Genomic DNA, 69,775 nt, shown 5'->3' with positions numbered 1-69,775 from the left:
TTTATTGCCGCTAGTCCAGAATGGACTAGCAACCGACCCTGAAAAGCTTTCTGCTGAAGCCAACGTGTCAGATTGAAGCATCGTGAGCAGGGGATGTAATACAGATTGGTGTGCGTGTTGAGGCAGGGTTGCAAAATACTGCACATTGACCATGTAACGCTAAATTCAATAAATGGGTTGAATTAAATTGAATTATGGTCTCCGAGTGATGTGATTTGCTTGGAAACAGCGTAATTTAGGAATATAAATCGGCAAAATAGAATTAAGATGTCTCCAACATAACGGGAATACGTGATGGACATGCAGTGCTACTCATCATTCCATATACTAGTGAATGTTGAGATTCACCCGTCCTACGGAGCCTTTCCTGTCTTCCTGTCGTTTGATCTGCTGGTAACTTTTCATATTTTCTTTCTTTCTTGTTCCCGTGTGTCTCTTTCAGCAAACCTATCAGGCATAAACGGGTGGACAGGTTGCTGCTTCACACTATGACAGTCCATGTCTAAAACGTGCCTCGTGTATTTGTTGGAAAAGGCAAACAACAAAAAAACTGTCAGTATTGGAAAATGATGCCTCCAAACATCTGGATAAAACATCTTTAATATGGAGATTTGGTGCATTATGTGGCAGGGGGGAAGAAAGCTGTGGAGGAAGCACTTTGGGAGTTGTTCCTTGCTCTTTGTTCACCTCGGGCGCAGTAGAGGCGGTGAGGAGCCAGACAAGGAGTGGCGCTTTTCATCCGCTGATTCACAGTATTCCCCTCAGTGTGCCCCACCCACAGACTGCCTGTCTTCAGCACTGCCTCTGCAGTGAGGTGGTTACACTGCAGCCCCACAGCTTCACATTTATAAAGTGGGGGAACTAGTGCAATTGTAGACAAATCGAATCTTGCTAATGCTGGTTAAAAATGGCAAACGTCTTTATGGAACACTGTGTTTTGGACAGAAAATGCAGAGAAGAAATATCATATTGTCCAATCAACACAATGGTGTTACAGTTGTGGCAGAATAATTGCTGCAGTTTGCTAAACAAGAATGATTAGTGGTTTGCATTTCCAAAGCAATCCTCTCCGAGCCAACCATTTCCATTCTAATCTATATGTATTAATCACGTCTCCTCATTTATCTCACTTCTGCGCCTCCTGATCTTCCGCTGATCTATTTTAAAATGACATGAAAGCAAACAAAAATAATCTGATGCCAGTCTATTTCAAACACAGGTCTGTTGTTAAAAAAAAATCTTTGGGTGTCACGCAGCAAAAGATTAGAGGCCCTTAGAAGCTACTTGAACATAAAAGGACAGGATGGCATCCAGTCATCAAAACTTCACATTTTTGAAAAAAATGTTTGTTTGTCACTATGAGAAACCGGTTTGGTTCTTTGTGTTGAGTTAAGGTAATATTAATAGTATTTAAATCAGTTATTCAGTAGTTATACGGCATGCTGTCATTGTACCTTGTCTCTGATCCCTTGCCTCATGCTTTCCCTCTCAGCCTCCATCTTGGAATATTTGGCCTTCCTCTCCTCCTCCTGCTGCCTGAGCGCCTCCTGTCGCTCCTCCTCTTTCTTGGCTGCGTCGGGGTCCTCCTCCTTCTCCTCCCCGCCCAGCATCTTGCCCACATCAGGAGGACCTCCTGAGAAAGAGACAGAAGAACATGCATGCGTGAGACACAAGGACAGGAAGGAGTGTCTGTGAGAATCAGCAAAAAGGTCAGACGGTCAAAAACATGGACTTTAGGGACTTAGATCAATTTTCAAACCTCAGGTAAACCTGTTATTCAATACAAATGTTGTTTACAATATCGGTATCTGGACGCGATGGTTACGGAATCTCGTCTTTTACGGCCATTGATGTTATCAGCGAGTGCCTGAATCTTCCATGACATTTAGAATCTTTTACCTGGAACACTTCTTATTCGGGCCACTCACGATGAGTACAGGACCACGACTGCCCCAACAGACAGATGGTCTGATCGTGTTCGATGTTCGATGGAGCGCAGACTGCCTGAGCTCCCCAATGCCACGCAAATAAATACAGGCTGGAATCAAAAACAAGCGAGCTCAACACTGACGGGCCATTGTTTAGACTGGACTTGTTGTGGAAGGATATCTCCTATAATGTATCTATTTACATTCACAAAACCCTTACAGTATATAGAGAGTTTTCAGCATGGAAATGAGCCAACCAATTACGGGACGAACGGCCACCGTAAAGCTTATGAATTAAAGGATGAAAAAATCCTCAAATGGGAAGAAGGCAAAGGCTGTGTATAGAATTATTTTGAGGGTTGAAGGAACTAATCCTCCCTCAAACCTTTGTGACTGGTGGCTACTCAATTTGAAATCCCAAAGCAGACCAAGGGGTTGCATGAACAAGCTGATACGTTTGCTATACCCATTTGTGTGTGTGTGTGGTAAACATTTCCATGGTAACAGTAAGCAGGATGAACGATATGGAAAAAATATCAAACGTTTTCATTCATTACCTACATACATACAAAAGGTTTTGTACCCAGAAGAGATTATTTTCGTAAGCCTGCAGAATGGGATATTTATACCAGGACATGCCTGCAGATTTGGTTCGATCTTCATTATTTAATTTGAAACGGCATTTGGTCTCACATTTTGCTGTTAACGATTCAATTGTGCAGCCCAAACGGCGAACTCGGCCAATCACAGATGCCTCTGTTCGACTTTGGGATTGTGGGTAGTTTACTTCACTTCTCGTCAAATGCTTTTCTCAAAACACTGACTTGTGACTTCTACATGAGCATAAACTCTCGTTTCACGAGGCCGCAGCTCGTTGTCGATCCATCTTGGATGGTTGTGACATTCTGTATTGTAGTTTAATACCGCGATCAAAGCACTGGTCACAGGGTTTCATTATGATTATCAGCAGTGCTTCATCTTCAGTTACTCCTTTTGATCAGGAAAGGTGAGAGAACTTTTTGCTGTGGTTGTATGAAGTCAAGTTTATTTAATCTCCGCTCTGGAAGCAGTAAATGTATGTTGTGGACGTAGAGGCAGTATGTCTTTGTGGCGAGCTCATTGAGTTACTTTGTGTTGGAGTCCTTGGCTGAGCTACTAGAAGTTAAACAGTGGATTCAAACCTATTCAAAGCATGTTTAACACGGTCTGCTCTGTGTTTTGTGTTTTCATCACTTTTATTCATTTGTTTGTGGATGCATTGGTAGAACTCATCATTATTTCCAATTTTATCTATTTCACGAAGCTCTTTGAATCCAGTTCAAAATTCTTAAGTACGGTCGGAATATATCTGAAATTTCCATTTAATTTATGACCATGTGAAACACTTTTGTGCTTGAAGAATCTTAATTATTTGCATCATCAACAACACCAAGACTTGGTGTCCGATGTGGTAGCTTTACAACCTGCATTATGGATTTGACTTTTACACTTAAAGGCACAAGTAAATGTGTATGTGTCTTACGCAGGCCTCCTTACTGTCGCTGTGGGAGCTCCACATCCCGGGAAATAATGCCCAGTGATACCACAAAAATGCCGTGCTCGGCAAACCCGAATAGGCTGTCAACAAAAAAAGAGGATGAGGGGGAAAAGCCAAAAGTGTTATGGATTTTTTTGCAAAAACGAGAGCAGATAAGTAGTGACGGGGAGGAGGAATGAAAAGCGAGGAAGAAATTAGCCAACGGGAGATAGGGAGTCAGTGCGCAGCTGAAATTTTGTGACAAAACAAGACATATTTAGAAAGAGACAAGCAGAGCATGAGGAGAGGGGGAGAATCTGTCAGAAGCTATTGGGTCCTGTATGAGCTGAGCTGTTCCAGTTAGTGGGATTACCCAGCAGTTTCCGTGCAACCAGAGAAGGAGAGAGTGTGACAGATGAATAGATGGAAGGGGGGAAGGAAGAGAGCGATAGAGACTGAATGGGAGAGTTAAGTCACGAGGAAGAGGAGGGAAAGGTACACAGGCAGACAAGGGGCATCTGAGGAGAGAAAGCACACGACCCGGAAAAGAAAGCGAGACGGCGTACTCTTTCATTCTGCAGCTGCCTCCGGTGTCGTTCCCATTTTACACTCATCAGCATAACAAAAAAAAAACTGCAGCAGAATGCGGAGGGATAAAGACAGGAGCTGATGAAGAAGGGAGGGATGAGTGGATGAGCGACGAAGGAGAAAAATAAGGGTAGTAAAAGAAGTAAAGAGGGATCAGTAAAACTGCAGGCTGTAAAAAAGTCTGAACTTTCACATTCGGAGGTCGTTTATTGAATTAATGCACCATCAAGAGATATTTCAGTCGAAATTAAAGGAGAAGAGTTCATTTTTTAATATTGCACATCCATAGTTTTTCATATACGGCCAAAAAAAAAAGATGGCCACCATTAGAGACTCAGCAAAAAAGATGGAACTGGAGTAGAAAACGCACAAAACGATCGACCCTGGTCACATTTGATGGGTCTCTTTCACTGATTGGAGTGAAAGAGACGGATGAGACTGACATTCAGAGGGAAATGCAAAGTAAAAGAACGTGTTGCTGTATCAGCATTTAATGCGCAGCACAAAAATGCTGACACAGCAATACCTGGCCGACCGTGATCCACTATCTTTGTTCTCTTACAAGTTTGTGTATGCGTGAGAGAAAGAAGGTTAAGAAAGAGAGCTGAAGAGCACAGTGAGTGTCCCTATATGCGGGTGTGGATATAAATAATTGCTTCCTTCCCTTTTAGGCTCTCATGCATGAGTGGTTGAGCAATTACTCCTCGTGTGTGTTTGAATGTGCAGATTACAGTATGTGTGTGTACGGGCATCACCATGTACAGTGGTGGCACGTACCCCTGTGCAAGTGTTGCCCTGAACTTTAATCACCACTCGCACGGTATACAATGTTTTATTATTTTAATTACTTTGGTAGGAAACAGCTCGCTTCCACGTTTATTTCCTGTCAGCTGCTGATGTAAGCGAACACCGCAACAGGGATTAAAAAGAGACCAATTAAGGATCCGTGTTTGCAGCTGACACGTGATGAATTGATGAATTTGTATTCTTATTAAATGTGCATATTTGAATTTTGTTTTACAAAGACAGAAGTTCAAGTCTGACAGAGCACAGTCAGGCACACAGCTTATTATTGAAATGATCGGCGCATCCTCATTTCTTATACCTGAATATCTACCAACACCTGCTATCGAATCCTGTAAATGGAGCAATGACTCACTACCAGCTAAGCCTCATTGTCAAAATGTTCCCATCCCATGTACGGCCCGGAATAAAAGCCCTCCAGTACCTCATCTAACTGCCAAACCCAAACAAATTTGGTCTGGTTTCACAAAATCTTATTAGCCCATCCAGATTGTCTTTGTTCAAATTTGAAAAAAAAAAAAGAGATCCCGGGAGACAAAGCCTTGAGTTATATTGAGCTGGGATCCCAGCTCATGCTTTGTGAGCCATTATAGTGATACAGCAATGTCCTTTCAAACCAGAATGAATCTATTAAGGCATCACGTAAGCTGCGTGGAGCCATACACTTTATTTCCCTGCATGCTCCATAGGGTTGTAGTAGTTCTCAGAATGACAATATGTGAGCTAATAAAAGGCTGCGATGGAAGCTTGACAGGTTGGCCTTTAGCCTCCTTTTTATTATAGCCCACATTATGTTAGATGAGTCAACATCAGCAGAGACAAAGAGGCACTTTGTAGAGACGTTTTCTATCGTGCCAATCAAAAGCCCAGTAGACTGAATAAAATACGATGTTGAGTGGTTGACTTCAACTTCAACACCGCTCATCTCATGCAGCATGATGATGGCTGTTAAACATTCAGGTCATCTCAGACAAATAGAACTTTTTGAGACATTTTTACTTTTACTTGCAACTTAACCAGCAGAGTTGAAGTTGTCCCAAGATTCTCCTCTGGATTCTCGGACATTGCTTCGCTTTAAAAAGGTGTCATCGCTGTAATCCTTTCCTTCTGAATGCGCTTAGCTAAATCTTTGCTAAATCCAAAGTCTCGGAGGGAAAGGAGGAAATAAGGCTAACCTTGGCTAACTCTCCCAGTGCCTGAACTTTTTGGTCTGATAAACGGTGCTTATCTACTCCGTTACCACTCCGGGTTCTTTAGGCAAATCCCCTCTCTTAATCCAAAGTGTGGTGGGAAAGCAGATGAGTGTAAAGATCTGAGTTTGGCCTTCAGGACAGATTTGTCTCAATGCAGCTCATTAAACAGGAGGGAAAGAAAAAGGTGCAGAGTGCAAAACCGCTGGAAAAGGCAGAAGAGAGATTGCTGATTGTTGTTGTGCTGTCTAATTGGTCGCAGTTACGTTTGAGTCTCTTTGAATTTCCCTCAGGTGGAGCAGCTTTGCGCTGCGTATCACACCGGACAAAGTGATGCAACACAATTACACTAAAGTCCAGTTCACAAAGACGGGCTCACCCTCTGGACCCGCTGGTTACATACCAGGGCTCATTATTTCACACGATACTCACCACTATGAATTTGTTTTTTTGTGTCGGATTAAATTTGCAACATTTTATTATATTTGTGTTTTTATATAATTAGCAAAGTGACTTTATTTGATGAGGGATCTAAAAAGTTTTTAATTGAACCTTACAGCTCTTGCTCTCTCTCTTGCAACGGGCATCATCTTCTGCATTCTAACGTGTGTTGTGGATGTGGTGGACAGTTGGATGCTGGATGTGCGTCGTTTGGGACTGAAATGCTCTGCAATCTGTACAAAATTTGAGCTCCAGGTAGTGAGGTGTACAAATAATACAGTATAATAAAATTGTCCAGCAGGGTAGCAGTTTCCACCTTAAAGGTTTGAGATTATATATATATGTATACGTTTCTCTCACACAATTCAAGACTTGGGTTGTTGAATACATCATTTATCTGTACATACTGTGAAACACATGTGTAGATAGACACACACACACACACACACACACACACACACACACACACACACACACACACACACTTTATACTCTAGTAGGATCCCAAGGTCAATTTGATAAACTAAATCTGATTTGCTTGAGTAGCACACGGGAAGAAGATGGGGGAGTGTGTCTGTGTCAGCGGTGAAGACCTGATCCTCTCAGCCAATAATATTAGAGTGCTGCTAAATATGATTACGGGGTGAGGAAAGAACATCTCAAGGTGTCTTCCATTTTCATTTCACCTCAAATCACACCACTGAAAGTATCACCTTTTAGTGTGAAACGAGGTACCTGCTGACACTTTGTTAAGCCTACATGTCAACGCATGATAAATTGTATGTAAATTTAAGTTAGATAATTAATTGATATTGATAGAATGTGACATGGGAGTCAGCTGCCTTTCAATATCATGACAAAGTGGCATTAGCTCATTTGCTCATGATCTAATTCCAAACATTGAGGATGGTGGGTTTACTTGAGTTCATTTGTCTTTGTCTGCAAGTTGCAGCAGCGACAAGCTTTTCAAAAACCCTTTCCAGAGGCACATCATTTTTGCACAGTCTTGCAAAAGGAAAAGGAGGAAAAGCACTGGCAGTTGCCTAAAAGCTTCAATCAGGATAATGATACTCACTGCCATGAGCTATTTTAAGTATCCACACTACTAACAAGCCAAGTGTCGTATGCAGAGAGCACACACATTGTACCACTGAGTGAGTCAATGCTCCCATTCGACTCTGCATTCATTTAGCTGTGCAAAATAAGAACGTCCCTCTTTATTCCAGTCAAGTCAGATTTACTCATGCCGCCAAAAACACAAATTGGCCTGGAGAGGCTTTAACACTCAATCAAAGGATCTACTTTAATATCTTTTAACCAGCATTGAATTATTCAATGCCATGACAGAAACCACTAGCAGCATTGATGCCACTACAATGAAACCGTTATTGCTAAAATACTTATTTTAATAATTCTTTTGAACTGCATTGCCCCCCACATTGCAATAGCAACAGCGCCCTCTTTGATGCTGTAAATTAATCAAACATACAGTATTATTCATACTGGATGCATTCCAACAGGAATAAAAAAGGACAGTCTCCTTGACATATTATCCTAATATCAAACTTAATAGTATGTGTGGAGAATAATCTACTAATAAACAGCATCCCAAAGAAAATAAATGTTAAAATGCACATTTAGGTACAGTTGCTGTTTGTCAGATACTCTTTGATTCTGTTGCAGATTCTCAAACCACATATTTATCTTAATATCTTTAATGCGAAAGTGCAAAATGTCTCTTAATTCTGAAATCAAGCCCTATCATTCACTAATGAGCTAGCACTGACTCTCCGCTGATGCACTCAAGATTTCACTGCTGCCCGAGGCCTTCATGGTCTGCTGGAGCTCCGTACCTCAGGACTAGTGTCAGCACGATTGAACAGCCCCGTATTCTGTCAAACCAACTTCGGTTTTTAGGAGATGAGATATGCAGAAGTCACCTCTGAAGCTCTGAGCAGCGGAATAAATCAATGGACAAAGAAACTACAATAAGAATTCAAGGTTGGGTGCAAAAGCTGCGTGAGAGTGTTTTATAGCTCCCAAATAATAAGACTGCAGGAATCATTTCGAATAATCCCATTTGTAAAGTAAAGCAGAATACGGTATATTGTAATTTCAAAACTCACTCAAAAAGTTAAGTCAATATTACTTTGTAGTTACTTATGAGAGGTGTTGGATGCATCGGCAGTAACACATCTGGGGAATTGTATCTAATCTATGTATGTTTGGTTGTATAGAAAGGACGAGGACAAAAGAAAACTCTCCTAAAAATTATTTTGCCATCATACCACAAATTACCATGAACTTAATTCCCAGTTGGCAGGTACTTTAAGTCATTTTAAAAGAATACATTTCAAGTTCAGTAGACTTTAATGCACCCAGGTAATGAAGGAATCCTTTATTTATAATTCAACATAATCATAAAGGATGCTGAGAGGTTTGATATTAAGAAGTGAATACAATGCAACCAGATGGATTTTTCACTGAAAACTTCTCAGGTTTCCACACGTGTGACTCTTTTTCTGGCTTAGCAGGGCAACAGATTGCACACAATATGTAAAACCTTTAAGGCTACAGTGAGATGGAACAACATGGCAACAACAATCTGTTTATTTCCTACACTACAGCCTTCAGCTCAGACAGTCACTAAAGTACAAGACAACAATAAACAACGTGCTGTTTATTGTTGTCTGTATTACGACTGACCAAATTCCCACAAAATTAATTAATGGAAGTTGCATCAATCAAGAAGTCATATTTTTATATATTCCAACAAAGATTTGTTGATGCACACATATATAATAATATAATATAGCTGTTGCCTCCATATATCAGATAGAGAATGAGGGAAGTCTTGTTAACAAGAGCAACCAGGTATCTAAACTTAAGATAATTAACAAATAAAGCTCAAACGTTTTGATTCTAACTGTTTAAATAGTAAACAGTGTGTAGTGCCAAATCCGTCTTATTTACCTGTAAGGTACTTCCATTTGATGTCATGACAAAACACATGTTTCTGATAACGCTAATATAACTTTGAAATAAAGCTCAATGCAGCAGGACGGAGGAGCAAACATGGCTGCTGCAGAGAAGAACATCCAAAGACCATCTTAAGACCAATGAGGTAGAGGGACCAACCGGCATTGCCAACCCTGCACGTGGTTGCTCTTTGAAAGGCTGAGGCAGATGAACCATGTATTCATCTTTTTTTATTGATTTGCCTTCCTATGATAGATGATAATGAAGCAAGACAGGAAATGTGTGAAGGAAAAGTCATTAACTGTCCCAAAGAGACATCCATCCCAATGAGATGGTTTCACGGTTTTGATGCTTCCACCACTGAGCCTCAGGTACGCTCAACAATGCAGCCTTTATTGATTAAAACACATTTGACAAATACTGATGTATTGACCCACCAGCAGATTGAAAGCTGAGAAGATCGATTACCTGCTTATTGGTGTGTTTCGTTATCTGATTTGATGCCAGTGCAATGTCAGCATTGTTGCAGACATAGTGGAAAGAGGTCACTCTGTTCCCGGTCGGTAACCGTTGACCACAACCATAACCAGATCCCGCCTGATAGCCATACATGTTCTTTATTAAACACACATGTTTAAAAAACATTTTTTTCTCGCATCCTTTCTCACTCTCTCATCTCACTCTCTCACACACAACCATCTATGGACTAAAGCATGCGGTACACACACTCTTCCTATACAACATCTATAAGACATCTGTACAACAGGCAGTGCACACACACACACACACACACACACACACACACACACACACACACACACACAGGCTAACACCCACACCGTCAGATCTATTCCCAGAGTCTGCAGACAAAGTGCAGCCCGACTTCTGCGGCGTAAAAGAAAAAGAAAAGCATCTAATGCATTGCAGTTGATTTAAGAATTTATAGTGTGGACACAAAGCAGCTACGCAGAGCGAGGCGGGGTCGTCCCTCCCTGCATCCCGACGAGGAGCGGCTTCAACACCACATCCCAACTGCAGCTGTCCAACACCTCTAACCGGGACAGCAACAGCCCAGCATTGTGCGACCGCACCGCGACACTTTCTCGCCTTTCCCCTTGAAGCCACAGCCGACAAGGCAGATGAGTTACGGGGCCATAACAACGACTAATTAAGGGGAAAATAATAGCTCAGATAATATTCTGGATAATTATAACGGATAATACCTGAAGGATTTAAAGGGCTTCAGAGGAAGTCTTGTTAACAAATTTTTACTCATATTTCTTTGCAAATAGCCTGTATCTATTTCCCTTGCCTAAAAAAGACACAGCACAAGCTGCCTGTTTTTTTAAAGTCATTATAGCTCTCATTTTGGGAGGCTTTGGGGATGAGGAGAACTCTGCGTTCTTTGTGCAAATTCCACCGTGTAAACTGAAAAAATGGCCAAGCGAAGAAATAAGGCTGCTGCATTCCTGAGAAGGTGCATTTTTTGGCAAATCTTCAGTCGCGTATAAGAGCATGAAAAGACCTGCTGCTGCTGCAACTGTCCGATTTCATCTGCAGCCTTACAGATCCGTGTCACGCTTTTAGGGAATCCCTGGTCTCAAAGAATTTTATTCAACAAAGGTAGAAATGCCGGGCAACAAAGCATGAACAGGCTTCTAAAATCTTGAAGACATCGGGTCAGGACCCGTCTGGGATTTGACCAACAGGATGTCATGCCCTCCCTGCTCTGAGAGGTTTTTAAAAGAGAGAGAGAGAAAGAGACAGTGCGCAATTGTTGTTTGAAGTCGGGAGTTTGGTGCAGGGTGGATTATATCAACCAAGTGTCCCCCACAACTACCAGGATGCGGTAGTGCAGATATTGTTGTTGAACGAACCCTTTACACTGCAGTGCTGTTAAATCAACCTCCAGCCTTGCAGACAACTCACCTCCCATCGCAGCTTTCATTACAAAATTCATGATGAAGCAGTTCTGTGTTCTCTTCCTTCAGTGGTGAGGTTATCGGGGACAGTCCTGCAGCCAGGGGACAGAATACACAAGCTGTGACTGCATGAAAACCGCTGTTGGGACATGCACATTCATTCCAGTGATTTCTTCTGATACGCGAGTGCTTGGTGGGATGGGGGAGGATGATGCTTATGATGCTCAATGCGGACAAGAAACGACCTCCACGCGGCGATCTGTGTGTTGGCAAAGGACAAAGACGCTCTTCCACTTTTACGATAATCGCCATATCTTAATTAGATCTCTTCAACTCCTGAGGAGTATGAATTTACATTTAGGCTCTTAAGAGCAGAAAAGGGTGACTAAAGTGAGTAAAGACGGCTTTAGCCTCCAGCACCACACCATGTCCCGAGTTTCGCCGAAGGCACCTGCGCCCTTGATTTACAACCAATACTACATCATGTCTGAATTTATGCTGACGCTGCTGGCCATGGTTCCCTCGTGGCAATAACTCCTCAAAAGAAAAGCAGATGTAGAGGTCAAAGATGAGCAAGTGGAGGCCTGCTTTGAGTCAGTACATGGAGAGCATCACTGCAAGGGCACGAAAAAAAAGAAGGCTTTTTGAAAAAAGATGCTATGCTTTCCTTCAAGGTCGTACACTTCTCGTTTGTGAGTTCATATTGAACATTTCATAATTACCTCACAGTAAAAACTGTACTCTTTATTTCATATGATATTGCTGGTGAAACTTTATGTAAGTTGACTTGTGCTTGATGGTGAGTTATAAAACAGATTGGTTATCATCTTAATAAATACATATATTTATATAAATAATATCTTTATGTTTAAAATGTGTATCCTTATATCCATATAAAGATCTACATATATATCTAAGGAAGTTGCAGAGTGCAATACCGTTTCACTTATTTCTGTAATAGAATTTTTCTTTTGCGTGCAACCTCACGGGGTAGTTTTGCTGCATTTTACAGCATCCCTCTGCCATTGCGGCACAATAGATTAAAGGGGTGAAAACACCCTCCTGAAAAACTTGCTGCACAATACATCATTCTCAATTGCCCCAAAGTCAATTCTGCACCAGCGCAACGTCCTTAACATTATTTCCTGGTTACCTTCCTCCTCCTCATCGTCCTCCTCCTCATCATCATCTGCAGCAGAAGCCTCAGTTTCCCCCCCACATGAACCCTCACAGTATTCACTCAGGCTCCTGGTGCGGTGCATCGTTTTGGCACAATTACAGCATCGTACAGGGCGATCTCCCTTTAAATGACTGCACCCAAAAGCTCACGCACGCACGTAGAAGCCGATGTGTCGAGGAGGAGGATGGAGGCATCCGCATCCTCTACCAAGCGTGCCGCGAGAGCTGGTCCCGTACAGTGAAAAGACACGCACACAAGCACCCGTGGCATTTGGCGGTTCGTCATTCGTTTACCTTTTTTGTTTTGGATCCTCCTTTTTAAGTCTCTGTCCCTCCAAATGGGGGGAGGAAAAAAAAAACAAGCAAAAGCCTCGTCGCAGCGAGATAACGACCCTGTGCCTTCTGCTGAAAAAGCGACGAGAGAGGAGCGCAAGCAGTGCGTCTTGGAGGAGGGATTGCGGCTCTCAGTTCGCAGACATGCCGCTTGTGTCGGAGTCAGGCTGCAGCGGCGGAGGAACAGGGTCTATTCCTGCAGGACGAGATGAGAGCATGCAGAGGGAGAGAGGGAGAGAGGGGGGAGGGAGGGAGCACATGCAAGAGCAAGTGAGGGTTCCATTTTATTTCGTTTCATTTCTGTCACCATTTCAATTGAAAGGAAACATTTAAAAGTACTTTTGTGGTAGCCTGTTATTAGACCCGGGGGGGGACAAAAGCTTTGGGTCATAGCAGGAAACCATGTGAACCATCGACAGGCAATCAGCCTTTTGGTAAGATTTCCCTTCATGTCCTCATAGTTCTTATCTGATTAGTTCACGGGTTCACGATTTCGAGAGTTTTAGTAAATCGAGAACATATATCACAAAAAGGCATAATAAGTAAAAAACACAACTTACGCACACACTGTCCTAAACATATTTCAGTGAAGGCTGGTGAACAATTTTCAAGGGCTTTCCAATCATCAATGATAATTTGTAGTCAAATAGTCAACATTTATTGCAACACAAGAAATAGTTCTTATTTGTGTCACGCAGTATTATTCAGTATAATAACCAGTAATATCTGTCAGATATGATATCAGCACAAAATATATGCTTTTCGTGCACATCCCTGCATGTCCACGTCCTTTATTCATGCGTGTCTTCGCTGCCTTAAGGGCAATCTCCAGATTGCCCGCAGAAGGGCGGGTCGAAAAAGCACTTAGCCAACTACTGATTAAATAAAACAATGTGGCACATACAATTCAGCCATCAGCATCCTTAAATAGACTCAGACGGGGGCAACATTGGTTTTGCTCCAAACTCAGTAGCACAGAAGCAGCAAAAGACACGCATGACAGGACGTGCATATGACAGGAAGAGCATATATTTTGCGCTGATGTCATATTTTACAACTGGTTACAATCAATATTTCACACAAATATTTACATGTTTTATAATACAACATTAGCCCTGCGATTGGCTGGCGACCAATCCAGGATGTACCCTGTCTATCGCCCGAAGTTGGCTGGGATGGACTCCAGCCCCCCCGCGACCCTGTGTGCAGGATAAGCGGTTTGACAATGGATGGATGGATAATACAATATTATCTTTTCATTCCTTTTTTCTTTTATGGCTGGGGCTCAAGGAGGGGCGCTCCCGGTGGGGCGACGCCCCATGCCCTCAATTGGCCAGCCGCCACTGAATGTGTCACTTAAACACAAATGTAGTGCTAAATACACGGAGCTTTCAATCAGCACTATTAACACTCGCGTTTTTAGCTCGGTTTGGTCTCCACAAGCTCCTAAAGGAAACATCTGGCTCTTTAGCTGCTAAAATGCTCCACTGTGTTTGCTGTTCAGTATATGTAGCACACAGCACACATAACGGAGCTTTTCTTACTGTTCTGCCCTTTGGTGCTGGAAAGTTGAGAGTGATTAGTAACCAAAACAGTGAAACAGCGAGCTCCTACACCGTGGCATAGTGCTAAAAGATGTTTAAAACGCTTCTCTGTTCTCTTGCATTTTATTATTTACCTTTTTATTTATTTTTATCTTTTTCGATTTCCTGTTTTGCATTGTTAAAGTAATATGAAGTGGGTAATCAGTCAGGGAGTGGCATAGAGTCAAATTCACTGAACACCACTTCTATTCTCCAATCCTCTGCATTCAAAAGTGACAACAACAAGGCTTTTAAATATTTATATTATTTATATTTTTGGCAGGTAAAATCCCGTCCTTGAGAGATTTGAGACCTTTTGTATTTCATTTTCTGCGGGAAGACAAGGAATCTATCGCTGTAATCTCAACCAATTTCAGTCCCTTGAAAAAAAGTCTTGGCAAGCTGGAGAAGAGTCTGGAGCAGCACAAAATGTGATCCTCCAGCCGGAGTGTTTCTGTTGAGATGCTTGTGTCTCTTTGTAGTGATCGTGTGTCTTTGTGGTTGATTTGCGGTCATCTTATCTCTATTTATAGTTTTTATTTATTTATTTGAGGTAATTGTTTTTTGTAGTAGTTTTTGGTCTCTTGGTAGATATATCTTGTTTCTCCGTAGATGATTTGCGTCTCTTTGTAGTTCTTTCATATCTCCCATTGAGTAACCCACCCACACTGCAGCACCACACAGAAGTCAACATGGGGTTATCCTCATTTCCCTTAAATGGGTGCATCACCTGGTCTCCACCATTTTTTAGCTTTCAACTTTAAGAGTTTTATTTTCCCAATGTGTCATGTAGTGAATTGTTGGGAAACATAGTTAAACTGTAGGTGGTCATCTGATGAGCGTTTGTTCCTCACTGATTGATGCCACTACGAGTGTCTGCAATTGGCTTGATGAGGAACGAGAAACAACAAAGGACGTTTTTCACAATAAACTAGTGATTCTTTGGTTTTTGACCTCATGGACGCAAAAATATTTCAAAACCACCTCGCACTAAGACAATTTTGATATGCTGGGGAGGTAGCAGGATGCGTTAAAGCTAATGACGAATTGTTATGACATCAAAGGACAAATATAAGGGAACAGGGTTTGTTATATTTATCACTTTAAGATGACCTGGTTTCAGAAGCCAAAAGAAGCTATTAGGTCTGAAATAAGCCTTTTCTTGCCACTGGAAATGTTTCCTTCCTTTTTATTTCTCATAGTATTGTTGCCATACTTTCCACGCGTGGTGAGGGAGATGTGCAGAGAGCACAGAGGGGACCAAAGGGAGCTTAAACTGCTGTATCTCCAATCAATTAATCAAGACGCAGGAGGCTGTGTCCACTCTACACACCCTGGCACCAGCATCCATCACCTTGTTTACAGCCTTGAACCGCTTGCACCATGAAACACACACACACACACACACACACACACGCACATACACACACACCCTGCTGTTTTTGTCCTCTGTCTGTCTACAATTCACAGTGTAGTGTTTTTTATTTACGGGCCTATGATTTATAGTCTCTTGATCTTATGCTCCGAGGTCGGCCATTTTTTCCTCTTGACCCATATCCACCGTACTACTGTTTCAAATGATAATATCCTCTAGCTGTGCATCTCCACAGCGATCCCTCCAGTTATCCAATACAAACAGCACCAAACAGCATTTCAAATGCTTCTTTTGGCCTTTCAATAACACATTATTCAAACAGCCACGTGGAAACACAGCTTTTCTATCTCTCTTCAAAACACTAAAACATTTCAATGTTTTCAATGCACACATGGCCAACAGCTAGTGGAGTAGGGAGCTACTTCTACTATTACTACTACTAACAACTATACTCTTTACTCTGCTTTTAAATTAGGGCAATTCCATTCATGTGCATAACAACTCATTCTCCATGTGCATGTGACGTTTGTGGAAATACTTAACCTGCTTTTGATCTGCTGAAGTTGTTGCCCCGGGACAAGAAGGGGCTCACATTGAAACACATTGCAGCATCGGTTGCTGAACATCTGCCTCAAGGCACCGCTGCAGTCCAATGAAAGGTGGATTATGTCTCAGGCCAGCAACTCGGCGCGGCTGTGCCATATCTCGGGGCAGGATGTAGCAAAAAAGGCATCAATTTAGGCGTCTGCATCAGTAGGTCCTCACTGAAAGGCCTTTTGAAATCCTTTCAAGATCCCATTGAATGTATTCACTCATATCTAACCATTCCTTATTCGCACAACATCAGAACTATTTGCTGGATTGGTGCATCTGTCTGCATGTGTTGTCAGTGTTGATCCAGCTAATATCGTTTAAAAAAAAATCTTACACTACAAAGGATTAAGAAAAAAAAACTTAAATGCGTTTTTCATGCATGAGCTTCATTATTACGGTGCCTCATGTAGCAGTCACCCCCGTACATAAAGGACGGTTTGGCTGACAATGAGCCAGGTGCCTCACCTTGTGGCCTCTCTGATTCATTAAATCCACTACTGAGGCATGCAGTTGGATACATAGAGAATACATCAAACCAAGTTCATTGTGATATAATAAGCTAGCAGAATGTTAGTTGAATGCCATGCGGACAAAATCTCTTAAATCTCTTGACTGATCGACCCTTAGGACAATTACAATACAGAGGGTGAAACATGCAGCGGCAGCCGAAAACCTCCTTTGCAAAATGTCTTGATTACGTGACAGTGACTGCAGAGCTTCGTATAACAAGTGCATCGTCTGAATAAAAAAACCTTTTCATTACCTCCATTAAAAGAATATTTCTATTTTAAAGGTGCAGTGTGAAGGATTTAGTTAAATCTAGTGATGAGGTTACAGATTTCAACCAACTAAAACTTCTTCTGTGTGAACGTGAAAACGCTTATGATGCTCTCTATTTGCTTATTTGCTGTTTGAGGATTAGCATTATGGCAGCCGGCTCGGTGAAGAGGAACCAATGTAGGTGTAAACAGATTACTTACACAAACAACAGCTATTATTTTCAGGAGACATGAGCTAAACTCTTAATATTATGTTACATAATATTATGTCCCTTTAAAAGTATAGTTCTGAAAATGTCATGAAAGATTTTGTGCTGTTTGATTGTGGTGCTCGATTTACCCCACGTAATTATCCTTCAATCTGTGTTGTTGAAACTGCTGATTTTGCTGCCAAATAAAGAAACAGACTCACATGCAATCTCAGGTGAAACTCAGACCCACAACCCCCAGAGCTGGAGACCGCTGCCTCATCTACTTGGCCACTTGTTCAAGTCACTGCTAACGATCTCCACGATCATTAAATGATGAGGAACTTTTCAAGGTGAAATTGTAAATCATCAAGACACGTTTTTAAATGTATGTGGCGTTACATTAGAGGGGTGCCTCATTAATTCCTCCCTGTTTGATGGTTTTGTCCTGTATTTAATCAAACTGAGTTGTGAATCAGTGCTTTGTGAGGTGAACAGACTGTGATTCCTCAGTGATGCCATTGGTGACTGCTTCTCTGTTAAAATTTCAAATCTTTCTGAGCAACAGTATTCATGTTTCAAAGTACAGATTACAATATTAATGAATTTACAGCATGTGCTTATCCTTCTCGGTGCTCATGCTCCGGGGCTGTAGCGTCTCCGACGTTTCCTCAGTACTGTAGCGGGTCACTTTGCTCCATCTGAAGGGCACGATGGCCTCTGCAAGGCTCCTCCGTGAAGTCAGAGGGAGGAGCCGTTAGCTTTGGATATTAGTCTGCTGTCCATCATCCCTGCTGCACTCTGAGGTCCCCCGAGACACTGAGAGAGGGGAAGGAGGAGGCGGTGGGAGGGGATGAACGAGGCAAAGGGGGCGGGGGGATTGCACGTAATTGTGTGCGTGTGCGTGTCCATCAACCCGCGGAGGACCTCTGAAGTCCCAGACAGAGGGAGGTGTGAACTGCTGCAATGCGTAAAGGCATTGCAGTTTCATTTTCTTTGTGCAGCTTGCAGGCTGATTGAAAAGCCGAATGACTGGCTGCTTGAGTGACTTCCTCGGGAATAAACAACATGCCATTAAATGACCTCATGAACCAAATGTCAGAATAACTGATTACCTTGCTGACTTTGTGTGTCACACATCTTGGAACGACCAAAGGTGACGCTGTGGCGCAGGTGTAAAGCTTAAGAGTGAGAACCAATTGGGGTTTCTTTGTGGAAAGGTTTGGAACTTACAGCCCCCACATGGACACACACAGCTGAGCTCGATGAGCGAGCTACTGCTGTGCTTGCTCTGCCAATGACCAGGCTTGTAGTAAAGGACGCTTGTCAGAGGCGTCTGAAGTGAGATGTTTATCAGTTTGACATTACCATGTGTTCGTTTAGACACTGTATGATTTATGTCACCGTTTAACTGCATTGTGTGTCTTGAGAATTTAAATAAGGATTTGAGTTGATCCTTTATATGGTGAGTGGATGTAACTTATCTCTTGTCTTTGAGTGATGTTGAGGGCTCTGGAAACACTCAACAAACGGTGGAAGCAAATATCTGATATCAGTCATAGATTCTGGGAGGTTCTTGGTCAGAAAATGATTTGGCAAAAGCTCAATGAAAACCTTTTTGTTACAGCATCTCCGTTCAAATCTGTGATGCATGTCAAGATTTACAGTGATTCTCACATAATTAGTCTCTGTCACTGTACTCTAAACTGACCTGGATATCAGGGTTAGTGTAAGGAATAGGTGAAAGTCTGAGATGTTGTTCATACCCTTAATAAATGAAATTAACCTTTTTCTCTGATAAAAGGTTTGAATAGATTTGGAGGCCTGAGGACCATTGGTGGGATCACATTGACTCAGAGATTCCTTTGGCCGTCTGTCTGAGGAAAAGGGTTCTACAGCTTAGCAAATGTAAGCTATTTTATTGAGTTTCTACGTTGAGGTAAGTTATGTGCCCAGACAGAATTTTCCAATGGATTTATTGTGAAATGGAAGAACATAAGGATTGGCTCTGGGATGCGACAATAAACACATCCACAGCTGAACTGAAAACATTGATTGTGATAAACTTAACCGATAAAAATAGCCGAGTGAGCAGAGTCTTTGCAGAATGCTGGTGGGGAAAATAAAAGCAAGGAAATCAAATCTCATCTCAACAGCCAATGGCTTTGCACGAGATGATATGACATGTTGATGAGTAGTAACATCAACATATATCGTACAACTCTTTTACACATCTATTGTTAGTGTACCATTTGCTAAAGGTGGCCTGACGTTGTCCCTGCAATGGACAACAGGTGAGCGTCGTCAATGCACAAAACCCCCTTAGACCTCTTTGACACATCTACTGTGCCCAAAAGGTGACTTTGTAATCATTAATTGAAGCATTTTGGGAGAAATGTATCACTGCAACCAATTACTATCGTCATCAGACCGACAATCCACAAGCTTGTTGGATTTGAACACATTGGGCTTTTTTTCAGTTGAAAAACCAACCATTTCTACTCAAACACCATTGTCTTGTTAAATCGACACTCACATAATATCTGTTATTTTTAACCCACACAGCAGCGTACAGACTTATCGCTCGATTCAACATTTGAATCGCCGCAGTTGGAGTTTCAAGGTTTTTCAAGCGGGATGTCCAAGTTTGCCATATTGTGGTGTCAAGAGATCGCTCTCCCCCTGACGTCCAACAGCGGGCCGAAGGCCTGGTGGGGGAAGCAGCTCAGTGTGACACCTGGAAACACATTAACGTTGCTGTTTATGCATAACTGCTTTTCCTCACTTGGCTTCGATAAGTGGCACAAAAGGAGAGGAAGCTTAGAGATCGAGTCGGGTATCGTTGAGCCGTGGGTGGGAAAACATTGATCCTGAATTGACCTTTCCAGGTTTCCGTCCCGTCTGTTCCCCGGTGGCCCGGTCAAACTGTCTGTTTGCCCGTACCGTCCGCACACTCTGACTGCAGGGTGTGGGCGGCGCAAATCCCCTTCGCTGCCTTTGCTCTCCTCTGTATCTTCCCCGGCACCTGTCTGAAATAGAAATGAAATACTGCAGGAGGCCGGGCCCCACACTCTCCTCGACAAAAACTGTTGGAAAGCCTCCAGAGCAGAGCGCATCGTGTCCTAGAAAGCCAGTGCAGTAGAACTGTCACGGAGCAGTGCAGGCGAGAGAGGAACGTGACAGCATGGTGGGAGCTGGATTCACACCCACCACACCGATAAACACGAGCATGACGGCAGCGCAGCGTACAGCAGGTACAGAGATTCAAGAAGTAGTTTTTTGTTGTTGTCAACTAACCCTAATGGGGTCCAACAACTGCCAGTGACCAAGACAAATGAATCCTAAACCTCTGTACCCATCTGAAAAAATATTGTAATTGTATGAAGAAGCCAGGAGATACACGTATTTCCCTGATTATGACAAATTACTCTTTTCTCTGTAGACAACGATTAAGGATAATGTGGTGAAAGTGTGAGCAGAGAGACTGCTGCGAATGCTCACACGTTAGCTCATCGTCATGAATCGCCACCGGCTCGTCGTCCGCCCACCAGAGAGGGAAACAAAGGAAGCACAGAGAGTTGGATCGGGACCAGAGTGTCGTGTTTGCCCGAGGAGACAAACCGCACTGGAGGCAGGTTTCTCCAGAACAACACTGACAGGTCGCCCGTGTCTAAACAGATGCTCCTTTGAGGGAGACGAGAGGCGGTGGCTGTCAATGCAATCATTTACACAGACCGCTGCCGAACAAATACAGGTTGACTCAAACAACTGAGAAAAAAGATAAGTCAACGGTGTGGAATTAAGACTGATTTTTTAGTATTGTAGCTGGTTTTTGTTTTTTACAGTAGAACTGTCCTATAAGTAGGTAGGTGTTTGTTCTTTTTGTACAACTGTCCCTTTGGCGTAAATAGCAAATATGATATTGAACAGTTCAGGTTGGATCCGATTTATTTAGTGGAGACAAATCTGACAGTCATTTGAACTTGTGTTAAAGGCTTATTATGTGAAGTGATGGTAACGACCTGGACTGATTGCGGAGCTGAGAAGACTTCTGATTCAGGTGAGAAAGAAAAACAGGAAAACGAGGATGAGCCAGCATGGAGAGTGATGCATGAGATATGTGACACACCACCCGCAGCTTTCAGAGAGCATTCTTGGTTGCATGTGTGTCTGTATGTTTGTGCATCTAAGCGTATATGAACGTGTGTGTGTGTGTGTGTGTGTGTGTGTGTGTGTCCTCTTGTGAGCATGGGAGCATCGAAGAGAGACCCAACAAGTGAGGAAGAGCACAGAGGAGAGACAGAGGACTGTGTGCGTTGGCTGTTGTGTGAAGTCATCCTAATTAATAGCCGAGAGTGTCTGGCTGAAAGCGATGTTCCTTAAATTAGAAAACCTTCTGTTGTCCAATTTGGCATTATAAACTAGCCACATTAGGACCCATGTTCCAGGGAGTCATAACAATGACATGATAAATATCTCTGCAGAGTGATTTCATGAACAAAAGGCTTCAAAGTGATCTGCTGTGTTTTCCCTACAAAAATCAGGCCATCGTTTGCAGAACACGACATCGACCCCTTCATCTATCTCTGATCCGTCCATCCCGTAGTAACGGGTTAAGCTGCAGCCTTTTTATGTAATGGTGAACATCAACCACAGTGAAGGAGACTGCAACGGGGCGGTGCAGGGAATGGGTGCTGGTAATGATGTGCGTGTGTGCATGCATGTGTGTGTGTGTGTGTGTGTGTGCGTGTGTGTGTGCATGCTGTACTGTTCCTAATTAAAGTGGACCTCGGCGCAGTGATCAATACTCAATGGTCCATAGTAGCTATATGGGCTGAAGTCACCCAACCGCCTTTTATTTCATGTGTCAGTCACCCCAATCCTTCTCTCCCCGTGTCACACACACACACACACATCCATCCTTTGTGTAAAACGGATTGCGCTGACCGAGCAGTCTTCCAGTGACCACCCGTAGCTCGTGTCCAATGAGAAGCAGTGAGTGTGCGTGTGTTTCCCCCTTATGTCCATTAGCACAGGATGACGGAGGGGGAGTAGGCGGAGCAAGCACGGAGAGCACGTTAGCTCTCTCAAAGAAATCCCTGTTTAAGTTGTTTTTTTCTACACTGCACACAAAAATATAATAATAATAATACAGTTTTTGAGATGGGTGCTTATTAAAGTAAAAGCTAAATGGAAATTTGGGAAAATAAGCTCTGAAAAAAAGGATTTCGATCTGATTCCATGATCATTTTTTGACGAGAGTAAAAGGAAAAATGCTTTTTACTTCCTAATGGAATTATATTTTTTAATGTGGAATAACTATTATATTGCTGACCGATACAGAACCTGCCAACGAAGACTCTCTCTCTCTCTCTCTCCCTCTCCTTCTTCCACAAGACTGGGAATCAGTGTTTATTGATCACGTTTTGTGTCATGTCCTGAAGACCAACACACATACACACATAATGTGCAGTACAGACACACACAAACTGCTGATAGCGAGCTTTCTAGTGCAGCGGAAACCCGTGAATACATTACATGTACACTCAGAGGGGCCATGCATATTTGATGGCTTTGGAAAGGTAAGGCTTTGGGGGTTGGACGTGTTGGCTCTCACTCTCATTCTGGAAATGCAACACACTTTGCTTCTTTAGAAAACAATGTATCATTATTGACAATACAAACTGCACAGTGAGAGTATTGCCTAGTAGAACATTACCTTTATGAAAAAACAAGGACTGTAATATAAGGCACACTTTAGCTATACTCAACATTGTGCTCTTCATTTTATTTGTTTTAATCTGAAACATTTACAACCACAGAAGGGTGTGAACTATTTATTTGGTGTTGGATGAATCCAACAAACCTCCAGGCTCAACGCATTTTATTTTCCTCGGTACTGCTCTCGTTGCTTCAGCTGAAAACGCCCATAGAGCCTCTCCCTGCCTTGCATGTGACTTTGCAGATATGATGTGTGCCCTTGAAAGAGACCTTGGCTTGCATTGCAGTCACGATGATGGCAGGGAGATCAGCACTCTGGTGACTCTGCTGCCCCACTGTGGACAAAAGGGAGAAGTGCATTTGAGAACAGGCGATATTTGCGTTTGGTGAGTTTGGTTTGGTCTGACAAATGTTATAACCAGTTATTTGATTTTAGTGTGGGCCTGTTGGATCTGTTTAACATCTCAACTGCAATCAAAATTAGCTCTGAATTAGGAACAAAACAAAAAATAACACCGGTGCCACCTGTGTGACAAAACCGATGAAGAAGTGAGTCAATGAAGTGAAACTATGGGCTTGTTTTAGGCCTGTTCCGTTAATGTTTAACCACAAACAAACAAACCAGAAAGCACTGCAGTGTGAGGCGAAACATTTATACAGAGTCTGTGCAGGTTTCAGTCTCACCCACCATTAATGAATCAAATGACACACTACTATTATATTATATGCACCATATTTGATGCTGTATGGGAGTTTAAATGTGCATTGGCACGTTGTTCTGAACAGCGGAACTCCCCGCTTAAGGCAGGTTTCCAAGCTTTTTATTGCGTAATCTTCTTTCCCCTACAAGTACCGGCTCCTGCTGTCACCCAATTACCAAACTGCTTCAAAAGCAAACGGTCCAAAAGGAAAGACAATGTCGTGACACTGAAACGGGTTTCCCCAGCGGGAATATTTAAGTTTCTAAATCTAGCCTATTTGATCTGATAAAAGAAATTGCTCATTATATTGCCTGGGTCTCAACGAGGAACTCTTGTTCATCTCTAAAAATATTGGGGAGTTGGCAGTTACTTCTGAGTTCCCTCATTTGGCAATCAGGAGGGGAGCAGAAGTGTCTTGTAGTTTTTAAATGACAAAATCCAGCCCCACATTTGTCCGACGTCATCCATCGCCGAGGCAAATTCTCCTTTCACAGGGCAGAAAGGGACATTGTTTGAACTTCGATGTCCCCTTGTATCTATAATGCAGCAGGAACAGTGTTAAAAAGGCGTGAACAGAGAAAGAGGATGTTACATTGAAGAACGGCAGATAAGCAATCCTAGGAAGTAACACTTGATAATGTGTTTCTGTGTGGGATTGTATTTGTCTGCTGTTTGTTTGCTGTTGTCACTGTTGCTCAGGAAATCATGCGCTCTCTCCTGGCTGTTATCTCTCACACAACGGCTGTGATAAGCTGATCTTAGAGTCCCGACCTGACTGGTCACAAAAAAAGAGTGTGGAAGAAAGAGAGATGTCTTGTGGGTATTCTGCAATAGTTGCATGCTCTTTTATTTTTTACATGTTCCATGTTACATCAATTAGGCATGATGAAATTAGGTATTTTATGTAGTTTATTCTTTAAAGGTTAAACTCAATATTTTATTTTGAATCATTATTTCCTTATTGTCTCATCATTAATAAAAGTGAAGATGTTTACAAATTAAATTTAGAACCCTACAACAAATTTAAAAATATGTTCACACAACATTCCCTGTAAGCTGATGGTTTTCTGCTTCATATTTCATTACACCATAAACATATAAATCAGTCATATCTTAGTATTTGCTCATGCTTGTCAGGAAAACCGGGAAGTCATTAAAACGTGAGACATGAACTATAAAAATATCCCGACGACCTGAATGGCAGCTCTGCTTCTGTACAAGGACCAAACCACATGATCTATTCAAAAGATGTGTACTCGTGTGTATTGATTGACATTTGTCTTTCAATTATCTTTTTGCCATCATTCTTAAAAATGTAAAATATTCAAATGTTATGTAAAATATTGCAAAATAATGAAACATGTTAAGCCTTGTATTTGTCTATTTTTGTTTTTTTTGCATTGCAATTAGTAATCATAGTTTAGCAGAAGTTGCTATTGCACTTTTCCATTTGACTGGCAGCTAAACAGTATCCGTGAACCAGACAGTGAATGAACGCAGTGGAGTGCAGCCGAGCCCTCAGGGTACATTTCCTGTGTAACTGCATTAAAATGGCTCGGCTCCTTCGCTGTCCCTCCACAGCTGCTGCAAAGCTGATTTTATAGATGTGAGAGGAGGGCCATGCTTCATTCATGACAACATTGTGCAATTTCACAAGGCAGGCTTTTCAATTGAACCCATAGAACGATAGAATGACAAGGACATGCATTGAGGTGGTGGGAATAAGCAAATCAAGGAGAGTGCAACATGATACTGTAACAACAAAGGGGTCATGATAAATTGGGCAAGTAATGCATTTGTCCTCACATAACGTATGGGTGCTATTACTGCCATACAATCTTGCTATCTTAGATAATTAGGGAGTGTCGCATCATTAAAGATATAAGAAAAACAACGCTTGGAATTTGAGGTTATCATCAGTAGTACAAACACAACCAATGTGTGTGGAGCAGGTTGTTTCTATTATGTGCTGCCCTGATGACACAGTGTCCTATGCACATACATATAGTAAGTATTAAATAAACAATTACTAAATTAGAAAGACGTGGCCAGACACCGTGGGGAAGTAAGACACACAGTGAGTTTATAGTTTCCACAGAGTTCATAGACAGCAAAACGGGTTTCTTATCATCGCCCACATGTCATGTTTGCTCATTTGGCTGAATAGTAGAAGATACGGCGTAGCGACTGTGAGGGTGTGTAGTACATGTTCCAATCTTCAAGTGCAGTTTGTTCTGCAGTGCAACATTGACATTAAAAGAGGCCCAGCGTATTCCTCTGAATCTAGACACATATACACACACGCACAAACCTACACGATAACAAGCTGAAGTGTATGGCAATGTGTATTGCAGGGTTGAGGGGAAGGAGGGGGAGAACAGAGGAGGAGATAAAGTAAGTGCATTTGAGTCTCTGTACACGTCCTACTGCGTCACACACACACAACAGTGAATTTGTGAATTCTGCTATCCGTTGTTCTTCTCTCTTTCTTTTCTCTGATCACATATTGTGCCGGCTCTCTGCACCTCCTCCTCCCTCAAGCCTTCTCAGAACTTGCAGAAGTTCTTTCTCAACTTTTCCCATTTCTCTTGAAGCAAATCCCACCCAAGCCGCCTCCACCCACCTCCCTCAAATAGCTCATAAAAGCGACCACGATGCTGTCCTTTTCTCATGCAGCCGCCGCTCTGTGGTGAACCGTTGGTGCAATGCAGCACGGTTATGAAATAGCAGCAGAGGACGGAGGCTGCGGCTGGGACTGAATGCTGCCGCCGTCACCGCCGCGTGGCTGCTGATCGCCACTGGTGCTGCTGTAAATCACTCGTTTCTCAGTCGTTTGTTTTGCGGGTGTTTCTCTGGCCAGGCCGGATTCGTGCCCCCCAAAGAAGACATGATGTTCATTGACATGAGTTTTCTTTTTTTTCCCCCTCATCGACGATTTAGTTTGCTTTTATTCTGACAGTCCAAAGAACGCACATCCGGTCTAAACATCGCGACCCTTTACTTCGCGCGTGGGCTTGGATGCTCTGTGTGTCGCCTCGGAGAGCGTCACCGCTGCCGTCCCGCCGCAGAGGGGAAAGAAGACAAAGTAACGCAGCGTTGAAGCACTAGATGAGGACCTGGAGAGTCGAAGGTAACTTTGAACTCGACCGCGTGGGAGTCGGCGCTCTGTGGTCGCTGCTAACGATAACTTCAGCCAAGCGTCAGCGACAACGTCTCTGACGTCCGAGCGGCGTGCGTCGACGTCACCGCGTTGGCTTGGCGGCGTCAGCAGCTTTGTTTAACGCTAGTTTGTTTTGTTGCGATCCGCCTCGCCGCGTATTTCCGACGCTAATTACCGGTGAGACGCCGGCAGGGCAGCGACGTGAGGCGAAGTTCGCCCACGGTTCGCGGTCTGCGGGCACACCGGCGAATCGCTTCGCAAAGCATCGTGGGATTGTGTAAACAAAGATACAAGAAAAGCGGGATGAGGGGATTTGTGTTACGTCAAAACGAGTTTTTACTCGACGCCCATGAAGGAGATTTTTGTCGTTGTTAGTTCAAATGAGTGAAAATACTGATAACAAAATAAAACCGCATGCTTATGAGTAAATAGGTGTAGATAAGATGTCCGGGTGGTTCTTCTTGCATCTACACCCGCGAGACCGCAATCGCAGGAGCGGCCCCAGGTTGTGCTGCCTTTGTAGTACATTAGATGGCAGCATGTCATTAAAAAGAGGTGTCGCATATCTTCATTTGTCACGTGTATACAGCCTTAACTGAAACACTATCAGAAGATTACGTTTTATGCTGTTAAGAAAAGCCTGCGTACGGTAAGTAAAGTAGATATCAGTCCACCTACTTAAGATTAAAGTAGATTGCAAGATCATATTTAGCTAGTTGAAAGGGAATTTGGAACATTGAACAGCTTTTTCTTATCAGACACTTGTTATGGTGCCATAATATAGTGTATTTTAATGATCCGGGAAGAAACTAAGAGCAAACAAAACGGGGTTAAATCAAACAAGCTGTGAGAGATGACTGTTTGGTCTGTTTTATGTGGAGTTTGCCATGTCCTATGTGGCAGGATGTCACAACTGTGTCAACACTGATTTGTTGACACAGATTAAGTTCATCTACAGCAGGCTTCTTGGGGTGGGGCCGACATGGACTACTTCTACACGTACTCGTTTCCATAAGCCTCCGCTGAAGTGCAGTTTGTCAAACACCCACTAGATCACTGCACACCCGGACACCGCATTAGACTAATGACTAGTTCCAGATTTTATATATCTGTGTACTTTTATTATCTCCATAAAGTGATTATTATATACAATGCCTGAAAGTTACAAATGACTGTTTTGGTACATTGAGGCAACCTTTGTAGGTATCTGCCCTTGTTAAATCAACAGAACACTCGCAATAGTCAGTGAACTCTCCTGTGAATCAGACACGTGGCAGACTTCACAGGGCTGCTGTTTTTTGGGGGGGAGGGGGCGTTGTGGGCCCTGTCATAGTTTTACCTCTGGCCACAGCTGTACGTGCTGAATGTAGGGGCATTCCAAGGGACCCAGATGGTGCACGCTGTTGGTACTTATGGTGATTCCGTGTGCGGCGTTTAGACAGAGACTGATAGTAACTGTGATGATTAACTAAAGAGGGCCATGCATCTGTAAAAGGAAGGTCACGAGTCTTATCAATCTTGGCACGGGCAAAACACGTTTCACCTAGCTTATACGTTACTTAAACTTACTAAGATGATTAATATTCTAAAGTGTAAAAAGACAATGGAAAAAGAGAAACGAGTCTTCCGGCTCTTGCATTCCTCTGAAGGGAGCCAGCCTGTCGGTGCTCCAGTCGTTGATGAAAACTGGTTAGTCTGGTTGAACCGGTGACATCGTTGCTACAATACTCTATAATGTGAATACTGTGTCCCTGTTGAAAAAATATTGTATTATATTGTATGGTGGGGCCTCTGGTGATTCCCACCCCCAGTGGTATTCAGTGGTGGTATAGAGTCTGAAGTCTTTCTGACATCAATTATACCAAAGTCTGTTATATTGTGTCAAGCCCGAGACGACACCACTCGGTTGTTATATAATCTAAACCACAAAGCCTTGATAGAACGTCTTCGAAGCTTCCTGGTTAGATAAGTCAGGACCAACTTTAACTGACGGTGGTATAAAAAAAAAAAGCTGTGGATCTCTGGAGGTTTTGAGTCCACAAACAAAGTTGAAAAGAATATCAGCGGGTTATGAACTGCAGGGACGCCTGCACAGAATCCCCCTCCGGGCTGGTGTTAGAAACGGTACCAAAACAAGACAATGTAGGTTCCATGTTCTGTCACTTCTTATTCTATTCATTTTTTAGCTGTGGCATCATTTCAATATTGGCATTGAGACGATGGTGGCGGTCACCAAGGCGGTGATTCCCAAACGTTTCTGTCCTCCACTTTGCCCCACTTTAATGATACAGGAACAATGACGCCCCCCTGCAACCTCCCCAAATCGGCCGTATATTCTTTGTTTTTAATGAATTGCATTATAATACGTGTGTGTGTGTGTGTGTGTGTGTGTGTGTGTGTGTGTGTGTGTGTGTGTGTGTGTGTGTGTGTGTGTGTGTGTGTGTGTGTGTGTGTGTGTGTATTTACACACAATTCATATTTTAGAGTTTGTACACAACAAACTTGATAGAATATTAGGTTTTATTTCTAAAATAAGTACCAATTGCCCCACTTTTCCACTTCAGTTCAAAGCCATATACATTTTAATCTTAATTGCTGTACAGAACAACAAGTGTACATAACAGGGTCCAATACGCCTCATTATATCTTTGTACTTTTACCCTTTTTTTTGTGTTGTTGCGGTGGGCCCATTTAAAAATGGTATGTCAGACCATTGTAATGGAAGATGAATTAGTCAATGACTTTGTGATTTTCTTAGAATAGACCATCTGCTGTGCTTGATGTCCAGCAGGATTTCACATGTTCCTTTATTCTTCCACTCCGACCAATAACGAGCTTCTATTCAAATAAACCTAACCCTCTCCTGGCCCCTCCCCCATCCGTATCAGCGGTCACGTATCTACCCCTCTCTCTCCTCCTTTCTCCCTTCTGCTGCCGCTTGCTGGCTCGCACATGCCTTCCCTTCATTGCCTAATGCGGCTTGGCAAAAATAAGAGGAAAGCAGGCTTCGCAAAAGAAGGTTTTTAAGCTGAGAATCCACGGAGGCGGGGGATGGAAAGGCAACCGGTTTCTTTGTGGATAAACCCACATGTAAGTCATTACTCTAACATGTTTTGTCATCTTCCTTCCTGTCTGTCATTCCCCCTCTTTTATTTTGTGTGCACTGTATCGCTGTGCCATCGCTGCCTTCTGGCTGCCTGCCTGTGTCCCTCCCCCCATAACACTGGCTGCTGATGCTGTCTTGTGATGCTTGAGCGGAAGTCACTGGCATGCTGAATGAGACTCGAGGTAAATCACGTTATTTTGTCCCAGAGGGTTTTTTTTTTTTCTTTCTCTCCACGTTCCCCACAAGAGAGTTAAAGAACCACGAGGAATGGATACATGTTGCCTCAACTACGTCACACAACCACTCAATTGAGTTTGAAGTTTGCATTAACAAAAATGATTTCTACGCGTGCTAGAGAACCAGGTTGGTTCCACACTTTTCACTCTAATGGGAATTGCTCATCATTCCTACATGAGAGATGTGCGGTGTGGCCAAACATTCAAATCACTATTTTATAAGATTCGGTATCTCTGTATATCGCGAGTGAACATTCATTGGCGGCGAAAAGGATCTGCGGCCACCTGAACAGCTGTTCACCGCTCGCTGGCCAAATCGTGTGCAACTGGCAGGCGAGTTAGCGAGTTAGCTCGGTAGCTGTTGTGGCTGCTAGTGATGCCACCAGAGGCGATACCAGCAGCTCGACCAAATGTTACAATAAATTGTCTTCTGATCGAACTTCCGTCTGATTTTTCAAAACCTCAAACCGCACAGAGCTGCTCTTCTGGGCACACGTTGTGCAAAATGAATTGCGATAAACAACATCATTTTATGCAATGGATAACATAATGACAGCATAATATTGCAGGTACGCTCTTTCAAAAAACAAAATGTTTTATTCCGAATATTTAGACAAAATATATTCTCAATAAAACCAATAAGTAATAAGGGCAGGGGTTACAAAGCGGATGGAAGCATCGTGCTCGGTGGGATGCGGTTGGCTTCAAGAAAATGTGTCTACCCGAAAGGCCCGGCGGCGGCAGCCGGAGAGGTTTAACCCAGGGGGCAACAACCGCCGCTCCGTGGCTGCAGGGAGAGACCAATCGGGAGGCCCGGTGACCTCGCCCTGTGACTTTTTGTTGCCGCAGTCTTTTTAAACAAAGTCAACATACCGGCTTGTTCGCGTCTCTGTTCCCACACCGGAGCTGAAGGTGGTGGTTCCCACCGTGAAACGTTGAGGATGAGGTATGACTGTGTGGGCGGACCTTGCTGGCTACCAAAGCATTCTGCAGGCAATCCCATCTGGTTTGCGATTAGGTGGACCGCCGTTTGTATTCTCAACAAAACAATGACGCCAAACACACCTCCAAGCTATCTGAGGGCTTTTTGACTTGGAGCACAGAGGGAAGGCAAAGCAGCCAACCGTAGCTCAGCGGTCTTTTAAGACTATTGGGAAATCAGTCCAGGTGACTACCTCATGAAGCTGATGAAGAATGCCAAGTGTGCAAAGCTGCCTACTGGAAATATAGAATATGGAAAATTCCGTTTTGTCAGGCTTTTTTTGTGTTTACCACATCATTCCACATGTGAAGCGAGCTAAAAAGATCGTAGCCGACCCCTCTCACCCCGGACAAAAACTGTTTGTGGCCCTTCCATCTGGCAGGAGGCTGAGGTCCATCAGGACTAAGACCTCCCGCCATACCAACAGTTTCTTCCCGTCGGCAGTCGGGCTCATCAACAGAGCCGGTCCCCCACTGACTGACTGTAACATTCCACCGGTCACTCCCCTTCACACCGCACATGTCACTTTAACTGTCATTTATCACTTCGTCGTCACTTGTTCAATAGTGCACTTTATTTTTTAATATTTAACTTTTTAAATATTTTCAACTAACTTTATTCTCTTATTCTATACTAACCCATTTCATTTTATTTTATTACCTGTGCACTGCTGTCTTGTTGTCTATTGTTACACTGTCTACTGTCAACGCACCAACCGCCAAGACAAATTTCTTGTATGTTTGACATATTTTGGCAATAAATGTTTCCTGATTCTTTCATAGTTCCAATGTCTTCAAAATTAGTATACAATGTGAAATGGTACTTTACATCCAAAACGCCATGCCAACTCTGGTTCTACGACCCAATTATTTGATGTCATTCCTGGTGGTGACGCATGTTTCCTAAAAATGATTATTTTATAATTGGTTTTATACCAACGTTATTTTAAAAGGAGGGCATCTTGCTCCCTTCCTGTTTCGACACATCAACGTAAAGCGACGTTTTGAACGCGAGTGGGCTCTTTCACTCTGACGTGTGTTTGGCTCATACGTGCGGAGCTACACGAGGAGGCTTGGCGTCGAGTTGAAGAGCTTAGAACAACGCGTCATTCACGGGAACCCCTACGCGTTCTCCTCCTATGTTCCGCAACTGTCGAAAACTACGACAACGGCCGTCGCTTTCCGGCGGAAAGTCGCCAGTTAGCGGCGTGTCCGGTCACGCCGTCACACCGGTGGAGCGGAGAACTCTGCCGCGTCGGCAGTAGTTCCGGTAGCGTTAGCGTCATTCGCTCCGCGCCGCAGCGGCACCAGTGATGTTAGCTCAAACCCTCCGTGGTGCAACTGTTGTGGCAACTAATACGATGGTAGGAGCACGGTTAACGGTTTAAAGGCGTGTATTGTCGCTTGGGGGGAGGAGGAGGTAAATAAAGCTGCTGCATTCGCGGCCCGTCATCGTGCTCGGGATAGTTACACATCGCCCCGCTGGCGGTCCCTGCAGCAGCGTGGAATGTGGCACCGGCGCCTCTTTGCTCGGACTTTGCCGGGGTACGGGGGAATTGTGTATTGAAATGTGAATTTTTCTTTTTGCACATTTAAAGGTATCTCACGGGGACACTGAAGGCGGAACAATGAAATACGCGCTGCAGAACTGAACGCCTAAATGTCAACGCAATATATGTTCCATCTACCGAAATAGAAGGAGGCGGAAATGTTTTTGTATTGAGTGGAATCCAGGTCAATCACTATCAAATGAGGGGAAACTGCACAAATTAAAACATCCTAGTTTGACACTTGAGAATGACCTTGAAAATGAATGAAACTCACAACTTTAAGCAGGCGAGCGCGCACGACACCTTCCAGTGTCCTTAGAGAAACGTTTAACACGCCACTGGCGCATTACTGATGTGTGACCTTCTGCTCTACTACATACAGATGTGATCTATGGGTAGTAAAAGAACCAATGGCCAATACAATGACGTAGAAACGCTGGGATTCAGCAGCACTAACATAAACACTTTTTAGCGACTAAATGAGAGAAAATAAAAATATAGTAAAAATACTTTTTGGCTCTGCACCACCACACCTTGTAGTGGCATGAGGCATTTATTCCAGCCAACCGCCTCTGGAGAACAGTCACTAAGGAACGGTCGGTCTCTGCAGATGACGGTAGTAAACAAGTTCATCGCGTTTTCCAGTTGTTCTGTTTCAGTTCAAACTCAGAACCTGTACAGAAAATATTCATATACTCGAGTAAATTCACCCTTCACTACTATTAGGGATATGATAACTGGAAGAAATGCTAAAGTAATAATCTGAAGATGTATTTTTGTATCCTTTGGGGTTCCAATACAAACTAAAGCGTTACGACGCAAGCCTAGAAAAATGGCTCGACACACGCAAGGAGGTGTGAAAAGGGGCTTGCGTCGCTCTGAAAACGCAGAAGCATAAACTAGGCTTAAGAGATACCTGGGCATAAAGCCTGTGCCATCTTGGCATTAGGATGATGTTAAGTTTAATAAAACACAACAAATAGAACACGCGTTTCCCTGATTTCTTAGAGTATATTATGCTGAAACTATGTTTGGGATTGATTTTCATATCATTTCCGGTTGTTGGTGTGCCGTAAGATTTTTTTTGTGTGTCTTAAGTGTGCCTTGATGCAAAAAAGTTTGAAAAACACTGCATTAGAGGATTATGATGGGAATATTAGTCATTTTGCACCTCCACTTGCAGTCTCTGGTCATAGGGTGATTTACCTCATAGTTCCTATTAGCAATCAGCCAGTAGTCCTGCTTGTTATTCTGATGCAGCTTGTCAATTCTCTAGTCTGTGGTACATTTATTTTTTATTTTTATGAGCTCAAAATTGTAGAAAAAAGTGATTACTGCAATGTGCAACTGAACAAGTGTTCCACAGATCAAGGATGGGAAACTTCTGCTTGTCTATGAAAATAATGAGTAACGAATAATGTACACACCCAACAAATACTTATAGCTTCCAGGTGTTGCCATTGTCTTTCCAATGGCGTGTGTCACGCACACAGGTGCCACCCAATTTCAACAACAGTGATTCATGAGTGCAGCAGTTGGGATCGCGTCAGTAACTCCTCGTTCAACAATACGATTGAGGCTGAAAGACGGCATTCTTTCTGCAGCTGAATGTCTGACTTATGACACAGGACAGGATCAACAAAATATTTTTTCCAAGGAGTGGACTTTTTGACATGTCACCGTAACAAAAGCTTGGGTGTGACTCCTAAAATAAACGTGTTTTTTTTTTTACCTATCCGTTTCAATTATAGAGTCTTAAGTCACTGTTATTGCTTACTGGCCCTCTGACACATTCTTCATAGGATGACAAGTCGGAATGCCTGCTGTGAAAAGGTCCTTTTCAATTCTGGGGCTTGGTCGCTCTAGTTTTGGGTCAAGTGTGCAATGTTGTCCTCTAAAATTATAATCAGACAAAATATTCTGTTGGTGATTTTCAGTGATTTAATCATCGTTTTAATGATTTCCCAGTAAGTGGTTTAAAAATGAGCTCACCCTTCAGGGAACTTTAGTTTGCTAATCAAGGAAGGATTATGGAGGGGTTGAGTTATTTGTTCCAACTAAATAGACTAATAGGAACCGGTTGTAAACACATCCAGGTACTGCAGGAGATTGAAGTACGATTCACTGTCTATAAGTAAAGCGAAAAGCTTTTGTAACCACGACTTTGTAACTCACTCGACCAGTTTCCGTCATCTTGTACCAGGTGTGAGTGTGTGTGACCATCACCTTCCCATGCAAAGCATCTTTGTCACCTGGGGGGGGATGTCAGCGTATGTTAAATTACAAAAGAAAAAGGTTTACTGTAGTTTTCTTGTGTTTCCACGCTTCAGCATCTGACTACTCGGAAGGCCCAAGTGAGTACGACCTGTGTGTGGGTTAGCGTACCAAGAACCATGCATTACAAGTACCATTACTGGATATCACCTTCTCTTTTGTCCTTGTTTTCTAGGAGTTGTACTATCTGAGAATGCAAAGGGCTAAAGAAAAATTGGACAAGACAAAGATGGAGGACAAGAACCAGGTATTGCTTTGTTTCTTTTGCTCCATGTGAAAATATTTGACACGATCAGTCACTTGTATTTGAATAACACAACTATTGGAGAGAGGGGTGTTTCTACGTTTTTGGGCATACAACGTTCCGATCGACTAATGGTCTGTGTGTGGTGGGCTACTCCTCTGCGGTGTAGTGTCAGAGGAAGTTGAGGGTGTGCGTTGCGACATGCAACAGAGCGGACTACTCCAAGCTGGCCCCCATCATGTTTGGCATCAAAAAACAGCCCGAAGAGTTTGACCTGGAAGTTGTGGTGCTTGGCTCCCATCTCATTGATGACTACGGGTATGACGGCTTCATTTGTCAGCGTCTGACCACACGGCAGTCCGCAGCCGCCACAATTTTAATTCTCTCTCTCTTTACGCCTTCGCCGCAGAAACACTTTCCGTATGATCGAGCAGGACGACTTTGACATTGGCTCCAAGCTGCACACCATCGTGAGAGGAGAGGACGAGGCAGCCATGGTGGAGAGCGTCGGGCTGGCGCTCGTGAAACTCCCTGATGTCCTTCAGAGGCTCCGCCCTGACATCCTGGTCGTCCACGGCGACCGCTTTGACGCGCTGGCCCTAGCAACGGCGGCGGCGCTGATGAACATTAGAATCCTTCATCTGGAAGGAGGAGAGGTGAGGAGGCGGGAGGAGAGAATATGAGGAAAGTTACATACAAGTAATACATTTTATTTAATGCCGCGCAGCACGCGTGTCTTTAGTATTTACTTACCCTGTCAAAGTGGGAATTTAAATAAAATACACTCAATTACTACGTAATTGTTACAAAATGGCATCTTGTCCCTTTTTCCCAGGTGAGTGGCACAATCGATGACTCAATCCGCCACTCCATCACTAAACTGGCCCATTACCACGCCTGCTGCACCCGGAGGGCAGAGCAGCACCTCATCGCCATGTGTGAGGACCACTCTCGCATCCTGCTGGCTGGCTGCCCCTCCTATGACAAGCTGCTGTCATCAAATCACAGAGATGATTACATGGATATCATCAGGAGCTGGCTGGGTAGGTTGGGATGCCGTCATGGGGCGGAAATAAAGTCTGAGACGTTGGTGTGTTTGTATTTTATGTGCGGGGTTTGATTTGTCTTGCAGGGGACAAGGTGCAGGAGCGTGACTACATTGTGGCTTTGCAGCACCCAGTTACCACTGATATCCAGCACTCCATTAAGATCTACGGGCTGATGCTGGATGCCCTGATCTCCTTCAACAAAAAGACCCTCATTCTCTTCCCTAACATCGACGCCGGTTAGTTTCACTTACTATTACTATTCCCGTTATTTACTATTTACTTCTGGTTTCGTCCTGGCTCCTTAACCCTATTAGTCCTCAGCATGTCGCCGGCGAGACGCTGCCAGTGTATCTACCACAAAAGGTTGAGAAGAGGCCCTCAACTTGAGCCCACATAACAATGCCACACACCGCTGGAAAGTCTGGGCTACAAAGCCAGTCAAATCGAACATGCTGTTCATGCGAAGTGAACATGCTCCAAACACAGCTCGGTATTTCGCAGTTATTAAATATCCTATGCAAATTTCGGCAACACACTCTGTACACTTATGGGCGAAGCTAGAGCGCTAACAACGGAACCGAGGCTAAAAGCCGCACGGCCGTTCCACCCTGAATCCGCTGATATGAGTTACATTTCTGTCAGACAAACCTTCCCAGAGCTGGTGGAAAACCAACAGCAAGCACTCGAATCACTTATCAATCATAAACTGCCTTATCTTTATGTTTTTTCAATGGAAGAATGCATAATTCTTGGAGGGTTTCAAATGCTAGCAGATGTGTGAGTCTCTTTCATAGCATTCCCATCCTTTTCAGGGTCTGATTTTATGGGGGGGGCACGTTTGCCCTTCACCCACAGAGCATAATTTCGTAGCTCTACACGTTTCCTCATTTTACTGTCCAGGGAGGCTGGCGCTCTATCCCATGTGGGTCTGGCTCAATTCTATTGAAAAAAACGCCTAATGGGCTAAAAGGGTTTTAATCTCACTTCACAACAAAACAAACCTCCCGTGTAAACAGGAAGTAAGGAGATGGTGCGCGTGATGCGAAAAAAGGGCATCGAGCAGCACCCCAACTTCCGGGCAGTGAAGCACATTCCCTTTGAGCAGTTCATCCAGCTGGTGTCCCACGCCGGCTGCATGATCGGGAACAGCAGCTGTGGGGTACGAGAGGCCGGTGCCTTCGGCACGCCCGTCATCAACCTGGGAACGAGGCAAACTGGCAGAGAAACGGGTACGTAGGAGAGAAAACATCAGGTACTTGCTGTAATTATGGTCCCAGTTTTTTGTCTAACAAAAGATAGATTGAAGCACTAATGCGGCATCGCACTTGCTGAAGGAAGGTGCAGCTCTGTAAAAGTTCTTTGTGTTTGCTTACGGCGCTTTGTCCTGAGCTTTACAAAATGGGTACACGCAGACAGTTTGTCATCTGACACAAGTTATCTTTTGGAATATTAGGAGGGTTGTGGCAGCTTGAAGACAAACATGCTGCTAACACATAATTAGCGGCTGCAAAGCGAGCATTCTTCCGCCTAAATGAATCTGCCTCTGGGCCTGGCCGCTGTGTTGATGACATTGATCTCTCCGCCAGGTGAAAATGTCCTACATGTCCGAGATGCCGACACTCAGAATAAGGTGTACCACGCTCTGGAGCTGCAGTTTGGGAAGAGATACCCCTGGTATGACCAATGCACTGCTTGTTTGTGTGTCCGAGTCCTTGTCCTCTCTAATCCTTTTAAAATTCTAATAAGACAAAATTGTGGGCCGTAATACAATGAGCATAAATACATTTAGATATTAATCAAAAATAAGAGTTAGCGCAGCTTTAAGTTATAATTCTTGTCCGAGGAAAGATATCTAGCTAAACATTAATCATTGAGGTGTGATCATTATTGAGACACTGTTGAATCGCTAGAGAGCTGCGAGACAATGCTCTTCATTCCTTAAAAGCAATGTACTTTGTACAATATGACTTTGTCCCAATTTTCATGTTTTTAAAAGGAGCCGTGAACTCTGGTGCACCACTTATAACAGCCCCACTACGCGCGCACGCACACACACACGCACACACACTGACATGTGACTTCATGTCACTAATTCTTGTGCAATATTGGCAAAAACAAATGGTGCACGTTAGCGTGACAATAAATATCTTGAATGCATCTTGAATCTTGGTGAACTGGTTTCTCATCAGCTCCAAGATTTATGGCGATGGCAACGCTGTTCCTCGTATTCTCAAGTTTTTACGGACCATTGACCTGGATGAGCCCCTACAGAAGACTTTCTGTTTCCCCATTGTGAAGGACTCCATCTCCCAGGACATCGATCATATCCTGGAGACCCAGAGCGCTCTGGCTATCGACCTCGGAGGGACCAACCTCAGGGTGGCCATTGTCAGCATGAGGGTAGGCTGCGTGGAGTCTTAACATCCTTCCGACGCTGCCTTTTTTCTGTTTGAGACGCTTTGTTGCCCTTTGGCATTATGAAAAGTGTTGACTTTCAATGAAGTTGGAGATGTGACCAAGCATGATTTAAGCCAGTAAGAATTCTGGTCAATGCTTTGTCATTATTGTTATCCAATTTGTGTCTGTGTGCTCTAAAACCTGCTTCATGCTACTTATGTCTCTGTACAGGGTAAGATAGTAAAGAAGTATACTCAGCCAAATCCAAAGAAGTATGAGGACAGGATGCAGCTCATGTTAAAGATGTGTACGGACGCCACGCGAGACGCCGTCAGCCTCAACTGCAGAGTCCTCGGTGTTGGTATGAAAAATACACTCACTCACATTAATGAATGAAAACCGTTTGCAATGCTGACGAACCTTGTCATCCACTATCAAAATGAGGTCTCATTGCTTCTCTTAAAATCTATCCACATCTTAGGTGTCTCCACCGGGGGGCGTGTGAACCCCCAAGAAGGAGTGGTGCTGCATTCCACCAAGCTGATCGAGGAGTGGTCCTCTGTGGACCTGAGGACACCCATCGCCGACGTGCTGCAGCTGCCCGTCTGGGTGGACAATGATGGCAACTGCGCTGCCTTGGCTGAGAAGAAGTTTGGCCACGGAAAGGGGGTGGAGAACTTTGTCACCGTCATCACAGGAACAGGTGACGTAGTTACTGCTGGCTAGTATAAAAGTGTTTTTATAAGGGTTGTACCAAATGTTTTTTGTTTCAACACAATCCTCAATATGAATAAAGGGATTCATCAGGTTTATATACGTCTGTAACTTGCCAGATGAAAGGTCATTGCGGGGGTCTCTCACCTTGAGGTAGCATGTATGGTCAAGTTTCAGACTATTCAATGAAGCATTCAACGCTTTTGCTTTGGAGGTTGGAGCTCGTGGCCAAGCACATGTTAGTTATTAGTGGGGACTTCACGGTCTATCAAGGTCTTTTTTTTAATTTTACAGTTAGAAATGTACCATTTGCAGCGTATTTTATTTTGTACGTGTATGTTTGTGTAGGTATTGGAGGAGGGATCATTCATCAAAACGAGCTGGTTCACGGCAGTACGTTTTGCGCTGCCGAGCTGGGCCACATCATGGTTTCATTAGAAGGCCCGCAGTGCTCGTGTGGCAGCCGAGGATGCATCGAGGCCTACGCGTCTGGCATGGCCCTGCAGAAAGAGGCCAAAAGGCTCCACGACGGTGAGATGAAATGGGTTGGATATACAGTGTCATTTTTCAGCTTTTATACAGTTCGGGCATGATGAAGAAAAAGGGAGCTGGGTGTTTTTTTTGACAAGTTAATTAAAAGTAGCTCCTTACATCTAACCTGTGTGTTCGTGTGTCTCAGAGGACCGGCTGAATGTGGACGGAATGGATATGAAGCTCACGGAGCCAATCACTGCGGCCCACCTCATCAATGCAGCCAAACTGGGGAACTGCGAAGCTGATGCTGTTCTCAACAAAGGTCAGAGCACAAAACGTAGTCCCTTTCGCCTTGGATCCAAATGCTGTCCCTTGCTAAAAGAAATTAATATAATATTCCTCCCCTCACCGCACTGGTAGTTGTTACACGGTTACTCATAAAAACAGCAGAAAAGTGTCCTAACCGGTCTTTAACTTCCTCTCTCCAGCCTCCACAGCGCTAGGTGTGGGAATTGTTAACATGCTTCACATAGTGAACCCGTCGCTGGTGATTCTGTCTGGAATCTTGGCGTCTCTCTACCAGGCGCCAGTGCAGCACATCATCTCTGAGCGAGCCCTCGTCTCTGCCAAGAACATCAAAGTTGTCACATCAGAGTTGGAGGAACCTGCTTTACTGGGAGCGGCAAGCATGGTGTTAGACTATGCAACCAGAAGGACATATTGAAGGATATGTCTTTAAGATAGGCCGCTAACAACAAAAGGACTTCAAAAACTAAAGGTAGTACTTATACTGCTCTGGAAGATGAGCGAGACTAGACCATGCTCGTAAACCATCAGATCAGTGTAAAGCACAGGTTGAATGCTTATGAAAAAATTTGTGCCCAGTTCCATTCTGGACATCTGTGTTACAAGTGTTAAGAGGGACCGGGAATTCCATTGTTATCTACCTAACGTTTCTTTTGTTTTGTTCAGAAATGAATCCTTTCAACTTTTGAATTGAACCTTCAATGGCACGTTCAGAGCAAAAGTACCCACACAGTGCTTTGATGTGATGAGCTGGATGCAAAGCTTGTATCAGATGTGACCAAAATATTGCTTGAACATTTTCCCTGCAGCTTCCTCTCCATTCACCGAAATTGCCAGCCAACTCACTTTCCCATTACTGTTGTATGGAGTTTTCCACGTCGATCTGGTCTATTTCTGAGAGACTGTTAAATGTCAAGTTATCATATTACATTTAAATGTTTGGTTATGCATTAAATTATTCTGTGGGGGGGAAATGTACCTTTTCAAAAATGATGGTTAATGTAGTTGGTGATATTGAAGGCTTACGGGGTAGAATATAGTGATCAATAAATTTGTTGAAATACTGTAATGAAATGTTAAGGTAGCAACTGACTAAAACTCCTACATTATGGCCTGGGGATGAAATATTAGCCTGTGTCAGGTGTTTTAATTTTTTTTTCTACCATTCAATCTTATTCAAATTTGATTTGTTTGTTTGTTGAATTGTTTTCTTTGTGCCTGGTATTTCATCTCAAGATAATTCACATTGTTTGTATGTTATTACAAACTGTATTGTGCATTACATTATGATCGGGTTTTATTTTGGATTGAATAACGCTGCAATTTTTGGTTTATCTCTAAATAAATGTACTTTTGTAGTACAAGTCCTGCAAAAGCCTGATCGACAATGTGTTTGCTTTGTTTGGGTTTTTAATGCAAGCTCTTAGTGTCTCTTACTATGCAGAAGTGCAAATACGATGCTCGTTTAAAACACAAAACTCTCTGGTTTAAGCAAGTAAAATATGTATAGTATTTAAATCAAATAGCCAGTCACACAAGTACTGTAAATTGGACTGTCATCATTAAAACGCTGCTGATTTCTGCTTTCAATATCCAAAACCAGAAACCGGAGCAACAACAAGGAAGCATTATTTCCACTGTAGTTCTCTGCACGACATTCAAAACACATTACTGCACCACTCACTCATGCAATTTATTAATGAACGTGCACTGTAAGTCATGTCCGGACATGATCCTTGTATGTTTTTTTTTTATGTTTGATGTTTTTTTAATTGCAATTATCTAATCAACCAATCACATGGCAGTTACTTCAACGCATTTAGGGGTGTGGTCCTGGTCACGACAATCTCCTGAACTCCAAACTGAATGTCAGAATGGGAAAGAGAGGTGATTTAAGCAATTTTGAGCGTGGCATGGTTGTTGGTGCTAGACGGGCCGGTCTGAGTATTTTACAATCTGCTCAGTTACTGGGATTTTCACGCACAACCATTTCTAGGGTTTACAAAGAATGGTGTGAAAAGGGAAAAACATCCAGTATGCGGCAGTCTTGTGGGCGAAAATGCCTTGTTGATGCTAGAGGTCAGAGGAGAATGGGCCGACTGATTCAAGCTGCTAGAAGAGCAACTTTGACTGAAATAACCACTCGTTACAACCGCGGTATGCAGCAAAGCATCTGTGAAGCGACAACACGCACAAGCTTGAGGCGGATGGGCTACAAGACCCCACCGGGTACCACTCATCTCCACTACAAATAGGAAAAAGAGGCTACAATTTGCAAGAGTTCACCAAAACAGTTGGACAGTTGAAGACTGGAAAAATGTTGCCTGGTTTGATGAGTCTGGATTTCTGTTGAGACATTCAGATGGTAGAGTCATAATTTGGCGTAAACAGAATGAGAACATGTATCCATCATGCATTGTTACCATTGTGCAAGCTGGTGGTGTAATGGTGTGGGGGATGTTCCTCTTGGCACACTTTAGGCCCCTTAGTGCCAATTGGGCATCGTTTAAATGCCACGGCCTACCTGAGCATTGTTTCTGACCATGTCCATCCCTTTATGGCCATCATGTACCCATCCTCTGATGGCTACTTCCAGCAGGATAATGCACCGTGTCACAAAGGTAGAATCATTTCAAATTGGTTTCTTGAACATGACAATGAGTTCACTGTACTAAAATGGCCCCCAGAGTCATCAGATCTCAACCCAATAGAGCATCTTTGGGATGTGGTGGAACGGGAGCTTCGTGCCCTGGATGTGCATCTCACAAATCTCCATCAACTGCAAGATGCTCGCAAGATGCTATCCTATCAATATGGGCCAACATTTCTAAAGAATGCTTTCAGCACCTTGTTGAATCAATGCCACGTAGAATTAAGGCAGTTCTAAACACAGTATTAGCATGGTATTCCTAATAATCCTTTAGGTGTATATATTACTGCGGATATGTGGCACACCGCTGACAGCACGTAGCTGGTCATGGGACCCGTATGCAGGGACGTTTGCACATTTGATTGGTTCCATTTCGAGGTAGCTGCTTTCTGATTGGTTGTATTTCTAGTCAATCACACATTCTGGTTTGTGATTGGTTATTTCCCTCTTCCGCTTGGCTGTTTTTTTTGTTTGCAGTCTTCCTTTCCGTTAGGCCAGCTAGTCGCCTTCGTTTAACCGCTACACCTGCTAACGGTTTCTCGTATTTACTCTCCCTCGAGTACTCACAAGATGGATGATTTTGATATGCTGAACGCGCCAGCAGCTGGGAACGGCGTCGGCTTGGACGAGGATCCCGCTGCCGCGTTCTTGGCCCAGCAGGAGAGCGAAATTGCGGGGATTGAAAACGACGAAGGCTTCAGCATCCTCGACGGCGGGGAGGTCCCGTCGTCGCTTGGAGACGGTGGGTGCCCGCCGCGGTCAAGCAGAAGCCGTTTCCCTCCGTTCAAAATGAATATTGTCCGTCTACTTCGTTCATCGTAGGGTTAGGGTCTAAACTCGAACTTCCTTTTAAACCTTAGTTTAACAGTTCAACAGACACTGAAGGTTAACGCTCTCTGGTCGGCTAGCTAATGTTGTCTTAGCTAGCAAGTTAGCCAAGAGGGCTTATAACTAGCGTTAACGTAAACCTGTGGAAAATTCAACGCAATGTAAACGACAAACGAAAATGGCGACGTAAGGTTAAAACAAAAAAAAACTCTGGGTGACAGTGTTAATGTGTGTTACGTGACAATCCTAGCGTTTCTCAAATGAATGAAGCCGTCTGATAACATCAGATCCAGCGTACTTGGTTGTCATTCATTGCTTCCTACGAAGGTTGACTAACGTTACTTGCTGGCTTATCGACATTTTGCTAGTAGCTTTGCACGACCTTTGGCCCGTAATGTTCCGCTTCCTTGATGATGCAGAAGTGCTGACGTATCATGTTAGTACATATTTGTCTAACGTTATGACAAGCTTGAAGATTCAACAATAGTAAAATAGGCCCATCTATTCAAGTATTGTCATTATACATTTATTTTGTGTGCTTGATTACTAACAGCTATTTTTCTTTTTTGTAGATGGTGCCGTCAATGGAGATCTACATGTGGTAATACCATCTTATGTGATTAGACTTGCATGCATTTTATCAAGCATTTACAAAACAAGAGCTTTAATCTTCAATTTTAAACCATGTCATGCTTCCTCTTTAGGTGTATTTTCTCTACACCTGTTGTAAGCACACTGGTATTTGTTTTGGTAAATGGCCAAACCATATTGCGGATGTGAGAGTACATAACATTACCATGTTTCTGTAATGACCCTGAGCAAATATTTGCTGAGACCTGGTCGTAAATCTTATTAATTGTCCTAATAGGCTTTTGAAGTAAGCTGCTGATTTGTAGGAACTCTGACTTCTTGTTAGCATGTTTGCCACACCATGCTAAAAATAAGTTGGATGGTTGATTGGGCAAGTTGTGAAATGTAATTATCTCCACCACTTTATTTTAGTGAAAAAGGAAGATGGCCAAGTTGAACTAGGTAGTTGGCCTATGAATTATAAAGAATGGTCCCGTTTGATCCATTATGCAAGATTGTGACTGTGATGACGGTGAGCTGCAAAAATATAAAACCAAAGTATTAATTCATGAGAATTATTCTTTAAGGGGATTGATAAAATTAATTTACAGTAGAATTGTTCATGGTTGTTTGAGAATTACTCCTTTTTTGTATTGTTTCCTTAATTTTGTTGCATCAGTCCTTCGCATCAAGCTTCCTCGTAAATGTATTTTAAAAAGATATTTGTAGTATTTAAGCTCTGGTGTGGAAAATACTTTTCTTGTTAGCGCTTGTGTGAATTCAGTGCTGACCTCAGAGGTTTAAATATCCGGTTCTTAGATTCACTCCAACTCCTTTTCCTGTGCTGACATTGCAACATTGCTGCCGTTTGCAGAGTCAGGGCTCCTTCTGGCAGTGAGAAAGTCCAAGCAGATAAAACTCAAAAGTTGCCCAAATTCGTTTTGTATAAAGCCTATCAAACTATATACAGCTACCTTTTTAAGAACGTCATACTAATTGGAGAGATGAATAATTCAGAATGAGATTGTTTCTCCACCTAATATCTCCTTGTAATAATACAGATTTTGGTAAAGTAATACAACGATCTCTGCATATCTCCCTTGTTTCTCAGGAAAGCAACGGTCCATCGGATGCCTATGCAGCCATCTCCAGTGCAGACCGGCTGCAGGCTGAACCTGAGAGCCTACGCAAGTGGAGGGAGGAGCAAGGCGAGCGGTTAGAGTTGCTAGGTAAGCCCAGACCTCCTAATGCTTATATAACGAAAGAAGACGGACCACTGTCGTGAGAAGTTATGATTATCTGGAAATCAATGCAGAGTCTTCTTCAAAAGCACGTGTTGCATGTGTGCAGCCTGGCCCTAATGCAGCCCCGTCATTGACATTATTGTCCTTTGCTGCGGCGGTTACATTCCCATCGGCCTCTTCGCTTCTTCATCGCTAATCTCCAGCCTCATCTTCCCCCCCCCTCCAGATCAAAACTCTCTGAAGCAGGAGTCCGAATGGAAGGACAAAGCCAAAGTAGAGCTGGAGGAGTGGCACGCCAGGCAGGACGAGCAGCTGCAGAAAACCAAAACGAATAACAGGTACTGGCTTCATAAAGGGGTAGAAAGAGGAAACCACGACCGATAGAAATGACGGAGGACTGTTCTTACCATATATTGTATTATATTATATTTCTTTAGGGGACATCTTCAGATGCTTAAGTGTTACCGCCAGGAACACGATGATATAGTAGTATTGTAGCTCTTGCCGTTGCACATAGAAAACACACACACATTGAACACACAAGCTTCAGTAGTCTGGCAACAAATGCTTTCATGGGGTGGGAGGGGGTTATGTTGTTTCCCATCACTAGTATCCCGGGCTGTTTAGCGTAGGCTACAGTGGCTTGAACAGCTCAAGTCGGATCTTGCCGTGTTTAGGATTTAGACGTGGATGATTCCCAGGACTATTGTATCATGTTGATAGGATTATCAGTCATAACTGTCGACGGGGCTCTTTCAACTCACTGTGGGTTGGTCTTCCTGCGATTTTGTGTTTTTGGATTATTAGAAGTAACTAAGAAACCTGTTTCAAACACGTGTAACTCGTCAGATAAGTAACTGTAGACGGGTGTAGTAACTCGTCAATTGTCAAGTTCCTCCTGCACTGTAATGTAGCCCGTCTGCCCTATTATTAATAATAAACAAGCTGCAGCTCCCTGCTCATCTGGTAACACACTGAGTGTCTGGTGGAAAAAGACTCTGATGGACAATCTTTTCACACATAAAAAAATCATCCATCATGCCTTGTTAGGACTGTGACAAACACTTATTTTCCAAAGGTACGCAATGAATCACTTGGTTTATACATTAATAAACAAGACTGATTTGAATCCCTCTTTAAAATTTATTTTGAACACCGAAAAAGCCAGAAACGAATGTATTATTGGTAGCAAATGAGTTCTCACTTTAGAGACGCTTCAACTATTCGATAGTCTGGTATCTTTTGTTATATCTAAAATTCTTAAGTCAGTTGCATATTGTAGGATTCAATGAATCATTGAGGTTACACTCTTGTGCAATTAGTTTTGTATATGAGAGCAAACGGTGTTTTACGGATCTCAACAAAGGTATGATTAAAGTTTCCGGGAGTCGTACATGATCACCTGTGAAACCACATAAAACTGGTTTCGGAGTCCTTATCTAACCCTGTGTCGTTGATATGCCTCGGCTTGTTGGGTGGTGCCTATAGTGCTTGTTGTTTCCACCCTCTTCTCTCTTTTATTGCAATCTCTTTTCTCTCCTGCCTTCTTGCTGCTCTGTCGATTTGGCGGATGTTTGTCCAGGGTGCTGGATGAAGACTTCTACAAGCAGCCCTTCTCTGACCTCATTGGTTATGTGTATGTTGCTCCAACTAACATCCCCCTTCTTGTGTTTTTCTTTTACTTTTTCCCCCTCCGTTGTCATCAACTCAAAGCATCCAACCATTATCATTTCATTACCAGTTGGAGAAGTAGTTGCCTCCACTTGTGTTGCAATGTTTTAGTTCAATATACATTTTGTTTCTAAATGGTTAAATCCTTTTTTGGATCTTTTTTTATTTTTCAAATGCAAAGCAAAGTCAATCCCCCCCCCCCATAGTCTGCATGTGATTTGCAAGTTGGTGCCCTGGTGTCAAGAAATCAGCCTAAAGAGAATGATTGCATGTGCCACGCTCCTCCGTCACATCCACGGAAATGAAATGAATCATTGTGTGACTGTAACTCATCCGTTATCCACTCCCAAAGTCCTTTCCTGTTTCATTCCGGCCAAACTATTTGCAAATACGTGACATGTATTTCCAACAATTCTCACACTCTTACATTGATGGTACAAAGTGTTTTTCTTCTTAACACCTGTTTATTTCTTTCCCCAAATAAATATCCAGAATATATTCTTCAGGAGTAGGATGCATATAGATTTGTTTGAAGCAAGTGTGTATTAATAATTTGACTTTGGTGAACTTGAATCACCTGAAGTGCTTTTTTATTTCATAAGATATCCTTTCAATCCTTCCTCTCTACAAGACAAGCTTCCAAAGTATTCGCCCTCGCACCCATTTGTTCTCCCGTAGCCCCTCAGCTATGTAAACGCGAGCGCTGTGTGCAGAATATGATGGTTTCAGACTGTGACGGGTCAAGTTGCCTTGGACTCAGGATTCTTTGCAGGCTTCAGAAACTCCTTGATGTCTTCTTCTGCTTTCAAGAATATTTTATAACTTTATATCCTGCAGAAAGGTCATTGATATTTTATCAACAGCCTTAGCAGGAATACATTTTGTTTTGTGTTTTCATCGCTTTGGCTCCAGGTCGAGTTGAACGGTTCAGAATTTGGGTTTCTTAAACCTGCAGATATCCTGACATGTGACATTGAGTCCGGCCCTCACGATCTGTTACTCTTTGTTTCGGACCTGAATAAAATGCGCAGCAACACAATTACACAACTGCTTCAAACTGAACTGTGTTTTCATGCTTCAGAATGTTAGCGGCTTTTTAGCTTCTGCTAAGGCCAAACATGTAGCTGTGTTAATCGTGAGCTATTATTAAAAAAACTTTTTGAAAAATGGTTGCTTTTGCATGCTGGCTTTCAACATCTGCATTGAGCTCATCTGTTGTCTTTCATTTCACCCCCCCCCCCCTCCTTTCTTCTCTCTGTCTCTCTCTTCTAAATTCTGACTTGTGAAACTGTTTCTCCCTGTTTTTTTCTTTTCCTATGCACCTTAAAGCACACACATTAACCATCCTTGCTACCGCCTAGACCAGTTAAGTAAAACGATGAAACCCCAGAACCTCTAAATACTTTCTATTTTTGAAAGGGGATCAATGCAGTGCTCTGTGTGTGTGTTACATAATTACGTGTTGCACAGGTTCCCAGTTGAATATCCCGACAGTTAGATCCACTGCCTAGATAGAGGTGTTAAGTTCCTTCTGTATTGTTGTGGTCCTTGTAGTCCCTACTGTGTATTCGTAGTTTGTTGTGACCGTGAATGTTCATTGGCTTCTCATCCCCATTTTGCTTTGTATACCGTGATGTAGTTGGTAGCTGAGATTGTGCTTGCAGGTTGGGTGGGGAATAGAAAATTATCCTTGTTAGTAGAGTAGAAGTATTACGGCAGTGGAATTATTACTATGTTCATGGGTTGGGTGTGACTGTACATTTGTTTGGACATAATCTGTGGCCTGCATCTCCAAACTTCTTGCGATGGTGGCATTGATCCATTTTCACATTGAAGTATTCTTTTTTTTTTTTTTTTTTTGTCTGTTTACTTTTCATGTGATTTGGTAACACCTTAAGTGTAATGATCTTGATCTTGTTCTCTACAAAGAGCGGAATTGATCTGTCTTACTATTTCAACACTTAAAACAAACCCATTCTTCTTGCCACATGTCAAAATGCCGGCTTTTCAGCAGCATTGCAGTGCAAGGCCCAGAGCTCAGCAGTTATTTTGGGGCTTAGTTAAAGATTTCTCTTTCTCTTTTTTTTTTTCTTAATCAAGGGCAAGTGTACAGATTAGCTTTTCGTTACTACGCTTGGCTCTGGTTGAGGAAAGAGATGGAAACATTTGGGCAAGTTAACGTAAGGTTGTAGGCATTTGTAACCAACCAAAGATGCTTGTCAGACCCTACTTTCATTTATTTTATTTCTCATCAGTGAGTTAGTTAATTGTTGTGGATAGTCACGTGTGCAGGTAATGTGTAAGCAGAGTTGGGGGCATGCCACAGGAGATGAAACTGTTGTAACTTGTTGCTCTTCATGGGCCTAAACACCAATGGATGTCCATTATCTGTGTGTTGCTCGAACTGTCCTGCCCCGAGGTTGACTCTGCTGAACAATCAAAGTCCCACATGGCCATCAAAATAGATTTTATAGATTTTATGCTTAATGTTTTAAGGACAATTCCTCACATCTGGATGTCATAGTGAAACGTGAGACATTTTCAATGAAAATGTCTGACCAATGAATTGGACTCTATGTGCGTGTTGGTTGGTTATCAGCAGAGGACTTCTTCTGAGCTGTATGTGTACTTTGGTGTGTCTCGTGTCTTACCCCACTGATTTGTATTCTTCTATATGTCCTTTCCTACTCTACCCCTGATTCTTGTAGGGCGGCTGAGGAGGCAATGGTTTCCGACCTGGATGAGAACAACCCGGGCACGGAGTGGGAGCGCGTAGCTCGGCTCTGCGACTTCAACCCCAAGTCCAGCAAGCAGGCCAAAGACGTGTCCCGCATGCGCTCCGTCCTCATCTCCCTGAAGCAGTCCCCGTTGGTCCGCTAGGCGTGTAAGACTGCTCAGGGCATCATTTCATATAATCGTTGTTACCCCACAAACACACGCGCACACAAGACCCAATCTGTATTCTGAAGGAAACTGGGCTTACACCCAGTCTGTGTCTCCCATCCCACTCATATCTCCCAGTGGAAGGATATAGCCAGTGGTCCTAACCTCATCCATCGCCACCTGGCAGGGCAATAGAGATCAGCCTTTAAGCACCAGCTCACCTGTAATTCCTATTCCTCCTTTTGAAATGCTGAGCGCCCACAGTGTGTCTGAGCCACACCAGGTCCAATGCTCTCGTGTAAGGCTGGTGAGTAGGAACACTAAAACCTGCTTCACACCACACAATATCATTCCCATGATGCTCTTGTTGGCCTTGTGTACCCTTTTCTGACCCACGAGGGTTGATTGATGTTTAATGGTTTTGCGTTTTTTGTTTCCCATCCTTGCAAAAACATGTGACGTGCAACAATGTCAGAATTTTTGTTCTTTATTTTAAGGACCAAAGTCAATAACACTCATTAGGTGTGTGTACTTTGAATTGTGTGTGTAGAGCTTGCTTGTTGCAAATTGTGTTCCAATCTATGCATTTCCTTTGAAAAGCGTCTCCAGTCAGTCCAGTCATTACAATAAATATGACCAGTTTTCTGTGCGTTTAAACCTTGTGTGTGTGTGTGTGTGCACTCTCTCATGCGTGTACCTAATGTATATATACAGAAGGCAATATATATATATATATATATATATATATATATATATATATATATATATATTACAGTATATAACCGTCACTGAAATTGGACAGTTATGATTTTAGATATTAACTAGATATTGGCCAGCTGTTGCTTGACCATGCAAGTAGTAATAAAGACCTACTTTTGGGGGGTGGGCATGTGACCTTTGACCTCATGCACGTGCAAGAGGGCGTGTACAGGCATTTTGAGGTCATGCCCGGAAATGCGTCATTTTACGAGTGGAAAAGGAAATATGTCATTTTTGGGGCGTGATTTGTAGGGGGCGTTTTGACCAGAAACACGACACTGTAGGAGGGGTTTCATCATATATATATATATATATATATATATATATATATATATATATATATATGAGGTGTTATTTGGCGCCTCGATCGAACTTTCTTTTTGGACTCATCCATGGGGTTCACGCTCCAGGATTCTTAGTGAAACAGCAGAGGCCTATCCCAGTGTGGTCCCAGTGGCGGCGTCTTCTTCTTCTATTCAAAGGTATGAGAGGCCCCGCCACAAACCACTGGTGCTTCTGTTCAGATTCACCATTATCAGCTTAATGCATATACTAGGGGGGCTATCTTCTTAGGTTACAAATTGTGTTCTGTTGGCTAACAGAGGAAAGCCCTCAGGAAAACATACATCTTAAGGTTTAACGAGGAACACATATGTCGACTTAGTGCAGCATCATGTGACACAGCACACAAGCCGGGGCCAACCCCCAAACGTCGTCTTCTGCTTCTCTTCAATGGTATGAGAGGCCCCTCCACAAAACAGTGAGACACTGGCGCTTCTGTTCAGATTCACCAATAACAGCTTAATGCATGAATTAGGGGGCTATCTTCTTCTTAGCCAACAGGACACACATTGTAACCTAACAGAGGAAAAACCCTCAGGAAAACACACAGTTTTAACGAGGAACACGGGTGTCGACATAGTGCCGCATAATGTGACGCAGGACCCAAACGGTGCTAAACCCTAAATGGCTTGAGAGCCCCCAGGGATGGAGAAAAACAGAGTCCTTATGTGGTAAACAGTGAGCAGTTTGTTAAGTTTTAATCAACATATGAACCCCCACCCCCACTGAGACCCTGGCGTGTGAAAAAACAGGGTCCTTAGTTGGTAATGATGTTGCATTCGGGGGGTATGGGTCTCCTATATAGATACAGCCACGGTTCACTTCTTGACACCCTGGCAGACTGGTGCATCCTCACATTTAAGACATTTCCAGTGAGAGCCAGATGTACTACAAGGGGAGAGCAATGGACCAGATATGTGGTAAGTACTTATTTCATTGTCAAATATATATATACTGTATATATATATATATTACACATACATTGGTATAAATATAAAAAATTAAAAATAAAAATAAAAAGCTTTAAAGATTGTACTATGTCGAGTGATTCATATTTGTTTTTATATATTTATATTTTTAATAGGTATTTACACCTTTTAGAAATAGATGACAGCTCGCATCCTATACATGGGAGTCTTGAAAGGGAGCTACAAGGTATGAGACATCATCTATCTCTATATATATATATATATATATATATATATATATATATATATATATATGACAATTGTTTTATAACATATTTTGTACATGTGTGCTTGTACAGCAGGGAGCAGCTTGACCTGTCTACACCAACAAAGGACACATGGTACTATCCAGGATGCTTGACTGACGAGGAAATACTGCAGGTGGTCTGTGACTATGAAGTAGAAGAGAGTACTACAGTAGAAGCAACATCGGCAGAGTGTGTAACCCCATTTCAACAAAACAGAGCAGGTATACCCACAGAACCCACGGTGGTGATTTTGCACCCGAGGGACACCGCTAACACCTTATATGTAGAGTTGATAAATGAAATCAGTGAACTGCGTCGTTCCAACACCGAGAGACAGAGGCACAAAGAGATAGTAACCGATCTATGTAAGAAACTAGAGGAGGCTAGACAAACACAGGACGCCAACGGCAGCTCCATAAAACAATACCTGATAGCTCAGAATGCATCCAGTGAAGCTATCATAGCTCTACTTACAAATTAATTTTATCCAAGGTGATCTACTAGGCATGGTGTCTATAAGGGGTGGTGTCTAAATAAACAATACAGACGTGTAGTATGCCTCCCCCCAGAAAGGTTTTGAAGAGGGGCACGGATGATATACAACGATCAGGGGATAACCATAATAATGATGATGGGTATAGGGGCCTGTTACAGAATACAGAGGAACGGCTTAAAAGCCTTTCATTCACTGGTGGAGAGATCGCGCGTTGATGCTGCTGCTGCTGCATATGCGTATCTAGATAGCGGGTATGCAGACTTGGTCAGTGTCCTAGACCCAGGGTTTAATACCACAGGCGCAAATAGCCACGTGTTGGATCATGCAGACGGCCCACGTGTGTACACAGACAATGATGCAGGGGCTGGGGGGGGTGTGTTGGCAGAAATATGTGACGACCGGCTGAATCAGATGGGGACAAATGGAGATGTGGAGCATGAACAGAGTGTTGGGGGGCCTGCTGAGTGTCAAGAGGGAGGGTCAGGGGAGCAGGCCTGAACAGAAGGGGGGCATGATGATACACTAACAGGAGGAGGAGGGGGGGAGATAATGAGGGGGGGGGGGGGAGGTGAGACCTCCTCAGGCATAGAGCGAAGGACAGGCACCATGAGAGAGATGCCTTCATTCAGATAGAGCTGTAGAGGCCTCTCCGGCTGGTAGTGTGCTGAACGTTTCGTTACAGGGGCCTTCATTGGCTAGTGATATACAAGCTGTTCTACGTGTAAGCGAGTCGTACAACTCCGACTTGTTTATGGAGCAAATTGCACAAGTGATACAGAGCAATGATGAGACTATAACGGATGATGAATTGGAATTAGTGATCACCGTAGCTAAAAATAGAAACGGGGGGGGGGCTATCTAAAATTAGCAAATGTCCCATATGATGTGATATTATCAAAGAAGGGTTGGTTTCTGCACACCCCTCACAATACTGATAATAACCTGTGCTTTTCGCTCTCTCTTCACCGCTGGCCGAAATATGAAACTCCAAAGGGCCTCTGTCTGTAATGGATGAGACTGGCGGGATCTTGAGGAAGGAATATTTCTATATGGACGTTTGTGTATAAGGAACAGTAAAGAGATCCAGTTCAGACTTGACACACTCAGCCGACTGATTATGGATGAGTGCCATAGTTTCTACCTCTAAAGTCTTTAGCCAAAATCTGGGCGCGTTTTATCTGAGAACCTCTTCGGGCTGTGCCAGATTTCTTTTTGACTCCTGTCTTGTTCCTACCATCCCTTTGACTTTTTTTGGACCCTGGTCCCGCACCTCCCCTGCTTGTGGGTGGTCTTTTCAAAGCCCTGCGGGTGTGTATTAGCATGCCGTGACCCTGCTGCTGCTCTGGTTGTTGTTGAGCCCCAGAGAACTGTCCTTTGGCTATATTTGATACAACGTCTCCGATGATGTTAGTAGCGGCTGTTTTCAAATGTGGTTTAGCCAGGCTGAATCCCCGTTTTAAAAGAGGAAGGGCCATCCTGAGCAGCCCCCGAAATATACCCCCCAAAGCATTGCTATATTGTGTCTGAGATTCTATAAATCCCGGTAGTTCTCCGCCGGCTTGGTTCATATAATATGCCATATATCGGCCGTCATCGTGTGTGTAGTGGCTATTCCTCATCTTCCACTTGTTTTTTTCTTTGTTTTCTTCTTTTTAGAAACGCTGTTTTATAGGTCTGAAATGTAGCTTCGCTATGACCTTTCCGTATAAAAAGGGTATGTATCCGTTCTGATCGTTTTTTATGGATATCTCAATATCATCAATAACGTTTTTGGAGAGAGATGTCGTAAGTCAGAGTGGGTATGCGCCCTTGTTCGGCAGCCACATTTATACATCTTAGAAGAGGTACATGGCTGTCCCCCATTAATTGATAGTCGACAATATCGCTATATATGTAAAATGTGTAACAACCTGCATGTATATCGACGGGATAGGGGGTGGTATGGGATCTGTCAGTAGTCGGTAGGGGAAAAGCCTCCCCATCTTTAAAACCCAATATTGTCGCGAGCCGTCCAACAAAGGTTATAGTTGAATCCTCTGTTGACCCCAGAAAGTATACGCGGTTTTTAACACTACTATAATGCATAGATACCCCCTCCAGCTGCGTGTTAATGCTGATTCGAGAATTAAACGCTTTAACAATAGCCTGTATAGACTCATAAACCCCAATGTCCATAGTAAAGGCCGATTTAACCCTATTTTTACCATTGTACACTTTTACAACCGCATCTGTTTTCGGAAAACTGTACCACACTCTCGGATACTGGAATTCTACCAACCCCACCTCATGTGGTTCGCTCAGGAAAATGGCCTTGGCTAATTTTGTCCTGTAGTTCCATATGTGATTTTTAGGATAAACCTGAGCCGACGCGTTACTAGGTAGTGTAACATAAAAACCATTCTGGGTCATCATGCCGTGTCCTATGGTGGACGGTTTAAGAGTGAACTCTCAAGATGCATGCATGTGTCTTTTATCATGCATCCGTGATGTCTTTTTCTGAGACCCAGGAGTTAAACTACTCGGGCCATCCCAACCATTTCACGAAGACCTGCTTCTTGCCTCTGGAGATTTTTCTATCCATCATTTTTTCTATTTTAAACACCTTGTTTTTACCTATAATTACTTTTTTAAACTCCGGTTCGTTAAACGTTCCTTTCAACAATTCCCCTGCACAATCAGTTTATAAACCGGAGTATCTCTGGCTATACACATTGATATTGTAAAATGCTCATCGGTGAATGTTTGTTTATAGCCCTTCCTAAACCCCCCGCAGAGTTTGGATATTCTCACGGTGTCGCCCTTGTTAAATTTAAAGCATACTGGCTTCTGAGGGTACAACTTGTACAGTTGGATGAAGACCGTCTTCTCATTGTCTTTATTGACTGCTGATGGCTGCATCTTTATGGACCTGTGGTGTGAGTTATTATAGGCCTCGACAAGCTCCTGTACTACATCCACATATCTTCGTGAAAAAACGGATGTTAAATATCTCCACATGCGGGTTTTAAAAGTCCTGTTAAAGCGCTCCACCACGCTGGCCATCTCATTCGATGTTGAAAAATGCGTAATTTTATACTGTGACATTAACCGCTGAAAGTGTTTGTTATAAAACTCTGTACCTTCATCTGTTTGGAGTTTCACAGGTATGCGTCCGTCACTCAGAATGTCTTTTGTGACTGTGAGGCCAGATTTGTTAGAAATACATCTAACCCACGCATATTTGGAAAATACATCGATACACGTCAGCAAATACCGCACAGTATCATTTTCCTCACCATATTCACCCATATCAACTAGATCAGCCTGAAACTGTTTGTCAATGCCGCTCACCAAAACCCTATTCCTCGGGAAATGTACGGCTGCCTTGGCGTGTAATGTGTACACGTCTTGCGCCAGTAGGTATTCGTTAACGCTAGATAGTGACGGCGTCACCCCGGTACATTCTCCAACCGCATTGCGAAGTTTAGACACACTGCCTAACCCTCCCGGATGGGCTAGGTCTAGATACATCTTCTGTAGAGTCCCTTCCATGATAATACCAAAGTATAAATGACCGACAGTTAATTCGTTACAACATATTTTATTTCTCTTGTACAAAATGTGACAAGCAGATTGATAGTATAGTAGTATTTCGCCCCATTGCAAAAGCAAAATACATTTTCAGTTATAAAAACACTCAAGAACTTCATTCATTTTCGATTTAATTTTTTTTTTTTTAGCATGTTTGATTGTTTTTACACATCAATGTCTGTCGCATCATCATCATCATCATCATCATCATCGGGTACCTCCCATGCTTCATACGGGTTTGATACTTCTCCCCACAACCTGCCAAGCTTTTTCAGTTGGTTCATTTTGAGTTCATCTTCCCCGATCAGTGTATCATGTATTTTTTGGATACTTTCAGCCGCATTGCCTCCAGATTTCAGCTCGTCAAGAAGTACTTCCGCACCCCCCTGGATGCGCTCTGCATCGACTTGAAGGTCATTCATATCCATAAGCAGGAGGATGGCGAATACGAAGTTGTCATTCCAGAGCCTTTTCATCAGCGGATCAAAGTGTAGTTCGTAGAACCAGTCACATGGATTTAAACACGGATGGTTTTTCTGACTGGGATTATTTGTTTGACAGCCGTAGCAGATCTCTATATTATATTTAACCCAGACCTTGTTCAACAGATGTAGCACCCCAATTCTAAGGTGTTCTAGGAACCGTGCAGTATCCTTAAACACCTTGTGTGGTTCACAGAGCTTCTTTTCTTCTTTTTCTTGTGTGGCCGTCGGTCCGGGAGGCGGATTCTGAGGTGGGGTGTGAACCATCAGAGCTGGAGGTGAAGGAGAAGTGGGCGGGGTCCATCCCCCCTGGGTCCCTGAGATTTCAGAGTCTAAACAAAATTTTTTTTTTTTAGTTTTTTATGATTCTGCATGAATTAACATCAATGACAGAAATACACAACATTAGCATAACCCACCTGTCATTCTTTTAGATGATTGAGGGGTGAATTATTTTCGGTCTACATTACATTACATTACATGTCATTTAGCGGACGCTTTTATCCAAAGCGACGTACAATAAGTGCATTCAACCATAGGGTACAAACTCAGGAGAACAAGAAACAAGAAAGTGCAATTTCCTGAAATAAGCCAATTTACAATTTGCTATAGATGAGTGACGTTACAAGTACAATTTAAGTGCTACAATTTGTTAGTCTTTAGTCGAGGTAGAGTCTGAAGAGGTGTGTCTTTAGTTTGCGGCGGAAGATGTGAAGGCTCTCTGCGGTCCTGATGTCTTCAGAGAGCTCGTTCCACCATTTCGGCGCAAGGACAGCGAAGAGTCGAGATCTAGTCGAGTGTTTTGCTCTCAGTGAGGGAGGGACGAGTAGTTTTGCAGACGCAGAGCGGAGAGTGCGGGTTGGGATGTAGGGTTTGACCATGTCCTGGATGTAAGCTGGACCCGATCCATTCACAGCATGGTACGTGAGCACCAATGTTTTGAACTGGATGCGGGCGGCCACCGGTAGCCAGTGAAGAGAGCGGAGGAGTGGAGTAGTGTGGGAGAATTTCAGAAGGTTGAAGACCAGTCGAGCTGCTGCATTCTGAATGAGCTGCAGAGGTCGAATGGCGGTGGCAGGGAGACCAGCCAGGAGGGAGTTGCAGTAGTCCAGGCGAGAGATGACAAGAGCCTGAATCAGTACCTGCGCTGCCTTCTGAGTGAGAAGGGGACGTATTCTCCTGATGTTGTAGAGCGAGTATCTACAGGATCGCATTGTCGCGGTGATGTTGGGAGAGTTGGCTGTCGAGTGTGACGCCGAGGTTCTTAGCGGTCAAAGTGGGCGTTAGTACGGAGTTCCCAAAGTTGACTGTCAGGTCCTGGGTAAGCGAATCTTTTCCGGGAAAGAGAACTAGTTCAGTCTTGTCGGGGTTGATTTTCAGATGGTGGGCGGACATCCACTGGGAGATGTCAGTTAGACAGGCAGAGATCCGAGCCGCCACCTGGGTGTCCGAGTGAGGGAAGGAGAGAATTAGTTGGGTGTCATCGGCATAGCTGTGGTAAGAGAAGCCATGCGAGCTAATGACAGCGCCAAGAGAGTTAGTGTAAAGCGAAAACAGGAGGGGACCCAGCACGGAACCCTGAGGAACTCCAGTAGTAAGAGGACAAGGTTCCGACACAGATCCTCGCCAGATTACCCGGTAGGTGCGGCCGTCGAGGTAGGACGAGAGAAGGGAGAGAGCAGAGCCTGTGACACCAAGTTCCTGAAGGGAGGAAATAAGGATCTGGTGGTTGACCGTGTCAAATGCAGCAGAGAGGTCCAGAAGGATGAGGACAGAGGAGAGAGAGGCGGCTCTAGCAGTGTGGAGTTGCTCTGAAACAGCAAGGAGAGCAGTCTCTGTGGAGTGGCCTGCCTTGAAACCTGCTGGTGGGGGTCAAGGAGGTTGTTACAGTGGAGATAAGAGGAGAGTTGATTAAAGATAGCACGTTCAAGGGCTTTGGGCAAAAAGGGAAGAAGAGAGACCGGTCTGTAGTTGTTTTCTTCAGATGGGTTGAGGGTGGGTTTCTTCAGGAGAGGGTTGACTCTTGCCTCCTTCAGAGAATTGGGAAAACAGCCAGATAACAGCGTTGTTGATGAGACAGGTGAGGAACGGAAGAAGGTCAGGTGCGATAGATTGTAGAAGATGTGATGGAATGGGGTCAAGAGGGCAGGTGGTCGGACGGGCAGAGGTTACTAGGGTAAGAATTTGGTTAGGAGAGAGGGCGGTGAAAGAGGAAAGTGAGGGCGAAAGAGGTGAGGTCGGTGGGACGCGAGAAGTAGGAGGTGGGTTTGAGAAGGAGGAGCGTATGTCAGCTATTTTCTTGGTGAAGTAGTTGACAAAGTCTCCCGGAAGAAGGGTGGAGGGGGGAGGAGGGGTAGGGGGTTCGAGGAGATTGGAGAAGATCGAGAAGAGTTTTTTGGGGTTAGAGAATGAGGATTTGATTTTGGATTGGTAGAAAGAGCTTTTGGCAGCAGAGATAGAAGCAGAAAACGAGGAGAGGAGAGATTGAAATTCAAGCAGGTCGTCAGGTCGTTTATATTTACGCCATCTCCTTTCCGACGCTCGCATGGTGGCTCTCATGGCACGGACCGGTTGAGACAGCCACGGAGCCGGAGGGGATTTGCCAGTCCGTCGTGTCGTAAGAGGGCAGAGAGAGTCTAGAGAGGAGGAAAGAGTTGAGAGGAGAGTCTCTGCAGCAGCGTTCGGATGCAAGAGTGAGAAGGAATCAGTTTCTTTAGACAAGAAATAGGTCAAGACGATATGTCAGCTATTTTTGTTCCCATGTTACACGAAAAATATTGACAACGTTATTTCAGTTTAGAATGTGAACTTTATTCCCCATGTATGTTGCTTAACATGCCGCTTTTAGCATGATCAGTAAACAACCACTTGGAAATAGATTATGATAATTATCAGGCACATGCACAGACATATGATGCTAAAACCAAAACGAAACCCATCGACAAAATTATTTATTAAATTTGAAATAATAATAATGAATAAATAATAAAATAAAACAAGGCTTCCGCACAATAAGGCGCATAGGATACTGCAGTCTATCAGCGCAAATCAATGTCAAAATTCGAGAGCGCAAATCAGGTTGATGCGCGCGCGTAAATCAAACATCCGCTAGCAAAAGTCCGTCTCGCGCGACCAAAAGTCCGTTTTACGCTCTCGGTGTTGTTCTTTTCTGACAGTGAGGGTGCTTTCAGGGTCCGATCGATACTGCGAGGTGCGTCCGCTCCCGCCGCCCCCCTCGCCATCCACGCCTTAAATCTTCGGCTCCTTTTAGAATAACTTATTTCCCCGTTAAGATGGTTCAGCTACTGTAAAGAAAAGAGCACCGTCTCTCGCTCTTTAATCTCATGAAGTGCTCGGCGAGAACGACAGCTTTGTTTCTCCGTCTAAATTGTTTGTGCTTCATCAATTAATGTTTCACATAACTAATGTGCCGCATCATACATATTTTTATATTAATTTCAAACTTTTCAAAATTGAAAATTAAAAACGTTTTATTTATTTATTGTAAATGACCTCTCGCGGCCCACCTGGAGTACCTTCGCGGCCCACACTTTGGGAATCGCTGGTATAAACAAATAATATGTTAAATAATCAAAAATATTCTAAAACTCGGCTCTGAATAAATTAAAGGACCGGAGCATCCTACTGGTGTCATCTATTGGAAGATGTTTACTGTTTTCTTTTACAGTTGAAGCATGAGCAGCATTACACCACTAATATACCACAACATACCTCACCAGACTGTCATGTAGCTCAACTTAAGGCCTACCTTTCATTTCAATAATTGTGTATTAAACAAAACTAGTGAACTCATTTGTAGATCAGTAAAACTGCCGTTAAATTGCCTATCTGTCTGTCTGTCTCTCTCTCTTCATTAAACATGACACACAAATGGACAAAGCTTTGAAATCACGGATTTCGTGAGTTTTTTGTTTGTTTATTTTTTAGGAAACGTCGGACCAGTTACGACCTAATATTTTCAGCGGCGCTAAACTTTAGGTTAATTTATCGCTAAACAACGTCGGGAGTGGGGTTGCACAAACACCGGCACCTGCGCCTCTGATGCTGCAGCCGTTTGGCGCTCGGCACTAAGAGAGGCACATTTCATTTTGAAATGCGGTCCGCATGACCGCAGTGGAGAGGGGGTTCACGGTCGCGGAATGGCGCGCAACCCCCCATGACCAGACCATCGCCGACGATTTGGCCCCGACGGTGAAGGCGGCGGGGTGGGGGGGTGCGCGGTCAAATCCTCGGTGATGGTCCGGTCAAGGGGGGGTTGCGCAACGTTCCGCGCCCGTTAACCCCCCCGCATGATTTCAACGTGGACAGTATGTGGCCCCCTTCCTAAAATAAGTTTGACACCCCTGCTCTATAACAAGAGCTAATTCATCCGGACTTGCCAGCTTGTCTTGCCGCGGCGTGAATTACCGTAATTATTGTAATGTTCAGTCGTCAAGTCTTAAATGTTAAATGTAGAGCTAAATGTAGACTCTACATTTAACATTTACATTTAGATTTAACATTTACATTTAACATTTACATTTAGATTTACATTTAATATTTAGATTATTTATTTAATATCTTTGTTACTGCCAAACATTATCCTTGGAAAAGTTATTGCATGAATGTACATGAATTTCTCTCTAAATGTTTGAAAAAGTGATATGTGAATATTGTCGTGCTTTTTTGTTTATATGATAATGCTAAATGTAGCAAAACTGCGCAGCATTTTAGAACGTGCGACATTTTACAAACGGCGCCCATACTTTTTATTCCCTTATTCACTCGTGCCTTCACAGGACTGCGGTGCGGATTGTGCCAAATTTCAGAAGAGTGAATTGGATCATAAATTCAACAAGAAAGCTTTGGAGCGCCCGTACAATTCTGTTCACTCCTGGGGGAAAACTTATGGTGACCACAAACGCCACCTGGAGTTCAGCCATGAGCAGTACAAGGAACTGCAGAAATATGCTGATGAAGTGGACATCTTTTTCACTGCGTCTGGGATGGATGAGGTAAAATAGAATAGAATAGCCTCTATATGGTTTTGATCAGGTTGAAGTTTAACCATATATGTTGTTTTTGTCTCCAGATGGCAGTGGAGTTCCTCCATGAGCTTAATGTTCCTTTCTTTAAAGTGGCCTCAGCAGACAACAGCAACTTCCCCTATTTGGAGAAGACTGCCAAGAGAGGTGAGAATGACCCGTCACATGTGCGAAATGTTTCAAGAATGAAGTTCTATTAGCAAATGTATTTAATATTAAATATTCAAGGGCTGAACTCATGACTGCTCTTTTATAAGCATTCCATAAACAAATTGTATATATTTGGAAAAACCATCAAAACCAATACAAGCAGAACAAATGCATCCATGAGTATTTAAAAATAAAAATAAAAATTTAACAACTTTGTTACTGCCAAACATTATCCTTGGAAAAGTTATTGCTTGAATGTTCATGTTGTTCACTAAGAGGAAGGGGAAGTACTGCATTTCCCGCGTCGTCCATGTTGGACGTAACGGTTGTCCTCCTGTTTGTGTCAGGACGGCCCATGGTTGTATCCAGCGGGATGCAGAACATGGAGACGATGCGTCAGGTCTACAAAACCGTGAAGGAGCACAACCCAAACTTTACCATCCTGCAGTGCACCAGCGCCTATCCTCTGGAAGCAGAGGATGTCAACCTCAGAGTGCTAACGGTGAGGAAAGTAGAGTAGATTGGGTGCAAGTTTGGCTGCAAAAACAAGGTGTCAACCAGGAAGGGTTGTCAAATGGTCTCACTCAAACAAGTTTCAGCAGGTGCTTGTTTAGGAACCTGTAAGGTATCACACATCTCATTGAACTCTGTCTTTTTTACACTTACTCTTCTTGTGGTCATATATAATTCATACTTTCTTAAGACGTCAATGCTACAATGTATAATGCCTGGTTAACATTTCCGAAGGAATGGGGGCAACTTCTCACCTCTACTGCTGCGTCTATACAAATATAACAATATATTTATGGCAGAAATATGCATATCCTTATATACACATGTAATGTATACAGTATGTTATGTTTGTGTTTGGATCAAACTAACTAACTAGTCTCTATCGTTAAGCTAAACTTTCATTTAATTAATAATTTCATTACTTTGATTTATAGTGGAATATAAAATATCGGATGTATATTTAAAAAAAGCACATAATTTGATTTCCATTTTGAGGTACTCAACAAGTTTCCAAGCACATCATGTCAGTTTATATATAACGTTATATAGCGTTTCACTTAAAGTAATAGTTTGGAATCTTGGGAGTTGGGAGATTTTGATTATGTTGTGGGAAGCCAGGCCCCGGTTTCCATTCATTATGCTAAGCTAACCGGCAGCTGGCTCTAGCTTAAAATGAATTCACAAACGTGAAATATAGTGTCAATCTTTCCAGAAATGTAAGAGTAACGCTCAGCCACTTGTAAACTACAGGAGTACCAGAAGGAATTTCCCGATATTCCCATTGGGTATTCCGGCCATGAGTCTGGGATCGTTATTTCTGTTGCGGCCGTAGCAATGGGTGCAAAGGTCGTCGAGCGCCACGTGACCTTGGACAAGACCTGGAAAGGAAATGACCACGAAGCCTCTCTGGTGCCCAGTGAGCTGGCCGAGTTGGTTCGCTCCATCCGGCTGGTGGAAAGGGCGCTGGGCAACGGCGTCAAGCAGATGCTTCCTTGTGAGAAGCCGTGCCATGATAAGGTGAGATATTCTCGCTTCACTGGAGAGATACAAGTAATGTGAGCCATTGGAAAATTACATCTCTAAAAGAGCAAACTTTTAAGAGGGTAAGAGAGATACTTTTAAGAGGACACTGTGCCATAGATTTATAAAAAGGCCTGATTTTTTAAAAATGTATTTGCTTCCAGCTTGGTAAGTCCTTGGTGGCTAAGGTCAAGATCCCCAAAGGAACTGTCCTGACTCAGGACATGTTGGCGGTGAAGGTGGCCGAACCAATGGGCATCGACGCCGAGAACATCTTCAAAATGGTTGGAAAGAAGGTCAAAAAGGACGTGGAGGAGGACGAGAGCATCTTGCCAGAGGTGGTGGAAGGGTACTGCAAGAAGAGCAACTGCTAATGGTGGCCGGGAGCTTATAAATTGATTTAAAAAAAGGCATATTTGAGAGGAAATGTTAATTCTTCTGGGAATGAGGGTCATCTTATTTGGTGGTGCTGGGATTTCTAACATCAAAGTACTGGACTACCAGTGGCTGAGCAATGCGTTAGTCCTGTGTTTTAAATGTATCCCAGTTGTGGTTTAAACAGTTAACCCTTTTGCCCCCCAAAAAATCATCTCTATTTCAAAAGATCTGCGTCCTGACGACTTTTCCCAGGACTTATTCAAAAATTGTTTTTTTGTGAGTACATAAAGGGATGTAGGTCTGCTCACAACTTTTATCTTGGAAATAAAATTGGTGTTAAAAAACCTCTGTGTTCTGGTTTGTCAAGGCACTAATTAGAAGCATCTGTTCCGTGTTTTCTTGTGTGATTTGGGATGGGCGCATGTAGGATATTAGAAACAAATTGACGACCCGGTTCATAAAATTAATAAAAATGCTTATATTTTTGAACACAACACGCACGATATGCTCTTTTTACCCCAAAATGTTGTCTAATCAGAAAACGTCACAGGGATCTAATTCTTGTTTTCCATCAGCTTTCATGTTGGCTACATTGCGTGGTATTTGCGTATGCACTTAAAGGACAATGGTCGCGTGACAGTGGCTGCCCATAGCCACGTGTCCAGGTGACCGACCGGTCGGACGGGATCGGCCGGACCGGCCGGTGCAGCTGGACACGTCGGCTCCTCCTCGACCGCTGATCCACATGGCGCTGTTTTCTGATTGTTAAGAAGATCCGGATTTGACGCACGTACACAACGCGGAAGTCCTCCCACATCCGGGATGTGCAGCGCATGAACTGGTCGGGACAGAATAAAGTCTCAGCCACTGCGTACGCTTCTTCCTTCGCTAAATAGTTGCGATAGTTTGCGCTGTTCTGTTGATTGTTTTCTATTTTGCGGACAAAATGCCTTTAGAGTTCGAGCTGTGTCCCGGTCGGATGATCGGAGGAAACCACCCGTGCTTCATTATCGCTGAAATTGGACAAAATCACCAGGGAGACATTGAGATTGCCAAGAAAATGATCAAGATGGCAAAGGTAAAAATATAATCTAGTAATGCGTGCATTTAATGATGTTAGTTGACAGACTGGATGTAAACACGGGATTTAACCGAACCCCAAAACAATGCAAATATGCGCCGACGCAACGTCTTGGTCGCTATATCGTCTGAATCATGACTTTGAGTACACAATAAACTGGTCAAACTACTGTGCGTATGGATCCCGTAAAGCCTCGATGAGAAAAAGCCTCTGCACAGTCTTGTTTGGCCAGTTAACGTTAATAATTTCCTGCAAATATTCCCAGACTAAAGACTATCTCTGCTATTCTGGTCCCATGTTACAAGAAAAATAGAGACGTTTGGAATTATTTCACTTTATAAGCATTTGTTGTCTTAAAAAATCGTTTTAGAACAAATCAATGAAAACACTTCAAGCAACTACTTGTTACGCTGGAATTGGATTATAATAATTATAATGAAAAACAACTGAGGTAATTGAACACTATCTCCTATCTCTCATTTAGTACCAAATCGAGCTTTCAATGTCCCTTCCTGTGACTTTAGGGTGCTTTTTGGGACCGTCTGTAGGAGCCCTTAAACCAATCATCAGAATACCTTCTTTTTATTCCCTTATTCACTCGTGCCTTCACAGGACTGCGGTGCGGATTGTGCCAAATTTCAGAAGAGTGAGTTGGATCATAAATTCAACAAGAAAGCTTTGGAGCGCCCGTACAATTCTGTTCACTCCTGGGGGAAAACTTATGGTGACCACAAACGCCACCTGGAGTTCAGCCATGAGCAGTACAAGGAACTGCAGAAATATGCTGAGGAGGTGGACATCTGTTTCACTGCGTCTGGGATGGATGAGGTAAAATAGAATAGAATAGCCTCTATATGGTTTTGATCAGGTTGAAGTTTAAGCATATATGTTGTTTTTGTCTCCAGATGGCAGTGGAGTTCCTCCATGAGCTTAATATTCCTTTCTTTAAAGTGGGCTCAGGAGACACCAACAACTTCCCCTATTTGGAGAAGACTGCCAAGAAAGGTGAGAGTGACCCGTCGCATGGGCGAAATGTTTCATGAATGAAGTTCCATTAGCAGTTGAATGTTAAATGACATAAGCAAATAGTATATTTTGTAAAACAAAAACCAATATAAGCAGAACAAATGCATCCATGAGTATTTAAAAATAAGTTTCAAAATGGGAAAAAAATAAATAAAGTAAGCTTGAATGTTCATGTAGTTCACTAAGAGGAAGGGGGAGTACTGCATTTCCCCCGTCGTCCATGTGGGACGTAACGTTTGACAGGCAGTTGTCCTCCTGTTTGTGTCAGGACGGCCCATGATTGTATCCAGCGGGATGCAGAACATGGAGACGATGCGTCAGGTCTACAAAACCGTGAAGGAGCACAACCCAAACTTTACCATCCTGCAGTGCACCAGCGCCTATCCTCTGGAAGCAGAGGATGTCAACCTCAGAGTGCTAACGGTGAGGAAAGTAGAGTAGATTGCAGCATCACTCTGATATCAAAAGGTTGGGTACAAAAACAAGATGTCAACCAGTAAGAGTTGTCAAATGGTCTCGGTTTCAGCAGGTGCTCATTTAGGAGCCCTTAAGATTTCACACACCTCATTGCGCTTTGTCTTTTTAGAATATATCATTTAGCACTTAGAATAATTGAAATGAGTCTTCCCTTTTTTAGGCCCATATATCATTTATACTTTCTTAAGAGGTCAATGATGCAATGTGTAATGCCTGGGTAACATTTTTGAAGGAATGGAGGCAGCTTCTCACCTCTACTGCTGCGTCCATACAAATATATCAATATATTTACGGCAGAAACATGCACAATTCAGCCTACCGAGGGCCTGAGTGTTATTCTTGGCACTTTAATGTGGCATGTTAATTTTGGAAAATATCTGCCATTACCAGGATTTAGATTATTCATGAATATATTCTTTTGTTAGGATTAAACTAACAAAATATGAAGCGTTAACTAGTGAGTTTTAGAGTTGCTGGTAGGTAGATTTGTTTTCAATGAGCAGAGATAAACTTAATTCCATTACTTTGATTTATATTGTAATATTAAACATTGCATGCATACTCAAAAAGGCACAATATTTGATTTTCATTTGGAAGTACTCAGTTTCCAAGCATGTCATATCAGTTATGCTAAGCTAAGCTAACCGGCAGCTGGCTCTAGCTTAAAATGAATTTACAAATGTGAAATATATTGTCAATCTTTCCAGAAATGTAAGAGTAACGCTCAGCCACTTGTAAACTACAGGAGTACCAGAAGGAATTTCCCGATATTCCCATTGGGTATTCCGGCCATGAGTCTGGGATCGTTATTTCTGTTGCGGCCGTAGCAATGGGTGCAAAGGTCGTCGAGCGCCACGTGACCTTGGACAAGACCTGGAAAGGAAATGACCACGAAGCCTCTCTGGTGCCCAGTGAGCTGGCCGAGTTGGTTCGCTCCATCCGGCTGGTGGAAAGGGCGCTGGGCAACGGCGTCAAGCAGATGCTTCCTTGTGAGAAGCCGTGCCATGATAAGGTGAGATATTCTCGCTTCACTGGAGAGATACAAGTAATGTGAGCCATTGGAAAATTACATCTCTAAAAGAGCAAACTTTTAAGAGTACTACTCTGCTCCATTAGGTTAATAATAAGGCCTGTTTTTTAAAAATGTATTTGCTTCCAGCTTGGTAAGTCCTTGGTGGCTAAGGTCAAGATCCCCAAAGGAACTGTCCTGACTCAGGACATGTTGGCGGTGAAGGTGGCCGAACCAATGGGCATCGACGCCGAGGACATCTTCAAAATGGTTGGAAAGAAGGTCAAAAAGGACGTGGAGGAGGATGAGAGTATCTTGCCAGAGGTGGTGGAAGGGTACTGCAAGAAGAGAAAGTGCTGATGGTGGCCGGGAGTTCATAGATTGGTAGAAAAAGAATTTAATTTGAGAGATTTGTTATCAATTATTCTGGTACAAATGGTAATTTTATTTGGTGGTGCTTTTCCGACATAGAAGTACTGGACTATTTCAATGTTTCACAGCTTTTTTTATTGTCTGAAAGATGCCTTAACCTAAAACTCCAACTTCATTGATAAACTCACTATAATCTCATAAGGCTCGGTACTAGTGCAACGCTTTCTGGGGTCTAACAAAAGCACTTTGTTAATGTTTAACACACATAGATTGCACTACCTTTTTTTACTGCAATGTAGAGATGAAAGGAACATTGAAGACTTGAAGCTGCTAATGTTCATCTTCTCATGCAATAGTGAGATCACAAAGCCCCTTTGCAACACTTTGTGTAGTAGCTCATTAATTTAAGTTCATATAGTTTGTGTACCTCTTTTGAGAGAAGCACAATGAGACTACTGCAGCCAGACGCTTTCCTAAACTAAAAGAAAATGCCCTTCTCTTTCAATTAACCTTGTTTTTGTCATGAACCGAAATCCGTCCGAATGTAAAATGAACATGTCTGAACCCGTCGCAACTCTTTGGTTCTGAAAAGATGAAGCATCCAAATAAAATGTTGGCAGAAATTCCCTCCTGACGTTCCCTTATTATTTTAAGACTTGTGGTTGTATCCTGTCAAATTACACACTGATTTATTATATATTCTATACATTGCCTTGGAGAATGCACATTATTTTAGATCTGGACATTTTGTATGTGATTGATTGAGCTTGAGCGCTCCATTCACGAGAGATGTACTGCATTGAAAATATTCTTTTCTCAGTCATTGAAGTGAGTAAATGGATGGCTTTATACCTTTATGATTCATCAGACACTAATCCAAAATGTTTGATTCCTGTCTGAAAATACCGTATTCTTCTCGTAAGTCAAACGCAGGTTCTTCTGAATTTGTTTTGTTGCCCTTAACCACAAAACAATTTACCCACAGGTTGTCGACTGCACAGAGGGTTTGCATCACTGCGTCGATTCCTTTCGAACTTTCGCAAGGACACGTTACACCTTGCAAACATCCTCTATGCTGAATCCAGGTCTTCTTAAAGTTCACTGCATCATTTTTTTCCCACATGGGCTGTAGAGTTCTCATTGGATACTGTTATTGAGATATGAGCACATCGCAATTGATCTTTGTCAAAATCTAAAAAACTGTCCGTTGTGTATACTGAGTAGACCTGTGTTCTTCATCCTCTCTCTGTGTATTTGGTATAGAGCCTTCTCAGAATGTATTAAAAAGCCGAGTTATAATCCACAAATAGTTACCCGAGCGCAGCTCACAGGCGCTTGGAGATGCTGCAAGATGGAGTGCAGACAGAGATTAACCAACCTGTTTGCCCTGTGTGCAAACCGATTTAGATCAAGCACAGCACTGCACAGATGTTAACCCAGATGTTTTATTATTATTTTCCAGAAATGAAACCTCTGTGCTGGATATGGATCAGTCAAGTGAGTCTCCAGCTGATTTGGTGTAAACACCATCTGCAGAAGAAGGAACACGTCTGTTATTGCAGGTGTTAATGTTGCACCGGTTATGTTCAGTCTCTTACTAGTAGGCATAGAGCTCATGGAGAGTGCATTAACATGGAAGCTATTTTTAAAAAATCCAAATCCAAGTTTATCCAGGAGAAGG

The 69,775-nt window shown here is 43.1% G+C and overlaps 5 protein-coding genes and 1 long non-coding RNA gene across 17 annotated transcripts in view; 5 read left to right on the top strand and 1 right to left on the bottom strand.

The window, feature by feature from the left end:
- The window catches only part of cplx2a (complexin 2a), a 14,585-nt gene extending 1,403 nt beyond the window's left edge, over positions 1-13,182 (bottom strand). The window contains exons 1-3 of the mRNA XM_040186620.2: positions 12,842-13,182; positions 11,376-11,460; positions 1,455-1,633 (exon numbers count right to left, since the gene is read on the bottom strand). Of these exons, the coding sequence (XP_040042554.1) occupies positions 1,455-1,633; positions 11,376-11,406 (210 nt within the window). The 5' untranslated portion in view covers positions 11,407-11,460; positions 12,842-13,182. The remainder of the gene's footprint in view (positions 1-1,454; positions 1,634-11,375; positions 11,461-12,841) is intronic.
- A 13,373-nt stretch (positions 13,183-26,555) lies between these two features.
- On the top strand, positions 26,556-41,700 carry gne (glucosamine (UDP-N-acetyl)-2-epimerase/N-acetylmannosamine kinase). 10 transcript variants are annotated; one of them, XM_040186636.2, is made up of 15 exons: positions 26,583-26,951; positions 35,185-35,208; positions 35,304-35,375; positions 35,542-35,690; positions 35,782-36,028; positions 36,208-36,415; positions 36,505-36,657; positions 37,438-37,650; positions 38,008-38,095; positions 38,611-38,821; positions 39,050-39,179; positions 39,300-39,521; positions 39,881-40,063; positions 40,212-40,328; positions 40,495-41,700. In XM_040186636.2, exons 3-15 carry the CDS (start codon positions 35,322-35,324, stop codon positions 40,728-40,730), a joined length of 2,211 nt encoding a protein of 736 aa, XP_040042570.2. In that variant the 5' UTR covers positions 26,583-26,951; positions 35,185-35,208; positions 35,304-35,321; the 3' UTR covers positions 40,731-41,700. The 10 variants fall into 10 exon arrangements, with proteins under 10 accessions (XP_040042572.2, XP_040042570.2, XP_077936627.1 ...); XM_078080502.1 differs by lacking the exon at positions 26,583-26,951 and adding an exon at positions 27,503-27,630; XM_078080500.1 differs by lacking the exon at positions 26,583-26,951 and adding an exon at positions 29,763-30,071.
- Positions 41,701-43,316: 1,616 nt separating this feature from the next.
- clta (clathrin, light chain A) lies at positions 43,317-50,815 on the top strand. Of its 3 annotated transcripts, XM_040186720.2 has the most exons (7): positions 43,380-43,704; positions 44,363-44,391; positions 45,472-45,589; positions 45,831-45,942; positions 47,187-47,240; positions 48,605-48,640; positions 49,984-50,815. In XM_040186720.2, exons 1-7 carry the CDS (start codon positions 43,533-43,535, stop codon positions 50,153-50,155), a joined length of 693 nt encoding a protein of 230 aa, XP_040042654.1. In that variant the 5' UTR covers positions 43,380-43,532; the 3' UTR covers positions 50,156-50,815. The 3 variants fall into 3 exon arrangements, with proteins under 3 accessions (XP_040042656.1, XP_040042654.1, XP_040042655.1); XM_040186721.2 differs by lacking the exon at positions 48,605-48,640; XM_040186722.2 differs by lacking the exons at positions 47,187-47,240; positions 48,605-48,640 and having other exon boundaries at positions 43,317-43,704.
- A 1,197-nt stretch (positions 50,816-52,012) lies between these two features.
- Positions 52,013-52,696, top strand: LOC120825220 (uncharacterized). Its single transcript, XR_013450717.1, has 3 exons — positions 52,013-52,179; positions 52,344-52,414; positions 52,527-52,696. It is a non-coding gene; the product is annotated as an uncharacterized LOC120825220 (long non-coding RNA).
- Positions 52,697-61,708: 9,012 nt separating this feature from the next.
- Positions 61,709-64,470, top strand: LOC120825503 (N-acetylneuraminate-9-phosphate synthase). Its single transcript, XM_078080499.1, has 5 exons — positions 61,709-62,038; positions 62,116-62,215; positions 62,566-62,720; positions 63,482-63,748; positions 63,916-64,470. The coding sequence occupies exons 1-5, from the start codon at positions 61,718-61,720 to the stop codon at positions 64,123-64,125; spliced, it is 1,053 nt and encodes a 350-aa protein (XP_077936625.1). The 5' UTR covers positions 61,709-61,717; the 3' UTR covers positions 64,126-64,470.
- A 304-nt stretch (positions 64,471-64,774) lies between these two features.
- Positions 64,775-68,717, top strand: LOC120825501 (N-acetylneuraminate-9-phosphate synthase). The gene is made up of 6 exons (XM_040187141.2): positions 64,775-65,207; positions 65,823-66,038; positions 66,116-66,215; positions 66,505-66,659; positions 67,459-67,725; positions 67,873-68,717. The coding sequence occupies exons 1-6, from the start codon at positions 65,076-65,078 to the stop codon at positions 68,080-68,082; spliced, it is 1,080 nt and encodes a 359-aa protein (XP_040043075.2). The 5' UTR covers positions 64,775-65,075; the 3' UTR covers positions 68,083-68,717.
- The last annotated feature ends 1,058 nt before the right edge of the window (positions 68,718-69,775 follow it).

The sequence above is a fragment of the Gasterosteus aculeatus genome, chromosome 9, assembly GCF_964276395.1.
Source record: "Gasterosteus aculeatus chromosome 9, fGasAcu3.hap1.1, whole genome shotgun sequence".
In the NCBI taxonomy this organism is placed as follows: Eukaryota; Metazoa; Chordata; class Actinopteri; order Perciformes; family Gasterosteidae; genus Gasterosteus; species Gasterosteus aculeatus.
This window is presented reverse-complemented; position numbering and strand designations above follow the sequence as displayed.

Bases quoted from the DNA above. Each gene is read 5' to 3' on its own strand.
- gne (XM_040186629.2), top strand. From the start codon at position 32,618: ATGTTAGCTCAAACCCTCCGTGGTGCAACTGTTGTGGCAACTAATACG. The intron at 36,029-36,207 runs GTGAGGAGGCGG...CCTTTTTCCCAG, and splicing joins TTCATCTGGAAGGAGGAGAG to GTGAGTGGCACAATCGATGA. The intron at 39,522-39,880 runs GTGACGTAGTTA...ATGTTTGTGTAG, and splicing joins CACCGTCATCACAGGAACAG to GTATTGGAGGAGGGATCATT.
- clta (XM_040186720.2), top strand. From the start codon at position 43,533: ATGGATGATTTTGATATGCTGAACGCGCCAGCAGCTGGGAACGGCGTC. The intron at 45,943-47,186 runs GTACTGGCTTCA...ATGTTTGTCCAG, and splicing joins AAAACCAAAACGAATAACAG to GGTGCTGGATGAAGACTTCT. The intron at 47,241-48,604 runs GTATGTTGCTCC...TGCACCTTAAAG, and splicing joins TCTGACCTCATTGGTTATGT to CACACACATTAACCATCCTT.
- LOC120825501 (XM_040187141.2), top strand. From the start codon at position 65,076: ATGCCTTTAGAGTTCGAGCTGTGTCCCGGTCGGATGATCGGAGGAAAC. The intron at 65,208-65,822 runs GTAAAAATATAA...GTGCCTTCACAG, and splicing joins AAATGATCAAGATGGCAAAG to GACTGCGGTGCGGATTGTGC. The intron at 67,726-67,872 runs GTGAGATATTCT...ATTTGCTTCCAG, and splicing joins AGAAGCCGTGCCATGATAAG to CTTGGTAAGTCCTTGGTGGC.
- LOC120825503 (XM_078080499.1), top strand. From the start codon at position 61,718: ATGATAATGCTAAATGTAGCAAAACTGCGCAGCATTTTAGAACGTGCG. The intron at 62,039-62,115 runs GTAAAATAGAAT...TTTTGTCTCCAG, and splicing joins CTGCGTCTGGGATGGATGAG to ATGGCAGTGGAGTTCCTCCA. The intron at 62,721-63,481 runs GTGAGGAAAGTA...TGTAAACTACAG, and splicing joins TCAACCTCAGAGTGCTAACG to GAGTACCAGAAGGAATTTCC.